Below are 72,089 nucleotides of genomic sequence, written 5' to 3' on the forward strand. Positions count from 1 at the left end.
GAGACATTTCCCACAGAGTGCCCTGAATATTAAAATCTATGATGTCAGTCCTAATGGCCCAAACACCTGACTCAAGTTTATTTACATGACTCAGTAAATTCATCTTGTTCTGGAGATCACCTGTGATACATTGGTTGACAACCTACAGATTTTTATAAGCAGCCAGAAGTCAGAGGTCTACAAAATACGTCATAATGGTGGATTCACGGTTCAGCATGGGGATCAAATCTCAGAAGTGTCCTCCTGCTGCACAGCACCCAGAAGAACCCGAGGACAATGACTGTGGGTTTTCAGTTGAAGATGTTCTTCTGAGGAAGCAGAGTGAGCGTCCTGCTGTGTGAACTTGTGCTTGTTGCCTGTCTTTGCAGAGCCCTACCCTGCTGCTCACCTGTTTGGGGTTTCCAGAACAGGTACAATTTCATTCTGGATGGACACATCCAATGACCACCCCAACCCTTGGCTTTGAAGTCACATTCTGAGGAACCATCTCTGGCAGGACCTGGAGCTCCTCCAGTTCCAGCAGCACCTCACACACACCACTGTGTGGGGCTACCTGTTTGCAGGTCCAGCTTCCCCTTGGACTGGGAGCTGGGGACTCCATGACAGCCGCAGCCCAGCCAGGGGCCAAGGGAATTCTTTACCCAATAGTGTAAGAGCCAGCTCACTGGGAGCCAGGCCAGCCAGACCTCGATGGAGGATGCATGGGGGCTGGACACTGACTGCTTAGCAGCTGCCTCTTCCAGTTGACACCTCGTCTGAGTCAGGGAGACTCGCCAGTCAGATCCTGAACTGCCCCTTCCTGACTGTGTGACTTGAGGCAGTGATGCCCTCACTCTGACCTCAGTCCTCCCACCTGCAAAATGGGCTCATAATGATGTAAGACAATGCACTGAAAGCATTTAGTGCACCAGAAGGGCTCAATGACCATCAGCCCTCATTGAAGCCTGCCGGGAGGACTGCAGGGGCCAGCTAGAGATGGCTCCACTCTCTCTAGGGACCAGGCCTTGCAGGTGTCGGGCTATGGGGAACCTAGGTGGGGGTGTGGAGTGGGACAGACCTCTACCCCCGGCTGTGTGGCTGCTCTGTGCCTCGGCGGTCTCAGCTGCTCTGTGTTTACTTTGCAGACCCTTGCTGGGGGGGAAGCAGGCCTGGCAGGAAGCTGATGCTCACTGTTCCCACTTTCCCCGCATCCTGCACACCGCAGCAGCCATAATGGTGGCAGTCGTGGCCAGCCAGCCTCACACAGCGCTGTCCGGGTTCCAGGCCCCACTTTGAAGCTCCTTAACACACGTTTCACTTAATTGGCACAAACCCTACGAGGCAGAAGCAGAGATGTTTTCATTTTTGGTTGAGGATGTGGGCTCAGGGAGATAAAGGTCGTCGCCTGGGGTCCCATGGCCACCACTTTCGAGCCCCTGGGGCCAGCAGAAGCACTGGTCACACCTCGGTCACTCAGTCAGCAACAGATGTGAAGATTCAGAGGAGGAAAACCAGGCTCGGGGAGGTCAGGGGACCTCCCCACGTGGGGCCAGAGAGAGCAGATGGGAGCTACTGGCTGGGACTAAAACTGGGAGCCCACTCTACCGATGGCAGAACAGGGCCAGCGCAGCACTCAGACTGCCGGAGGCCCCATGTGATCAATCCCAGAGCAGCAGCAGTCGCCATAAGGTGACAGCAGCTCCTGCCCTGGCCATGTGCTGACCCAGCACCATTCTGAAGCCTCTCTCAGAACCCGCACAGCCTCCAGGGACAAATCCCCAGGCCCAAGTTCACACCCTGACATGCCCACTCACTGTGTGACCTTGGTCGCCCACTTCACACCTCTGTGCCTCGGTTTTCTCATCTGTAAATGGGGCCAACACAGCTCAGGTAAAACCACCATCCACACTATGGGCATCTGTTAGTCATCATGGAACTGATTTCATGGGGCTGCGACAAGCCCACGATCACCCAGTGGGCAGATGGTAGACCAGAAATCTCGCCCAGGTCAGTCTAGGGTGATCACAACTCCCTTTGATGAGGGCAGGGTTCACCGTGTTCAAAGTACTTTATATAGATTGTATTATGTAACCCTTACAGCGGGCTGAATTGTGTTCCCCAAGTCCAGTTGTTGAAGCCCTAACACCCCAATGTGGTGGTGTTAGAGGTGGGGCCTTTGGGAGGTAATTGGATTTAGCTGAGATCATGGGGGTGGGGCCCTTGTAATGGGATTAGTGACCTTATAAGAAAAGGAAGAGACAGGAGATGAAACATGCACCGAGGAAAGGTCATGTGAGCACACAGCAAGAAGGTGGACATCTGCAACCTGGAAGAGGGGCTTTGCTGCACCCCACCATGCTGGCACCCTGATCTCAGACTTCAGCCTCCAGAACCATGAGAAATAAATGTCTGTGGTTGAAGCCCCCTGTCTGTGGTGTCTTGTTATTGCACCCGCGCTAGGACAATCCTAACAACTCTTTGAGATAGATACCATTTTTTTAATTTTTATTCTTTTCTATTTTATTTTTTTTACCACTCATTTGATAGATGAGAAAGCTGAGCCCCAGGAGAGATGCAGACACTGGCCCTGGTTGCACTGCTCATAAGTGTGGAGCCAGGGACTTACACCAAGGCCATCCATCCCGGCTCTGGTGTCCGTGCGGCACACGCCCGGAGAACAGAGTTGCTGACCCACATTGGCGGCTGAGTTTAACCTAACCTAACCGTGCTCATTAATGCAGGTTTGGTAAGTGAGTTAGAAAGAAGCACTAATATTTGTCAAATGAATTGACTTTTAAAATGTAAATGATTGTCAAATGTGCATGTTTATCAACAGAAGTGACATCGGAAATGGAGAACATTTTGAGGGGGTGGGGGTTCCAGTCTGAGCTCTGTCTGAGCCTTGGTCCCCCTGCCCACAGGACAAGCAACTGACATCGCCCACAGACATGAGATGACAGCTGAACGAGCTGGTGGGGACACCACAGCCCCGGCACACAGCCCCTGGAAACTGGGACTGGCAGTGACATCCCCAGCCCCACCCTCCTCAGCACCTCCTCTGGGCTGCAGACCCGGAGCCCTGAGTGTGCCAGGACTGTTTGGGGTTGGGGTGCTTGTCCCCCATCCTTCCTGCTGGGGGAACTTCATTCCGGGAGAAAACAGTACCAGTTGGGCTGTCCCATGGGGAATTTGTAGCTGTAGCTGACTGTGGCCCCCATCCCACCCTCTTGGGGCTCCAGGGATCCCCCTAAGGCAGTCCAGATCCCACTTCTCCCCTCTACCTACTCACCTGGCCCTTTCCTCATGTGCAACTTGACTAGTCCTGCCCTCAGTCCCTCCACGACCATCCTCCTCCCCTGCCATGCTGCACCCCTCTCTGCTCCTGGAGACCCCACCCCAGGCCATCTCACTGCCCAGATCACTTCTAACTCCCCACCTGTGAGACCTTGGTAGTCCCCTCTCTCCTTGAGCTCACATTTCCTACCTGCACGATGCGGGGGACAATGAAAATACCTTCTTGGGTTACTTCTGCCTCACAGAGGCCTGCAAGGTGGTGAGCGGCCCTAGGAAAGGGGGAGCTCCCAGCTGTGTGACCCTGGGCAAGCTGGTGAGCCTCTCTGTGCCTCAGTCTCCTCCTCTTGTAAAGTGAGGGTGAGGGGAGTGCCTACTTCACACGGCTTTTCTGAGGATGAAATGAGCTACTGCGTGCAGACTGGGCCCAGTGCCGGCACACAGCAGGTGCTACGTAAGTGCTTCTTTCACCTGCCTGTGGCTGATTAGCTCTGGGAATGGGGAAGGCCAGGCTTGACCTTCCTTCCTTTGCATCCTCACATTCCTCACTCGCTGGGGAGCCCGGTGTCTGTCTGTCCACCATCTCCTGGGTGGAGCGCATCCCGGGCCACAGCTTCCTGGCCCCTTCCCTGCACCCAGCAATGTCACCCATTCACCCTCCCCCCAGCCTCGGGGCCATACCTGCTCTGAGAGTCGGAGGAGACTCACTCTGGACTGGGCTCAAGCAGACCTGCCCTTACCCCATCGTGCAGTGACCAGTTGGGCGAGCTCAGCCAGCCCCCTCAGGGCACCAGCCCCCCCCGCCTATGGCCCTGCCAGTCCCAGGGTGGAGTGACCCGCCAGTGCCACACCGTAGGCCCTCAAACTGGACAATCACCAGCAGATGTTCTGTTCCCCGCCCCCTGCCCAGGTGCCCCTTCCCCGCCCCACCCCTGCGTGTCCCCACTGCCATGGGGAGCGGCTGGCGGTTGTGTCTGAGTAATTTGGGCCCCTGTTTAAGGAAAGGAAGCAATAATAGGGGCCGTAATTGCCCAAATTACTGCTGCCCCTTCGAGCATGACATCTGTTGATGATGGCGGATGGAAACCTGACCCAGGCAGCGGGTGCAGCGTGGCTCGGGGAGCGGAGAGTCCCCAGCGCTGGCCCAGCTGGGCAGGAGGAGCACCTGGCCTGGACCCCATGGTCTCTGCGAGAGGGGAGAGCCCACCTCATTTCAGGGGGGTGGGGACTCACCCCACAACCACACAATAAGTCAATAAATGCTTGCTGAGCGCATGCAGTGTGAAGGGCCCAGGTCAGGGCGAGGGCCAGGCCAGCACGGGCAGCCCTTGTGTCCCTGGTCCCCAGAGCGACGTGGAGGGCCAGCTCGTGCAGCTGTGAGCCCGGGTGGAGCACACCCACTCCTCCCTGAGAGTCGGTGTCTCCTTGCCTTTGCTGTATCCTTTTTGAGAACGTGTGAGGGGATAGGAGAGGTGGAGGCCCAGGGTCAGAGGGCACTGGGGGACCCTGTTGGGGTGGTGGGATGAGAGGTGGGTTTGGGGGTCCAGGGGTCAAAGGGAGCTTGGCAGCCTCTCCAGGGGAGGGTCTCCCAGGCACAGGCTGACTGGAAGGTGAGCAGGCCTCAGCTGGGGAGAGGGTCCAGCAGAGGGGAGAGGAAGGAGGGGTTGGCAAAGGGCAGCTGGACAAGGGGATGAGGCTGGAGAGGAGGAAGAGGTCTGATCATGAAAGGTAAATGCGTCACGCTATCAACGTGGTTTTTGTTTTTGTCTATTTTTAGCAGGGTCTCAATGTGACTCCGTGAGCATTATAAAAACTTCAAAGGCTGCTCTGCACTGAGTCATGGGAGCAGGAAGGTTGGGGCCTGAACTGGGCGATGGTGGCGCTGGGTGGGCAGGTGCACAGACCCCGGGGCTGTCCCATCCCTCGCTCTTTCCCCAACTTTTGCTTTGCAAGTTTTCCACCGTGACGGGGGTCCCTGGGACTCCATTAGTTCAGCCAGACTCTTGGTGTTCTCCAAGAAGCTGACTTGCAAGGTCTTTATCTGGGAGCTAATTCCAGGAAGCACCAGTAGACTGGGGAAGTAGAGCTGGGAGGGGACAGTGACAGCCATGCGTGTAGTGTCACCATTAACCACTGTGGGCAGCTACACTTCAGTCCCGGGAGGGCTCCAGCACCACTGTGGATGGAGCCCCACCCGTGAGGATGCAGTGAACCCCCCCAGGCACCCTCCCACCTGCCCTTCCTGCCCGCACAGGTTGAGGACACAAACCAGAGGACAGAGGCTGCTTTGGGGACAGCCTGGATGGGTAGGGCGTCTGTCATTTAGTACATTTTGCATTTTGAACTATGTATTGAGTTATCTATTAAAAACTGATAGCCCCTCTTTACCGTTTGCTTTGATCTCTCCCAAAGGTCAGAGATGCCTGAGGGACCTAGAATCCAGGTCAGAGGTGCCTCGTGTACCTGGCATTCAGGTGAGCAGCTCAGCTGTCACCAAGGTCCCTCAGCCGTGACTTCTCCGGAGGACACAGGGCATGAACACAGCTGAGATGTCTGAAGGTTCCCCTCTGAAGTTTCTGATGGTCGGTGGGCCCAGAAGCCCCTGGTAGTGAGATTTTATGGGTCTATAATCTTTAAAATGCTGGGGAGAAACTGCCCCTGGCTGCGCACAGAGTCATCAAGCAAAGACCCACGGACATTTGTTATTACAAAGAGCAGGGGTCTCAGCGTCCAGTGTAGTCCTTTCCAAGAAAGAACAAGGTGATGGCTTTGGGGTTTGCCAGGGGAACCAACTCTCATGGCTTAAGGAAAAAGGAGCGGGCTGGTCCAGGGCTGAGAGGCAAGGAGGAAGGTGGCTTTAGGCTTTGACATCTGGGGAAGGTCACCATCCACTTCCCGGCTCCATCTCGTTGGGTGGGCTCCACGCTCAGGCAGGACCCCCACTGTCCCCCAGTCCCCTCCTGTGTTTGAAAAAGCTCAGACTTATTGAAAAGATGGGTGTCCTGGGTGCAAGGGGGAAGAAACAAAGGCAGCTTTGGGGCAAGAAGAGAAGAAGTTCAGGGTCTAGGAGATGTGGTGGCGAGGATGCCCCACCCAGATGCCAGCGTCTGGGGCTGCCCCTCTGTTTCTGGTTTTTCTGTTGGGGACTTGTAGGTTCTCTCCCTGCTCCCTGCTCACCTCCTCCCCAGCTTCTGCAGCCACGCACAGCAGTGTCACTTGGGTGTTTTGGCAACCCTAGGGCCTTGGAATGATCTTGAATGTTTATTTTCAGCTGGAGCTCCTGCGCCCTGGCAGGCTTTGGCGGGTAATGTCTCAGGTGCTCTTAGAAGTTCCACTTGTACCTGTCATGATCTTATGAGGCCCTCTCCCAACCTGACCCAACAGCTGGGCTCACGAGTTAACCCCCGTGGGGATGTGTACATGCGTTTGCACCTGCCTTTGGGACCATGGACCCTCTGGCCCCACAGCACCTCTGGGAGCCTCAGGAAGGATAGCCGATTTCTACTCGTATCCCTCTCACTCTGCACGTCTCAGGGACAAATGGCATTCCCCATCTCTTCCTGGCACTGGGGAGGGCAGACCGTGCACATTTCACTGGGGTCCAGATACAGAAAGGGCCAGGGCACAGTGGCATGCTGCTCCCTGAGGGGTCTGTCTTGCCCAGATTCCAGTGAATAATCCATCACAGTTCTGAAAAAAGTACCAAAGAGTGCAACTGGTACAAATATTATTGAGCAATAATCCATTTCAAAGCCAAGTGATAGTTTTAGAGTTTGAATTGTGATTCAGTGTCTGAGATAATTTTTTCTTGTCCGGCACACGTAATTATTATTGTGGGAATTAGGCTGCAGGCTCTAGGCGCCCAGCTCGCTTACCCAGATGGCCAGGCCAAGGGGGCAAAAACCACGGATTTCTCAGGGCCCAACTGAGGATCAGTGTCCCCCTGACGGGGACTGGAGGGGCCTGGGTACCCCTGCTCCTGGGGAGCTCAATGCTGAGGCTGGCCCAGGAGGTGGGGCTTAGTGTCAGGTTCAGGTTGGCAAGAAAAAGCTGAAGAACATGCTGTTTATTCCTCTGTGAGTGGCTCTTTTTTTTTTTTAATTGAAGTATAGTCAGTTACAATGTGTTGATTTCTGACGGTATAATGTTCCAGGCATGCATACACATACATATATTTGTTTTCATATTCTTTCCCATTAAAGGTTATTACAAGATATTGAATATACTTCCTGTCTCTGAGTGGCTCTTAACAAATCTCCCCATCTGCTTTTCCAGAAACCTCTGAGTTCCACGTGGGACTCTTGCACCCGGAGAGGCACATCAGGGCTATTGATCAAATACCAAATCACTTATGATTTCCTTTTCCAGCGAGCTTCTTTATTCAGCCATTTAGCAGGCATTGCATGTCTGCTGGCCAAGCGGCAGGCACAGAGATTGCGAAGAATTCTGTCCTAGAGTCAAGCACACACGTGTTTGAATCCAAAATCCTGCCCTTTTTCTACCTTGAGCAGATCTGTTCATGTCTTGTGCCTCAATGTACCCCTCTAGAAAATGGGGATATTGATGCTGGGGTTGCAGGGCTGCCGTGAAGACATGAGGAACCCACTGGCCTTGCACGGACCTCAGGCTCTCCCTGCAGGGGGCGGGACACTCCTCTGTGGGTCCACTTACCACCAACCCCTGTGGCCTAGTGCGTGTTACCCGACCCTTATGTTCGGGGCCTGCCTGGAGCTACAGGGTCACAGTCTGATGGACAAGGGGGAGTCCAGGACACCAGAATGGAGGGCGGGCTGAGCAGGCCTGGGGTGCTGGCTGGAGAGAGGGCTGCAAGACTGAACTCTGAGTACCCTGACCCCAGAGACTCGTGGCCTGGGCTTCGATGGGTGAGTCCCTGGCCCCAGCTCCGCTCCCCTCTCCTGGCCCTGTGCCCTCTGGTGGCCTGGCGGTCTCCTTTGTGAATGGGGATGCGGACTGAGGAGGGAAACTGAAGGGAAATGTCCTGAGCACTGACTAGCTGCTGGCCTGGTCTCAGGGCCCCACTGTCCCCACTCCTGAAGCTCCTCAAACTGTAACAGTCACAGGCAGGGGCTCAAGTCACAGGCAGGGCCCCCCAGGCCTCTGAGCCACCATATGGGGGGCAGTGGTGCTGCAGGGCTGGGAGCCTGGAGGACAGCCTGGCGGTGAAAACCTGGGCGTTCCTCACACCCGAGCTCAGGCAGTCTCCCACCCCACTCGCCACATGCCCCCCGGAGACGCAGCTCTGAGCAGGCTGGCAAGTTCCCAGTCACGGGCGGTCGTCATAATTCCTTCAGAGGAGGGGCTGGGGCTGACTCGGTCGGAAAGGGGGCCCGGAGCCGCGCCCAGGCCTCCGACCCCCGTGCTCCCTCTCAGGCTTGGAACCTGCTAAAAGCAGCCGCTTCCCCAGGCCACTTGCTAAAAGCCCTAGGTCCTTCCGGCCGCGCGGCAGCTGGGGCCTCAAGAAGAGCATAAAAATGTCTGGATGACACTTTTCACCTTTATTATATACAGAGGCCCCTCATCTCCTGCCTTTCAAGAGGGCCTCTCCGATGGGCTGCCGCGGGGGCGGCCACTCAGGGGCCGTTTATCTGCAGGGAGGAATGTCTGTGAGACCAGCGGCGGGATGGAGCCTTCTCGGCCCATCCATCACCACCTGCCCGGGAGCCCCTCGCTGCGCTGGGTAGTGGGGGGCCTTCGGTGGGGGGAGCTGAGGCCTGCCCAGGCCTGTGCCTAGCCCCAGCGGAGGGGTTCACACAGCCTGACACCAGGGCCTCCCAGCCTGCCTGGGCCCGAGTTAGGCCAGGCCGGCCTCCGGGAGGAGGGGCATTAGAAATGAGGCAGCCGAGCGAGTGAGGTCTGGGGCTTTGCCAGCTCAGCCGAGCTGGGGAAGGGCCAGGGGAGATGGAGGGCCAGAGCAGGGCCGGGCTGGAGAGCAGTGAGGGAAATCTGGGGGTGTGGCATCGAGCACGCAGGGCTCTGAGTGCTGGGTGGAGCCCAGGTCCACGGGGCAAGACACATTCACACTGTGAGCGTCTCTTCAGTGTCCCAGCCTGGAACCCAGCTCCATCTTATACAAAAATATTGGGTGTCTTTTGCATGGTTCTGATGTATTCTGAATTTTCCACCACTGCAATGCCTGTGTGACAAAAGGGACAATCACACTGCATTTTCTAAAGCATTCCTATTGGTAGAAAACTGTAAGCCAGAGGGTGACCAGTGCTGAGGGCCCCCCCAGCCCTGCCCAGGCAAGCCCGGCCTGCCCTTCACACAGACGTGTGTTCATACACAAGCAGCTAGCCCCAGATTTCACGTAGGAGAATACGGTGTTGGCAGTCAGCACGGCCGATCCCAGTCCTCACTCCGATTCGTACTTGCTACGCCGTGTACCATCCAGGTGCCTCCTCGTGTTGTGTGGTGTAGCCAGGCCTCCCACACGTTTGTGTGTTGAAACATACACTTTAAAAACATTAGGTTAATTTCCTTTACGTCTCCTTCCACCTCAGTTGAAGTATCATACGGAGGCTTGAAGTGATGTGTACGGGGAGGCTGTATAGTTGACCGATTTCACCCCAAGATGTAGGTGCTCCAACAGGGGCAGGGAGCCACGGCCAGTGATAATTTGGCCTTTGGATGGCAATGCATGCTGAGCGCTCGTTCATGTACTAAACATCATCTTGGGGCACCTGCTCTGTGTCAAGCCCTGCTCCAGGTAGAAGACACACGTGTGAGCAAAACAAGCCCAAATCCCATGCCCCAAGTTGATGTTCCAAGAGAAATGTCTAGGCAGAAAACATGATTTTGGAGAGAGAGAGAAGGGCTATGAAGAAAGTGATACAGGTTGGGCTGGCGTACAGGGGCCTCTAGCTCAGGTGGTCCGGGAGGGCTTCTCGGGGCAATATTGTTTGTCACACAGAGGTGTGTCACATTTACAGAGCCAGGCTTCACACAGCGTTCGGGGTTGGGGGAGGGGTAGCAGCTGTTCTCCCCTTCTGGGTGCTCGGCTCAGGGCTCTGTAGTGTTTCATGGGCACAAAGTGGCTGCCAGCACTCCAGACAACCTGTGCACACAGGACCACAGCCAAAGGCAAAGATGTGGAGCGTATGTAGGGGAGGCTGGGGGCGGCATGTGGAAAAGTCCCTGTCATCTTCTCAGGGAGGGTAAATCCTCGCAACACCCCTTCCCTAGGGAGCTCTCTCTACATCTCATTGGCCAGAAAATCCCACCCTCTTCTGCCCTGCTTTGTTACAAAGTAAGATGAGGATCTGACTCTTCCTCCCTTACAGTGAAGAATGGAGGAAGAGAGGTGGGGCTTAGATGTGGGGGTCAGCCAGCCTTGTCCCATAGCAGGACATCTCAGAACCTGCTTCTCTCTCTACCTCCCTCCCTCCCTTTCTCTGTCTCTGTCTCTGTCTCTCTTTCTCTCCCTCACAGGGGTCTAGCTGAGTCATCCTTTTCACTGTTCCTTGAACCTCCCTAGGCTGGTATCGCCCCAGGGTCTTTGCACATGCCCTTCCCCCAAACACCCTTCCCCACGTGTCTGTCCACGTAGCTCCCTCCCTCACCTCCTCAGGCCTTTGTTCAAAGCCCCTTTCTCAGCAAGCCCCCTCCCCACCCAACCCCAGCGGCCCCCCAGGTGACCCGGGACATAGACCACCACATGCCTCCCGACATGCTGGTCCAGCTCGTGCTCCCAGCCTCCACACAGGGCCTGGCACGTGGTAGGTGCTCAAGAATTCATTCATTCCTTTATCCATTCATTCAAGAAACACTGATTAGCGATGACAGGGGAGGTGGAGGTCATTAAAATCCCTCAAGAGCCCCGCGTCTGGTGCGGAAGACAGCCTTGTAAACAGACCATCACAGCCGTGTGGTAAGTGCTGGGCGGGGGTAGGGGGCGGGGGGCAGAGGGGCTGCCACGTGAGCCCAGTGAGCTGAAATGGACTCAGCGCCGGCTCCACACACAGCGGGGGACACCCAGGTGCCAGGCCCGGAGGCGGACTCGGCACGAGCACCCTTCTGGGTCTTCGGTGCCCAGTTATGGGGCTGCGGTGGGCGACTGTCTGGAGGGAGCAGGGTGGTTGTGCCTTCACCTCTGTCTCTCCCTGTGTGCAGAGACACGCAAGGTGGCACTCGCCTTGTCCAGGGTGCCAGAGTGCCAGCGCAGGGCAGATGGGCCCTGGTGCGTGTCTGTGGACGACCGCTCAGCGGCAAGCCTCTGGCTCAGGTGTGCCAGGTGCATTCCCAGCCTCCCCTCCTCTCCAGCTCCCTAAGCCCTCTGTTTACACAAGACGCAGCAAGCAATACAAATCACCTGCCTCCGCTAATGGACGGCCTGCCTGCCAAGGCGGCCCCTGACAGCTGCGAGATGCTTTCGGGAAAAGCTTTTGACAGGAGGGTGCGATCTCCTGCTCAGAGCCCCTCACCCCCAGCCTGGCTGCTGGAGGTTCACACAAAGGATGCTTCGAGAACAAAACGCTGCAGGAGGACCTGGTTCTGGAGGCCCCAGGGTTGTCCTCTTCCTGTGGACATGGGCATCCAGCAGCCCCTCCCACCCAGAAACGCTCCAGCTCTGATGTTCTGAGAAGACAGGGAAGCCCCGTGTACCCAGCCAGGCGAGGTTCAGACTCAGAGCGGGCAGCACCTGGCCCGGGGGCCCTGGGCAGGTGGCCGCACACAGCACAGGGGTTCAGGGGGCACAGATGCGGGGCTTCCTAATGGGGATGGAAGGCGGCACTTCCTTCCCATCCTCTGGAAACCTCTAGATCAAGCCCGCGTCTGCTGGTTTCTAGGCTCCAGGCTGTGTGGAAGGCAGCAGGTCTGGTGGAATTGATACCATTATTCGGCTCCTACTGTCTTCAGTTTGCTAGTTATGCTTCCATGTGCGAGTTTTATGGTGGCGGCAAAATGCCTCCTTGCAAGTAAATTATTTTGAGGAAAAGAGACCACATTCATGGAAAGGAAATTAGTCGTGCCACAGTCAAGGCGACCTGAGCCCTGGCTGAGGCTGAAAGGGGCATGTGAGACGTCGGCTAGTGGGCCTGGGGCCCTCGCTTGTCCAAAGACCCAGCAGAAGGCCCAGCCCCTCACCGTTGTGCTGGCCGAGAGCTGCTGGCCCCAAGATCCCTCCCTCTCTCTCCCCTGCCCTGAACTACGTCTCCAGCGGGCGGAAAGGAGCGGTCCCCTCCCATCTCTGATTAGCACTGTCCTGCAGGAGCCCCGGCCACATGGCCTCCCAGCCAGATGGTGGGACGCCCAGCAAGCACTGATGTTCAGGGACAGCTCCCACCTCCTCCATCACCTGCACAACCAGTTCTCTGCATGAGAGGCCCTGTCTTCTAACCCGAGAGGAGCTTCCTGCCTCAGCCGGGTTCCACCTCTGTGAGCTAAGACGTGCATTTCTCTCCAGGAAGCTGTGGAGCTAACACACGTATACCCGTCCCTCCCAGCAGGCCCCACGGCATTGCGCACTCACCTGCAAATTCTGTCTCTATGCCTTCCACGTAGCCTGTGGGCCACCCTGGGATTTGGGCTTCCTCTGATTTCTGTGGGCGCTTGTTTGATGTAAAGATGTGAACACAGCCATCTCCAGTGAAGCCACTCACCCACCTTCTACACCTTGGATCTCCCTCCCTCCAGCCCTGAGACAGGTCACCTGATGAAATGGCATTGCTAGAAGCACTCACATGCACACAGCTTTTTGCTTTTTAAATAATTTCCATAGGAAAAACATTCCCAAGGGGGACTTTGCCAAAAGGATATGAGCAATTGGGGGGGCCGTTTCCAATGCTTTTAATGTCTCAATTGCAGACAGTTAAACATGCTAAACCCACTTATCATCTTGGGTTCTGATGAACAATTTTCCCCTTTATTTATGAACCACAAGTGGGCTGGTCTCTCTGTTGCAAAATTCCAAGCAGTCATTAATTATTCCCAAAGATTGTAGGGTTTCGAAGGAGGTTTGGAGCCAAATGGTGGAGGAATCTGGACTCCACCATGAAATCTGTTGGCCCCTCACCCGCCTGATGGAAACTTGGGGCCAGAATGAAAAAGGCAGGAATGGCTTTGAGACCCTGCCTGGTGCCAACTCAGATAATTACTTTTTAATATAACACCTGTATTGAGATGTAATTCACATGTCATAAAGTTCACCCCCTTTAAGTGTACAATTGGGTGACTTTTAGTATTTGGAGTCCCGGAACCATCACCATTAATCCCAGATTTTCATCACCCCAAGAGGAAACCCCATATGCCTTAGCAGTTGCTCCTAATTCATGCCCCACCCCACCACCCCCGGCCCCTGGCAACCAGTAATCTCCTTTCTGCCTCTGTGACTTTCTCTATTTTGGATATTTCATACAAATGGATCACGTGATTTGGGGTCTTTCATAATTAGCTCCTTTCACTCCGTGTAACATCCTCAAAGTTTATCCACATTTCAATGCTTCGTTCCTTTTTATGACCAAATAATATTCCACTGTGTGGATGGGCACATTTGCTCACCCACTCGTCCGCTTGATGGACGTTTGCGTTGTTACCGTTTTGGGTTGTCAGGAATAACGCTGCTTGAACACTTCTGTACAAGCCTTTGCATGGCCGCATGTTTTAAGTTCCTCTGGGCATATATGTAGGAGGGAACCTCTGGGTCATGTGATAACTGTGTTTAATACTTTGAAGAACCACCAAGCTGTTTGCCAAAGCAGTGCACAATTTTCCATTCCGACCAGCAAAGCATGAGGGCCCCAAGTTCTCCACATTCTCGCCAACACTTACTACTATCTGTCCTTTTGCGTTTAGCTGTCCTCATGCGTATGAAGTAGTGTCGCCCTATGGATGTGGCTTGAGTTTCCCTCATGAGAAATGATATTTTGGCTTTTTATTTTAGTTGTAAGAGCTTTTTGTTGTGTGTATTGAGTGTAGGACCCTTGCCAGATACATGATTTGCAAACATTCTCTCCCATTCTGTGGCTGTATTTTTACCTTCTTGATGGAGTCACTTGAAGCACAAAAGTTTTCAATTTTTATGCCATTCCATTCAGCTTTTCCTCTTTTGTTGCCCGTGATTCTTGTGTAGGATCTAAGGAACCGTTGTCAAATCCAAGGTCACAAAGATCGCCCCGTTTTCTTCTAAGACCTTTATCATTTTGTCTACTTACACTTGGGTCTTCAATCCACTTTGAGCTAATCTCTGCACAGATGGGTCTGCACACTGTTCTTTGGAACAATTAGTGTTTCACACCGACTCCATGGAGGTAGCACTTCATGAAGAAGGCCTGTGAGGCCAGGTTTACGTTCCTCCATCATTCACAGCACTTCCGGGTTTTGGAAGATGCCTCACCGTGAGGAATGTGACATTGTAGCCATTATCCCCCTCCCTCCGCACCACAGCCCCGTGATTTCACTTCACATGGGTGGTGGGAGGCTCTTGAATAAGGAGTGAAGCCACCTGCCCAGAGGAGCAGAGAGACGTGAACCCACGTTTTTCCCGCAATCCCTCCTGCCCCTAATCCTAGCAAAAGCATTCTGCTACAGAGCGAGGAGACGTCCTTGCCCACCGGAGTCTTTTTTCTCAGAAACTCCCATCTACTGATGGCTTGGGGTTGTTTGGGGGTACAGGCAGTGACTGGGGGCTGGATTTCCTGTGTCCTCTGTTTTCTTAAACCAACAATCATCTGCTGAATAAAGGAAGAGGGGAAAGGAAAGAGAGGTTTAGGAAGGAAGGCAAGGGGAAGTTACTTCCCTAAAGCAGGAGTTGAGCCATCCCCGGCCCCGAGTGTGACCACACAGGACATGAGTTAAACCACACAACAGGCTTATCTCCAGGGAGAGCCTGGTTATCAAGACCGCGGGGACAAGCAGACAGCTCAGTGGGTGCACGGGATGGCCGAGCCCCAGGAGCCCTGGCTGGGCTCTAGCTGGCGTCCCTGGCAGCCACGTGCCCCGTGGGGCTCTGTCCCTATCTGTCACACAGCGGCTGGATGGGACCCTCGGGCCTGACAGGCTAAGACTCTAAGTGCTGTCGGAGCAAAAGCAGCAAAACAACCTGGGGGCCTGTCGGGGACGCCTGGTAGCTGGGGTGAGTGATGGTCCCGGGGAATTGACCGGCTGTTTGGGTGTCCCATAAACATGGACTTCAAGTGGCCGGGTGACGCCCATCCATCACGCCGGGAGGCCGCGGCCTGGCGGCTCTCTGCAGTGGCCCGAGCTGACTCCACTTTGGCCCCTTCCGGGTGGTGTGCAAGCTGGGCCTGACCGCTGACGCCTCATTGATGGATGGGTCCCTCCCCTGCGGAGGTGCCACATCCAGCGGGCCTGAGGGACACCACGGGCTTTAGCACGAAGAGTCCAGGCCTGGGCAGAGGCAGAGCTGTCCTGCTGGGCAGCAGTCCTGAACCTGAGAGCAGGTTGTGAAGCCACAGGTCTCCGGGTCCACAGAGGAAGCCTTTAGCTCAGCCGCATGTACGTGGTCGTTCCCAGGATTCCGCCAACAATCCGCTCGCTCCCCTACGGCTAAAGCCATGCAGCCCTCCTGGGTTCCCTCTCGGCCACAGATGGACACCTGCCCCATCCTGGTGGGAAACAGCCAGCAGAGGTCCTCCTTTGGGGACAATATGGAGTAGTGGGGACTGTGGCAACCAGCACACAGGCTGGCCAGACCACTCAGGGGTCTGGATCTAGAAAAGCCATGTCTTCTGATTCCTCCAGAGATCCCCTGAATGACCCAAACACAGCCATTCCTTGCAACCTGTGGGTCTGATTACAGGCAACAATCTACTTCTTCCTCCTTGCACTTTATGACATCTCCATCAGGGTGGAGGGCTGGAGAGAGAAATAACAAACTTACCTGGAACTCTGTTGGGTGTGGCATGTGACTCGCTCGGCTAGTGTTATGCCCACCCATCCCCTGCCACAGCCTAGAGGCTGGGGTCCCCAGGGCCAGTGACTTGCTGGCCATCGGCACATTGTTGTGCTCGGCCCTGAGATGTGGGCTTGTCTGTTACCGCACAGAGCCCAGCCCGTCCTGACTCACGGACCTCTGAGACTACCCTTAGGGCTAAGCCAGTGCCCTTCCTTGTAAGCAGAATTTCCCTCCTCCCGATGCCGTGGCTGTTTCAGTAGCACGAGAAACCCTCTTCCTGGACCCCATAACCTTTTCCAGACTGTCTGGATCACAGACAGGGGTAAAAATGCTTGTTGACTGATAACGCCGCCTTCACTCAGTGTCGCCCCCAGGGCTACGGTCAGCCCCATTCCACCTACGGCCCTAAGGCCAAATCCCAGACCCCCCGCCTGGACCTGCCGGGTCCCTGCGACTTCCCCACCCTCACAGCCGCCCTGTCCCTCACCCACTGCGCACCCAGGGCCTAAGCACAGGCTACCCCTCCCTCTGGAACATTCTTTCTCAATGGCTTCTTCTCCCATTTCACACCTCATTCCAGATATCCCCTCACCGAGGGTGCGCCCCCATCCCATTTCAAGTGGCCTCTTACCCACAGCATTCTTTTTTATTTTTTTAAATTTGGAAACCATTTAACATTTACAGAAAAGCTGGAGAAATGAGAACGGGACAGAGACCGCCGGCACCTCACCTACTGCTAATCTTTTGTTGTCACAGTGTTACTGGCTCTCTTTCTGTCTCTGTCACACACACAGTTCGAGGATCCGGTCCAGGTCTGGGTGTCGCTCCCAGCCATCACGTCTCTTCGGCGCCTTTAGTCTGAAGCAGGGCCCATGCCTTTTTTGTCTTTTATCGCAATGGCCTTTTGGACGAATACCGTTTCTGGTGGGTCTGTGAGTTTCCTCCTGATTAGGGCCAGGCTGTGTCTCTCCAGCGGGGGGTGAGGGCCGTGCGGGACGCGTCCTTCTGCGGGGACCGCGTGGAGGCCCGCCGACCCGCTTGCCCTCCGCAGTGACGGTCAGCTGGATGGCCTGCGAGGTGCTGCCTGTTTTCTCCGTTCTGTAGTTTTACCTCCTTGCATCGAATCCACAGTCTGTTGGGGGGCTTCGTCTCTTTGCACAAGTTGCCCACTGGACTTAGTAGCCGTGGTTGACTCCTCCCAAAGGAGGAGGCTTTTTAACAAAGGCTGCAAAACGTTAATTTCAAACCAAGCCTCCGTCCACATTTGCCAGCTGTTAACAGGACCCTCCGCTTTCTCCTGTTTAAAAAAAAAACCAAGCGCCTCTCTTCTCCCCCACTTATTTATCTATTATAAATAACTTAACTATTTTGCTGCTCAGATTGTTTCAGATTCAGCCAGTGGAGGCCCCCTGCAAGCTGGCTCCTGTAACCTTTGACACGCCACCATCATTTTTTCTTTTTTTTTTTTTTTTTTGAGTACTTTCTTTACCATGTCACACATGGTCCAAACTTATATTGTATCAACCCTGCCCCAGCTTTGGAACAGGCTGTGTTCTGAGGAGCTGGATTCCTTTTCCTGGGCCACGGCATTAGAACCAAGATCTGGGTGCTGAGTGTGCTCAGAGCTCCCAGTGGCCAGCTTCCAAGTTCTCTCATCAGACAGAGCCAGATACGTGTGATGGACAATGTATTCAAAACCTGACACATACGTACACGCACCACATTGTGTCCCCTCGTAGTCCCCATCGAGGTTTTCGTGGGATGCCCTGAAACCAGCTGGTTTCCTAATCTGTCTGCCTGTTTATCTGTGCCCCTGAGCCATCCCCAAGTCCCACAGGAGCAGGGATCAGCCTACCTTGTCCTTCACAGTGGGCCCAGAGTGGAGGAGGCCTTTAAAGAATCTCTAATGAGCGGGTGTACCTCTGTGGACCCAGAGATTTGCCTGAGGTTCCTGGGTTTGGAGTGAGGGTCCAAGGAACAAGCCATCTGGCTGGGCTGGGTGGTCTCAGCCACTGGCAGTGAGATAAGCTTGCTTGGCAGAAGCTGTGTGTATCCGCATCCCCCCACCCTCACCCCAGGGGGTGGGGGCCGGCACCTGAGTCCTCACAGCGGCCCTGCCCTTTGGGGAACCATAGCCTCATTTTCCAGATTAGAAAAGCAAGGCTCAGAGAGGCTGTGGCAGGTCTGTGGAAAGAGGCTGCAGAGCAGATCCTGTCCAAGGGCTTTGGCTCTGATGCTTGTGGGCAACCAGGTCTCCCACATGCAGTGGGGCAGCTGCACCCTGGCACCATCTGAAATTTTCACTTCTCAGGTTGACACCTGAATGATGTTTTAATCCTCATTCAATGTCCCAGCCCTTCGGGGCTGCTGTGGGAGCCTCCTCCGTCAGACTCACCTTGTCCCAGTCCTAAGGGTTAAAGATCCCCTGAGGCTGTCCTCTGTGCCCCTCCCTGTCTCCTGGCCCCATTGGGTCCGACTCCTGCCGGCCTGGGCTCTGATCCTCACTCTGCCACTGTTTGCTGTGTGACTTTCAACACAATCCCTCCAGCCTCAGTTTCCTCGTCTGTAACTGGGGCTAAGTGCCCCCCTCTAGTGGGGTCATTGGGGAGCGTGGTCCCATCCCCCAGAGTCCTGCAAATGAGCCCCATGGAGGTCCCGAGTTCGTCCTCTAAACTTTACTGGCTGTGTGACCAGCAGACACGAGAAAGGGGAGGGTAGCTCATTTTTCAAACAAAACGGTATCAGATGTGTGATTTGGTTAAAAAAATATATTTCTGGCAATGGCTTGAGCTTTGCTCAAGAACGAAAGGGGAAGGGGGAGGAGGGGGAGGGTCCAGACCCATTCCAGTGGCTTAAAAAACCCCAGATAAGTGTGTGGTGATTAAGCGCAACCATTAGCTCTAATGGGCAATAATTGTCGATGAGAAATAATTTTCTGGGGCACAACTGCCCCTGGTGCCCCCTCGCCCCGGCCCAGCGGGGGGATGGCCAAGGGGCTGATTAACTCCCGGGCTGGAGGAAATGTCGGAGGCACAAAAAGTTTCCAGATTCGAGGGTAATTGGGAGAAGTTATTTCACTTTCCACATCAGGCTGATGAGGGGCCACCCACCTGCCGCTGACGGAGGGGCTGAGCGGAGCTGCTTCCTGCCCCGGGACACAGGGTGTGGGGGCGTCCTAGGCCAAGGGGCTGGGGGGCAGTTCGCCCCTGCCTCGGGGCCCACTGTGCAACCTGGTCATGTCATGAGCCTACAGACATTGGTCCCTCCCTGTCCCAGCAGGGCTGAGGATAATAGCTGCATGAAGGTTGGTTGTGGGTCCTAGAGGAGATGGAGGATGGAGGATGCAGGCAAGAGCCCCTAGCACTATCTGAGGTGAGTGCCACTCAGACAAGGACCCTGGGCTTGGCCCCTCCCTCCAGACTTGCCTCCCAACCATCAACAGGATCTCATCCTTCCCACCCTACAATTCACGGACAGACAAACCCACAAATTGGCAGCCCAGTGGTCCCAAGAGTGAGCCAGAGTGAGCCAACCCAAGGCCCCTCTGGTCTCAGGGCATCTTTGTGGGATTCAGGCAAAGACATCCCTCCTTGCTGGTGGATGCAGCCTCCCTGCTCCCGAGCACTCCGTGCATCCAGCAGGACTGGCTGGACTCCACGGAGCCTTGTGTGAAGCGCCCAATGTGCCCAGCAGGCCTCCGTAGCCATGCTCACCTCTCCATCCCCCACCTCCTCTCCCCTCTCACTCAGCCTGACCCTAGAAGCAGACCTGGTCGCTTCACACGGTTAAACCCAAAGGCCCTGCCCACCTGCCCACTCTGTTTCCAAGGCCTGGCCTCCCTCTCCGCCAGGGCCCCTCACTCCCCTTTTCCCCCATCCAAAGCACAATCCTTTGATCCCACCTCTGGCTTCCTTTCTCCCTCTCTCTCCCCTTCTCTCTTTGTCTCTGTCTCTCTCTGATCCAGGCAAGGGAGATGGACATGGTTCCTGCCCTGGTGAAGCTGATGGTCTAACAGGGACCCCGGCAAGAGCCAACCAACCCATGAACCAGCTCATGTCAAAGAGGAATCAGCACTGAGAATTCCATGAAATATACTCAAGGATGGGGAGACAACTAAGGTAGATGGTCAGAGAAGGTCTCAGTGAATGAATGAGTGGAAGAGAGCTAAGATCCGACTAGAGGGCCTTAAAGCATACACTCAAGGCTGTCAGAAGGGGGCTCTGTTTAATAGGGAACTTCCCCTCCCAGCTCAGGGAAAGGGCTGCAGGACTCGACCAGACGTGGGACTGCGCTCCCCTTCTCAGGAAGCCTACCAGAAGGGCTGGGACGTTGCAGAGGGGAGTCCTGCCCTGAGAGGGACCAGCGGGGATGATCTTGGGGGTGCTGGCTCCGCCTGAGCTGAGGTCCCTGGGCCGACCCCAGAATAGTCCACAGCAGCACCTCCTGGATGTCCCTCTCTGCCATCTGCAGGCCAGGGCTCAGCTCCGAAGTCGCAGGTATGAGCTGCGCCCTCAGGACATCTCCACTGTTGACCAGCTGTGTGACCTCGGGCCTTTCCTGTCCACAGTGTTGTCCACCGAGAATGAGACTCAGGGTGCCACCGCCCTAACAGGATGGGTAGGGTGGGGCACTTACACAGGGCTGGCTGGGACAGAGAAGTCTCCAGCAACCATAGGTGCTGGCCTGTTTCAGGAGCAGTGAAATGTCTGCGGACAGACTCCAGACTTCTCTGGGGGGGACGGTGGTGGTATTGCCACACAGAGCCTTCTTTTTGCTCAATGTCCCCAGAAGTCATGGTGACACGTGACAATTGTGCATACTCGTGCCTGGCACTGTTATAAGCAGCTAGATATGGCTGTTTATTCTGTCCCCAACACCTCTAGGAGGCAAGGACTCATGTCCCCATTCTGTAGGTAAGAATCAGAGACCAACATAGAATAACTAGCCGGTGTCTCATCTGAGCCCTGGCTTCTTGTATATATCATGCTCACTGCGGCCGAGGAGGTATCTCTCACTCCGTCAACATGCCCTTTCCACAGATGAGCAGACTGAGGCTCAGGTGTCACCCCGGGGGCGCTGCGGCATGCTGAGCCCTGCAGGTGCGGCTCGTGGTGACCCGGCTCTGCACACACCTGCATGGCGGGCGCCTGCGCCTCGGCGGGAGCTGGCTGGGAGGCCGGGGGCTCTCAGCAGCTCCTCGGCGGAACATTTGCATGTAATTTGGGAGCGGGTCACATGTGGGAGTCATCAGGCGGAGGAAAGGCTCAATCAGGGCCTAATCACTGTCTGTTTGGAGGGGTCTGGGCCCAAGTGAAAAATGAAAACGGGCCTATTTTGCTTGAGTGACAACCATCAGCGGTCACCTTTGACCTCCACACTCGGGCGCGGGGTCTGCCTGAGCTTTAAAAACCAATCACCAGGGGGAGGCCCCTCCCCCAGTCCCTTTGCTCCGTGGACCTTGGCTGGTAGAATTCATTCGTTCATCCCTCCTGCTTTCATTCTTTCAACAGCCCAGCATTGGGCAGCACAGCCCAGTAGTTAGGACCCTCTGGAGTGCACCTGGGGTCTGAGTCCTGACTGTGGCCGTTACCAGCCAGGTGACTATTGGACATCAGTGTTCCCATCCGTGGAATGGGCCCACGTGGCGCTATGAGAACAGCGTTCAGTAAAGGCTGGTGAGTGTGGTGGGGTCTTGGAGCATGACCAGGCTGTGGGCTGCAGCGCTAGGGACGGGGCAGGGGCATTGGGCCCCAAGGGAAGGGGGGCTCTTGAGTGTGAGGTGCAGGGGAGTCCCCATCCTGTAGAGGAGGGGGCTGGGGCTTGGCCAGGCAGACAGGAAGAAGGGCCATGCAGGCTGGGGAGGCAGAGCTAAGAGACTTCCAGGCCTCAAGGAGGCCGTCCATGGGGAGGGATGTTCAGCTGAGTCCCCACTAGGCGGGGGTGCAGTCCCCGACTGGGTCCACCCCTGCAGCAAGGGACTCCATCCACCAGGCGTCCTCCAGAAATGGTCTCCCAGGAGTCCAGGGGCTTGTGAAGGGGCCACCAGGCCTCAGACTCTCCCCTGACCACCTGCAGGGCTTGTCCGGGGGCAGACTCCACCGAGTGAAGAAATGACTGACAGCCTGAATGAACGAGCAGGCGAACAAGCAAGCAGCAGAACGCGCTTCCTGCCCTCGCAGCCGGAAATCGGGGTGACCCGTCTCTTCCCAGGTGCCAGGACCTGGCCAGCGCGGCCAGCGGCCCGGCCACCAGGACCGGCTCAGGCGGGCGGTGCCGTCCACCGTCCCACAGCCAGAGAGGGGCGGACCGGGCCGACCCTGCCGGCGCCCTGCTGTGTGAGGCTGGAGTTCCAGGTCGGGGCCCTTTCAGGCTTGAGGAATGGCTCTGGGGCTGCAGCGCGGGCGGGGCGCCCACTACATTAGCGCCTGCCTTGCTCCCTGATGGTGTTTATCGGGATGTGGAACGGGCCTCCAGGAAACCGTCTGGCAGCCCGGGCTTCGGCAAATGGATTGCCAATTAATCAACATCTATTTATGAGAACGTTTAAACCATTATTAATGTAGTGTAAATACGGAACCGCTGGCGGCCCAGGGTGGGCGGGAGGGGGCCATCTGCCTAGGAGGAGGCTGCCTTCGCATTCCTGGGGCCTGTTCCCACCCCACCCTCCTGGGCAGGGCCCCCACCCCCGGGAGCCGCGGCTGCAGGTGACGGCTTCCTCCTGGCGGCGGCCAGTTGGGTTTCTGAGGTCTGCGAAGGTTTCCCCACGATGAAGGGCTTTCAACATGTTCTCACTTGAGACGCTGAGCAGCAACGTGAGGGTCGAGTCCCGTCACTCAGTCACTCGGCAGAGGTCTGGCAGCAGCCCCGGTCCCCTGGGCGGGGTGTGCGTCCCCCCTCCCAGGCAGCACCCTTCCTCCCTTCCTCGCCTCTCCTCTCACTGCTCTGGACCCACCATCCTGGGAGGCAGCAGCAGGAGGTGGGAGGGCGGGAGAGAGGGGATCAGGTGCGTTCCCAGCCCCTCCCTCACTGCAGGCCCGGCTCCCAGGCCTGGGGCTAACCGCTGCCCCGCCTTGCCCTCCAGATCCCCACCTTCCTCCTGTACCACATCCCTATCTTCACTTCCCTTCAGAGACGGCGCCCAGCCCTGTCGGCCTCCTCTCACACTCACACGATCTGGGCCTCCAGTGCACGTAGGGCCAACCTGAACCAGCCACTCCCAGGACTGGGTGTTGGACCAGACACCACGGGCCGGCCAGGCCGGTGGATAGAAGGAACCCCCAGGACTTCCAGCTTCATCAGGGCAGTAACCTGATCCCCCACTGAGCACCCATGATCCTTCCCGCTCAGAATCACTTCAGTTGGATTTCTTTGCCATATGCACTCATTTTACCAGTGAGCAACTGTGGCCACAGCGACAGGAAGCCAGGACAGGACCCCCTCCCGGCCCTCGACCCCGGCCTGTGTGGCTGTGTCCTCAAAGAGAACTGAAGCACGGTTTGATCCTAACCGACATGGCCACATACATCTGCGATTCGTGCGTTTTTACTAATTTTTCCAAGAGTTTCCTAATTTCTCTATTTTGTGAGAACTTCTTGCCTTCTTTCTCTCAGTGCTTTGCGTCAAAGTAACTGTACATCTGAGAACTGGGTGTCAAGAAGAGCTGTTAGCCTGAGAGCTTCCTCTGCAAAAATAAGAAGGAAAAAAAGGCTTGGCTTTGGTGCTGGGTGCTACCGAATGCCATGGTGATTCCGAGGACGTTCCCTGCTCTGGTTAATTGAGGTGCCAGCTAACCAGGCACCTGATGGAATGTCGAGACCAGATGGCATGATGCTGAAGGCCGAGACAGGGCCTCTGAGGCATGGCCTTCATCCTCTAAGCAGTGAGGTGCCGCCCCCACTGTACCCATCCTGAGGGTCATGGGGGCACCTAACGCCCCCTCCCAGGGCTGCTGCCTTGAGCCACTGCTGCCAGGCTCATGGCTGGTGTGTTGGTGGAGTATTGGCCAGACAGACCCTGTGCTCCTCGAGGCTGGGGCAGCGTCTTCACCACCTTCACATCTCGGTGCCTCAGGGAGATGCTAACAAGTGTTTGCTGACTGACTGACCGACCAAAGATTTGGGACATTTCCACTCAGAGTCATTTTCCCAGGCTCCTCTCCTTTGTCCCTGGCCATCTGCTCAGCTGGCCCCGACCCTTGCACTCCACCAGTCCCCCAGAGCAGGCCCAGGGCTTGAAGCCTGAGGGGATCAAGGGACCAGGACTGGCTGCTCCTTATGGAGAACCTGGACACCCACAGAGTCCGTCTGTCCCATCCGCTAGGACAAGAACATGCGGCCTTCGGGCAGGGTTTGCCCGTGGTCACTCAGCACCCCAGAAGTCTGGGCTTCTGACGCCCTGAGGCCCCCACACGGGTCTGCTCCAGACCCCGGGCCCCGGCCCAGCCGCACAGGCATGCTGGGAGGGGAGAGAACAAAGAGGCAGCATGCGCCCCTGTTTTCTGGCCCCGCTCCCCCGCCCCCCATTAGCCGAGCAAGGATTGTTTATATTACAGCAGGAATTATTCCAGCCCTAATCAGAGGCCCTGCGAGGTTTCGGCATTCGAGGTATTTCTTTACCCAAGGACACTCTCCAATCCTATAATTTCCATTTCCCCAGACGCCCCTGATTGAAAGCAAACATTTTATATTTGGAAAGGAAAAGGGCCATGTGCTATTCATAGCCCAGCTAGGCTGTCCGAGCTAGGCCCTGGGCGGGGGCAGGGGGGGCCTGGTGGGACGGACAGATCGGAGAGGGCAGCAGGGGTGTGGGTTGGGTCCCTGGGGGTGAAGGGGTGGGCAGACCCTAGAGCACCATGCCAGGGGGAGACTGAGAATGAGGGCAGGTGGGGGTGCAGGGCGAGCCCCTTCCTGCTCCTGCTCCTCGTCACCACCTCGCCAGGTAGCTCCCACTGCAGTTTCCAGGTGAGGGTGCCAATGCCTCCCCCATCTCGGGATGGGGGTGAATGTAGTACTAATGGCAGGGGGCCTGTGGGGTCCAGCATTTGCCTGGAGGCACTTTGAGAAGCACATGGTGGTGGAGAATCTAGTCTCAACCTTGGGCCTGTCCGTGGTCCCAGGACCCTCTCCTATGTCTCTTCCAGGCGCAGTACACCCCTCCCAGGTTACTTACCCACCCCAGCTCCAGAACCTCCCAGGGGCCAAGAGGTGCTCCAAGGCCACTGCCAGCACCAGGTCTGGCCTCTGCCCTCACCCCCCTCCCTTGGCATGGGGTCGCCCCTCTTGTCTCAGAGGTCCAGGCAAGGACCATGTGTCCTCTATTGGGAGGCCAGAGCCCGCACAGCAAGCTACACTTAACTGATGTGTATCCAGCCCCTTCCACATGCCAGAACGTCCTTAAGCCTTTTCTAAGATGCTTCTATAAATCCTCCGAAGTAGATCTTATTGTTATTCCATTTTATGGATGAGGAAATCAAGGCTTGGAGAGCTTAAGTGAAGCTTAACTGAAGCTTAAGTGAAGTTGCCATGGTCTCGTTTCTGGTTTTTTGCATCTCAGTGTCTCGGTGCTTGCCTCTTAGGGCCAGTGAGATGAACTGAGGTAACGTGTCCAGGACGCAGCCCACCTGGTACCTGCTAAGTGATACGCATTTGATTCTCATTTGAATGGACACCTCCCAAGGCAGCAGGGATGTGTACGCAAACATTGTTTTGTTTTGTATACATCTGTGCTATTGAAAAATAATTTCTTCTTAAAATTTAATTCGTACTTTTATCAAAGTAACGCATGCTTAATTTTGTTAGCTGCTTTATTGAAATATAACTGACATACAATAAAAGGCACATGCAAAGAGTGTAAAAGTTGATCACTTTTGGAGACAGCTTTATTGAGATACAATTCACATGCCGTACAATTCATCTGTTTAAAGTGTACCATTCAATGGCTTTTGGCATATTGCGTTATTATTTTCAGTTGTCGTGAAATGTATACGACAGGAAAATTTCATTTTTAACCATTTTAAGCACACAGTGGAGCAGCATTACTTATATTCGCAATGTTGTGCAACCAATCAGAAACTCTGTCTCTGTCAAACAGTAACTCCCCATTCCCCAGGCCCCCAGGCCCTGGCACCCTCTAATCTACTTCCTGTCTCTATGAATTTTCCTGTTCTAGTTATTTCGTAGAAGTATGATCATACAATATTGTCCTTCTCTATATGGTTTATTTCATTTATCATAATGTTTTCAAGGTTCATCCCTGCTGTAGTATGTGTCAGAATGTCCTTCTTTTAAGGGTGAATAATATTTCCCTGCCTGTGTGATTTGTTCATCCATTCATCTGCCGGTGGAAACTTGGGTGGTTTCCATATTTTGGCTACTGTGATCAGCGCTGCTATGAACATTGGCATACAAATATCTGTTCATGTCCTTGCTTTCAATTCTTTCAGGTACATGCTGAGGAGTGAAATTTCTGGGTCATATGGTAATTTCTATGTTTAATTTTTTGAGGAGCTGCCAAACTTTTTCACAGTGGCTGCCCTATTTTATACTACCGCCAGGAATGTTGGAGGGTTCCAATTTCTCCACATCCTCACCAACACTGGTCATTTTCCATTTGTTGATTATAAGCCTCTTCGTAAGTGTAAAGTGGTGTCTCATTCTGGTTTTGATTTGCATTTCCCTAATGATTCATGAAGCATCTTTTCATATGCTTGTTGGTCACTTGTATGTCTCCACTGGAGAAATGTCTATTCAAATCCTTTGCCTAAATTGGGTTGCTTGTTGTTTTGTTGTTGAGTTGTAGGGGTTCTTTATATATTCTGGATGTTAAACCCTTGTCAGACGTATGATTTGCAAATACTTTCTTCCATTCTGCAGGTTGTCTTTTTGCTTTCTTGATGAAGTTGATATGTTTTGACATACACACATACATTATCTATCTACCTATCTATCTATCTATCTATCATTTATCTCCATGGAACTCTTACTACAATCAAAATGCTGAACATGTACATTGCCCTCAAAATTTTGTCATACATGGTTTTTTTCCACTCAGCATAATTATGTGGAAATGTATTCACTTTGTTGCATGTATCAATATTTCATTCCTTTTTTATTGCTAAGTAGTATTCCATGAAATGAATATATATACCATGGTTTGTTTAGCCAGTCACTCACTGAAGGACATCTGATCTGGGTTGGCTCCAATTTTGAGCCTTTTTTTTTTTTTTGGTTATTAAAGCTGCTCTGAACACACATACCACAGCAAGGTTTGGTGTGGACGTATGTTTTCATTTCTCTTGGGTAAGTACCTAGGAGTGGAATTGCTAGGTCATATATTAATTCTATATTTAATTCTTTGAGAAAACACCAAGCTGTTTACCAAAGCAGCCGTACCATTTACAGTCCTACCAGCAGTGTATGAGCGTTCCAGTTTCTCCACATCCTTGCCAACACTTGCTACTGTTGGCTATGGCCATTCTAGTGAGTGTGAAGTAGTAGCTCATGGTTTTCACTGGCATTTCCCTGATGGCTAATGATAATGAGCATCCTTTTATATCCTTATTGGCTATGCATATGTCTGCCTTGGAGAAATGTCTATTCAGATCTTTTGCTCAGTTTTAAATTTTTTTTTTATTGTTGAGTAGTAATAGCGCTTTATGTATTCTGGATACAATTCCCTTATAAGATAAAAGATTTGCAAGTATTTTACCTCACTTTGATTGTCTTTTTACTTTCTTGACGGCTCCCTTTGAAGCACAAAAAGTCTTAATTTTGATGATATCCAGTCTTTTTCTTTTGTTGTTCACAGTTTTGGTGTCATTTCTAAGAAACCATTTGCTAATCCAAGGTTGTGAAGATTTACACCAATGTTTTCTCCTAAGACTTATACGATTTTAGCCCTTACGTTTAGAACTTTGATCCATTTTGAGTTAATTTTTGTATATGGTGTGAGGTGGGGATTCAATTTTATTCTTTGGCATGTGGATATGCATTTGTTGAAACACCATTTGTTAAAAAGGCTATTCTTTATCCATTGAATCATGTTGACATTCTTATAGAAAATCAATTGACTATAAATATGAAGATTTACTTCTGGACTCTCAATTCTATTCCCTCAATTGACATGTCTTTCCTATGTCAGCACCACACTGTCTTGATTACTATAGTCTTGTAGTAAGTTTCAAAATGAGGAAAGGTGGGTTCTCCAGCTTTGGTCTTTTTCAAGGTTATTTTGGTTATTCTGGTTCTGTTAAATTTCTATAAGAATTTTAGGATCAGCTTGACAATTTTCTGAGAAGAACTCAGCTAGGATTTTGATAGGGATTGTGTTGAATCTGTGACTCATTTGGGGATAGTATTGGCATTGTAACAATATTAAGTCTTTCAATCCATAAACATGGGTTAGGTGAAACACTTGTCTTTCCATTTATTTAGGTGTTCTTTAATTTCTTTCAATAATAGCTTTCAGTTTTCAGAGTAAAAGTTTTGCACTACTTTTGTTAAACTTATTCGTAAGTATTTTATTCTTTTTGATGTTATTGTAAACAGAACTGTTTTGAAATATTGATTTTTATATTTGATCTAGTATTCTGCAAACTTGATGGAATGGTTTATTGTTTCTAATGGATTTTAGTGGATTCTTTAAGATTTTATCATACAAGGCCTTGCCATCTGCAAATAGAGATCATTTTACTTCTTTCTTTCTACTCTAGATGACTTTTATTTCATTTTCTTGCCCAATTACCCGAACTAGAACCTCCAGTACAAGTTGAATAAAAGTGGTTAGTACAGATATCATTGTTTTGTTCCTGATCTTAGGGGGAAAGCATTTGGTTTTCACCATTATCTATGAATTTAACTGTGGGTTTTTGCAGTTGTGGTTTTTAACATATTGAGGTAGTTTCCTCTTGTTCCTAGTTTGTCTAGTATTTTTATGCCGAAAGGGTGTTAAATTTTGTCAAATTACGTTTTTTCATCAACTGAAATGATAATGTGTTTTTTTCTCCTTTTAATTGTTGTGGTGTATTACATCAACTGATTTTCAGATGTTAAAACCAATCTGGCATTCCTGGGATAAATCCCACTTGGCCATGGTGTATAATTCTTTTTATACATTGGTGGATTCTATTCAGTAGTATTTTGTTGGGGGTTTTATGTCGATATTCATGAGAAAATATGAATGAATTGTATATAGTTTTCTTTTCTTGTGATGATTCTGTCTGATTTTGATATAACAACAATACTGACCTCATAGAATCAGTTGGGATGCGTCCCATCTACTTGTACTTTTGGAAGAGTTTGTGAAGAATTCATATTAGCTCTTTTTCAAAAGTTTGGTAGAATTTACCAGTGAAGCGGTTTGGTCTTGGACTTATTTGTGGAAGTTTTTTGGTTACTAAGTCAATCTCTTTACTTGAGTAGGTCTATTCAGATTTTCTATTTCTTCTTTTTCTTTTTTATTGAGGTACATACAGTTGATATATAACATTATATTTGTTTTGATGTCATTTGATATTTGATAATGATTTGATACTTGTATATATTGTGAAATGATCACTGCACAGTGTATTTCTTCTTGAGTCAATTTTAGTTGTTTTTCTTTCTAAAATTTTGTCCATTTCATCTAAGTTATCTAATTTGTGGCATACAGTGATTCATAATATTCTCCTAGAATTATTTTTCTTTCTGGAAGGTCAGTAGTTATGTACCCTCTTTCATTTCTGATTTTATTTCTTTTTTTCCTTATCAGCCTAGTTTAAGTTCCGTCTATTTGATGGAACTTTTCTGGAAACCAACATTTGGTTTAGTTTGAACTTCTCCATTGTTTCTCTGTTCTCTATTTCATTAATTTCCACTGTGGTACTTATTTTATTCCTGCTGCGTGCTTTGGCTTCAGTTTGCACTTTTTGTTCGAGGTTCTTAACATGGAAAGTTGTTGATTTGAGCTCTTTCTTCTTCTTTCATGTAGTTTACACCTATAAATTGTCCTCTAAGCACAACTAGCCGCACCTCAGAAATCTTCATGTGTCATTTTTAATTTTTATTAATCTAAAAGTATTTTCTAATTTCCTTTGTGATTTCTTCTTTGATCCATTTGCATTTAGTAATATGTTGTTTAATTTCCACATGTTTGTGAATGTCCCAGATTTCTTTCTTTCCAATTTCACTCCATTGTGATTGGAGGTCATACTTTGTATGATGTCAACCCTTTTCATTTAATTGAGGTTTGTTTTGTGGCCTGCCATATGATCTGACCTGCAGAATACTTCAAGTGTACTTGAGAAAAATTTGTATTCTGCTTCTGTTAGTTGGCAGTGTTCTACAGATATCAGTTAGGTCTAATTGATATATATTGTTGTTCTAGTCTTCTCTCTCCTTGTTGACCTTCTGCCTGGATGTTCTATCCATTATTGGAAAGTGCAGTATTGAAGTCTCTGATGATTATTGTTGAATTATCTATGTCTATCTACCCTCAGTTCTATCAGCCTTTGCTTCACATATTTCAGGGCTTTGTTGTTAGATGCATATATAGTTACAATTGTTATAACTTCCTGATGGAGTGACACTCTTACCACTATAAAATGTCCCTCTTTGTCTCTAGTAAAAAATGCTAAAGCTATTTTGCCTGATATTAGCATAGCCACTCCAATTTTCTTATAGTTGCTGTATGCACGATATATCTCATGCCATCATTTTAGTTTCAACCTATTTGTATCTCTGACTCTAACGTGTGTCTCCTATAGCCAGCATGTAGTTGGATGGTGTTTTTGTTTTATCTACTATGACAATCTCTGTGTTTTGATTGGATTGTTTCATCCATTCACAGTTAATGTAATTATTGGTATAGCTGGATTTACATCTGCCATTTTACTTTTTGTTTACTCTGTATCGTCCTTCTTTACTTCTTTCGCTTGCATGAAGTGAGTGTTTTCTAGTGTAACATTTTAATTCCTTTTAATAACTCTTCCTCTATTTTTTTTAGTCATTTCTTTAGTAGTTGCTCTAGGACCTACCATACATAACTTACAAGAATCTACTCTAGATTTCTACTAAATTTATTCTAGTGTGATAAAGAAATATTATTCCTAGATAGCTCTAAGCCCTCTTCCCCTTTGTGTACTATTATTGTTACACATATTACACTTATATATGTTACAAAACCGGCAGTACATTATTATAATTGCTACTTTATATATAAAGGAAAGCTGAGAACAGAAAGGAGAACAAGTTTGTATTTATTAAGTTATTATTTACCATTTCTGTTTCTCTTTATTGACTCCTGTAGGTTCAACATACAATCTGGTGTCATTTTTAAACTCCAGTATAACTCAGGTCCTTTCTACCTCATTTGTGCTGTTATGATCAAATGTATATTTTCATTTCAACAATACATTTATGTACATATGGTTTCATACAATTGCTTTTTGAATCAGTTAAGAGAAGAAAGAAAAACATGCATTTATTCTGGGTTTTTATATAATTACATAATTACTTTTACCAGTTTTTTTTTTTCATGTGAATTATAATTTTCATGAGTTTATTTGCTTTCAGCCTGAAGAACTTCTTTTAAGATTTCTTATAAGTCAGGCTGCTAGCAATAGATTCTTTCAGTTTTTGTTTACCCAAGAATGTTGTTATTTCACTTTTGTTTTTGAAAGACAGTTTTGCTGGATATAAGATTCATTTTCTCTTGTTGCTGTCAAGATTTTTTTCTTTGTCTTTCTGCATTTTTACTATGATGTAACTGGGTGTGGATTTCTTTGCAGTTACCCTATTTGGAATTTGTTGAGCTTCATGGTTGTGTGGATTAATGTGTTTCATCAATTGGGATAATTATTTCTTCTAATATTATTTCAGCTTCTTTCTCCTCTCTTCTTAGTATTTTCATTACATGTAGGTTCATGTGCTTAAAGGCATCCCAGATTTTCCTGGGGCTCTGATCAATTTTCTTCATTCTATTTTCTATTTCCTCTCTGTTCTTTGAATTTCATAATCCCTACTAATCTACTTTTAAGTTGGTTAAGCCTCTCTAATAATTTTTAAGTTTTATTTATTATATTTATCAACCCCAGAATTTTCATTTGGTTCTTTTTTTTTAAACAGTTTCTATGTCTATTGATATTCTCTATCTGTTGTAACATTGTCTTCATATTTTCCTTAGCTTCTTAAAGCATGGTTTCCTTTAGTTCTTTGAACATATTTACAATGGCAACTTTGAAGTCTTTGTTAAATATGACATATGGGCTCTCTTAAAAGCACTCTCTCCTTTCTTTTTATTTCTGTGTAAAGCTATTTCTGTTTCTTCGCATGTCACAATTTTTTGTTGAAAACTGGGCATTTCAGGTAACGTATTGTTCCAAGTGTGGATTGTGTGGATTGCCCTGCCCCCTCTGAGGGGCTTATTTATGGTTTTTTTGTTGTTTATTTTGTGACGACTGTTTTAGTGAACTCTACCTCCCCCACGGTGTGAAACCATTTTGTTACTCCTCTCAGGGCAGAGCCTTGAGCATGTACACAGCCACCCTGGGATGCCAGTGGTTTCAGCAGGGCTCTCTTTGACTGTCTCTTTCCCTGATTTCTCTATTAGTCTGTCTTCTTCATTTGATATTACTCTCTATCCTTTCAGCACCACTGATTACCAACAGATTGCTTTACACTTTTGGCAATGCACTGGGCATGTATTTCTCAGCAGGCTGATCCAATTAAATGTGGACAGGGGTAGATACTGAGACCAGTCTTTGAGGTTTGTTTTGTCCCCAGCAGGGGTCTTCTCAGCTGTATCTTTCCCTGATTCTCTCTGGTGAACTAGATGGCCGATGGTTGAGCTTGCTGCTCTTAATTAATAAAAGCTATTGTGTCTGAGGGCAACTTTAGTCTTAAACTTTTCCATGCACTTTTCCAACTAATGTTAGTTCCTTTGTGGAGAGTTTGGAGCTCATATGAGCTGCCTCTCCTCCCAGACATAGTATCAGATCCACTATTCTGGGCTCTGAATAGGGCAGTAGACTTGCTTTTCATGACTTACCTTTCTTGGTCTGGAAAATCTTTCCTAAACTGGAGTAGGGATGATTAGGCCCTATTATTCTTGGCCTCCTGTACCTAGGATAGGACCTCTGTCCTATGGGTACAGGGCTGGTGGAGGAAGGGACCTTCTGATCTCTTAGCCACACTCACCAGGAATTCTTCAAATTGGAATTTCAGGCAATGAGAAATCCTTGTGGCCTGCCCTTCTCTGTGAGGTATAGTAAGGCTTGGTTGAGACCTGAAGGGAGAGGGAGCACCATCTTCTTGGCTCCACCCAGAGTGAGGCATCCAGGAAGCTGAGAGTGGGGAGGGACAGAAGAAATGTCTCTCTTATTTCCCAGATGTCTCAAATGCCACAGATTCTTGCTGTTCTTACCAAGTCATAGGATGCTTTCTTAAATGAATATTCTTTATTATATGCCCTTAGGAGAATTTTCAAAGACTTTAAATAATTATGTTTTAAAAATATCTATTGCCAGCTTTGCTTTTTGTCTCTGCTGAATGAGTCTATGGAGCTCCTCATGCTGACATCCCATTATAACTTTTTAATGAACCATCAAATTGTCTTCCAAAGTGTTTGCACCATGTTATCCTCCCACTGGTCCCAGTTTCTCTGCATTCTCAGTCAGTCTTTGGTTAATGTTTTTAATTTTAGTGACTCTATTAGGTGTGTAGTGGTATCTCCTTGTGTTTTTAACTTGCGTTTTCTATGACTAATGATATTGGGCATCTTTTCATGAGCCTATTTAACATTCATATATATTCATTGGGAAGTGCCTATTCAAAGCTTTTGCCCATTTTAAAATTGGATTTACTTTTTTGGATGATTTGTGGGGTTTTTTTAATTGAAATATAGTTGATTTACAATGTTGTGTTAGTTTCAGGTGTACAAAAAATGATTCAGTTATGTATCTATATGTACATATTCCTTTCCATATGGTTTATTACAAGATACTGAATATTGTTCCCTGTGTTATACAGTATGGCATTGTTTATCCATTTTATATATAATAGTATATATCTGTTAATCCCGTGTTCCTAATTTATTCCTCCTACCATTTCCCTTTTGGTAGCCAGAAATTTCTTGTCTATGTATGTGATTCTGTATTGTAAATAAGTTTGTTTGTATTTTTTTTTATTCCACATATAAGTGATATCATATGGTATTTGTCTTTCTCTCTCTGACTTACTACATTAGTATGATAACTCTAGGTCCATCTCTGTTGCTGCAAATGGCATATTTCATTCTTTTTTATGACTGAGTAATATGACATTTTATATATATATAATTTCTTCTTTATCCATTCATCTGTTGATGGACACAGGTTGCTTCCATGTCTTGGCTATTGTAAATAGTGCTGCTGTGAATACTGGGGTGCATGTTTTTTAAGTTAGAGTTTTCTCCAAATATATGCCCAGGAGTGGGATTGCTAATCATATGGTAACTCTATTTTTAGTTATTTAAGGAACCTCCATACTGTTCTCCATAGTGGTTGCACCAATTTACATTCCCACCAACAGTGTAGGAATGTTCCCTTTTCTCCACACCCTTTCCACCATTTGTTACTTGTAGACTTTTTGATGATAGCCATTCTGACTGGTGTGAAGTGATACCTCATTGTAGTTTTGATTTGCATTCCTCTAATATTTAGCGATGTTGAGCATCTATCCATGTGCTTGTTGGCCATCTGGATGTCTTTGGAGAATTACTTGTTTAGGTCTTCTGCCTATCTTTTTGATTGGGCTGTTTGTTTGTTTGTTTGTTTTGATAATGGGCTGTATGAGCTGTTTGTATATTTTGTAAATTAGACCCTTGTTAGTCACATCATTTGCAAACATTTTCTCCCATCCCATAGATTGCTTTGTTTATGGTTTCCTTTGCCGTGCAAAAGCTTATAAATTTGATTAGGTCTCATTTGTTTATTTTGCTTTTATTTCTTTTGACTTGGGAGATTGACCTAAGAAAACATTGCTACGATTTATGTCAGAGAATGTTTTGCCTATGTTCTCTTCTAGGATCTTTATGGTGTCATGTCTTGTAAGTCATTAAGCTATTTTGAGTTTATTTTTGTGTATGGTGTGAAGGAGTGTTCATTGATTTATATGTGACTGTCCAACTTCCAACACCACTTGTTGAAAAGACTGTCTTTTCTCTGTTGTATGTTCTTGCCTCCTTTATTGAAGATTAATTGACTGTAGTTGTGTGGGTTTATTTCTGGGCTCTCTGTTCTGTTGATCTATATTTCTGTTTTTGTGTCAGTACCATGCTGGTTTTTTAAATTGAAGTACAATCAATTACATTGTGTCTATCTCTGGTGTACAGCACAATATTGCAGTCATGCATATACATACATATATTCGTGGCACTGTTTTGATTACTGTAGCTCTGTAGTATTGTCTGAAGTCTGGGAGGGTTATACCTCCAGCTTTGTTCTTTTTTCTTAGGATTGCTTTGGCAATTCTGGGTCTTTTATGGTTCCTTATAAATTTTAGGAATATTTGTTCTAGTTCTGTGAAAAAATGTCATGGGTAATTTGATGGGGATCACATTAAATCTGTATATTTCTTTGGGAAGTATGGCCATTTTAACAATATTAATTATTTAAATTCAAGAACATTGGACATCTTCCCATTTCTTTGAATCACCTTCAGCTTCTTTTATCACTGTCTTATAGTTCTCAGCATATAAGTCTTTGACCTCCTTGGTCAGGTTTATTCCTAAGTTTATTATTTGGTATTTACTATTTATTGTTTTGATACTTCCTTAACAATTATAGACATAGTTTTTTTATTGGATATATGCTTTGCAAAGGTTTCTCCCAGTATATGGCTTGTCTTTTTATTTTCTTAAAAGTGTCTGTTGCAAAGCAGATGTTTTTACTTTTTATGATGTCTGAGTTATCAATTTCTTCTTTTATGGGTGGTACTTTTGGTTTTGTAGCTAATAAATCTTTGCCTAGCCCAAGTCAAGTTTTTCTCTTGTGTTTTGTTCTAGAAGTTTTTTAGTTTTGAGTTCTACATTTCAGTATATGATACATTTTGAATTTAATTTTAGACATAAGTTTTGGATTACAGTTCAATTTTTTTGTCTTTTGATATCCAATTGTTTTAGCACCATTTGTTAAAAAGACTTTCCTTTCTTCACTGAATTCCCTTTGACCATTGTTAAAAATCAGCTAATTATACTTCTATATTTGGGAGAAATTGATTTTTAGATTCTATTCTGTTCCATCATTGTATTTTACAATCTTTTTGCCAATACCACACTGTTTTGATCACTGTAGTTTTATGATATACTGTAATCAGCTAGTGTTAGTCTTCTAACTTTTTCTTTTTAAAAGAAGTTTGGTTTTCAGTCTTTTTTGTATTTTCCATGAGTCTACTTAACTTTTTAAACATAGAGAATATAATAACTGTTTGATATTCTTGTTTGCTAATTCTACTATCTGTGTCACTTCTACGTCAGTTTTGATTCATTTTCCTCCTCATTGTTAGTTGCATATTCTTGCCTCTTTTCATGCCTTGTAATTTTTTATTGGATGCCAGGCATTGTAGATTTTACCTTGTTGGTTGCTGAATAATTTTGTATTCCTACAAATATTATTGGGCTTCATTCTGGAACACAGTTAAGTTACTTGAATTTTGAGGTCTTGATGATTTGAGGTCTTGCTTTTAAGATTTATTAGGTGGGACCAGAGTAGTGCTCAGTGTGGGGAAAATGACTCCCTATTAATGAGGTAAGACTTTTCTGTATGTTCTATCCAATGCCTTGTTAATCAAGAGGTTTTCTAATCTACTTGGTGGGAACAGGCACTGTTCCTGGTCCTGTGTGAATGCTAGGTGTTGTTACCTATAGTCCTTTCTGGTAGTTCTTTCTCCATCCTTGACTAGTTTCTTTGCATGCTTGTGCTGATTCATACTTTGCTGCATACTTGAGGGGCGCCCTCTGCAGTTTTTTTGGAATTATCTCTCTGTGCAAGTCTCCATTCACTACTACTCTGTCCTACAGTTCTAGCTATCTGTTCTCCCCAGACTCTCAGCTTTGTCTCTCAACTCAGCGTGACCACCAGACTCCATCTGGTTTCCCTCTCCCTGCATTGTGGCCTGGAAACTCTCAAAGGAGTAATTGCAGGGCTGACCCCCATTGTTTCCTGGCCCTTACAGATTACAGTCCATTGTCTGATGCCCAATGTCTTGAAAAATCATTGCTTCAAATATCCTGTTTATTTTTTGTTGTTATTTCAAGCGAGAGGGTAAATCTGGATTCTATTTTTCTATATTGACCAGAAGCAGAAATCTTCTCATAATTTAATTTTATAGGTTTGTTTTCATAAAGAATGATTGCATTGGGGGGGCTGGGTATGAAGGGTGGACTGGAAAGCTAGGGTTTGAGGGGGCTGGATCAGACTCAGAGATGGGTGTGGAATCTGGCAAGAAGAGAAAGACCAGGAGGTACCACTCAGGTATATTGGGGTTTTGACCCATGCGACCTGGTCCAGTTCCCTGCTTTTGCTGCCACTGCCCCAGTCTTATAACCCAGGGTAGTTGGAGACTTGGCAAGAAGGACTCTGCATATGGGCCCTGGCTGTCACTTCTGTAGGGTAGAAGACCTGGCCCCTTTGGTGTTCAAACAAAGCTCTGTCCTGGGCAGATCTTCTCCCAGGTTTCTTTCAATCTGCTGACCTGTAGGTAGGCAGGAACACCTTGAGGTCTAGCATATAGCATGGCCCTGGTCAGGTATTCAGTGCTACCTAAGGCTGCCAGCCTATCACCTGAGGCTGCCAGCACTATCTTTATGGCTGGTAGTGATTCTTAAAACTGGAAATTCTAGACTCATGGTCCTTCATGTGCTTTGAGATGGGCCAGGAAAGCCCTTGTCTCCTGATGAGCTTTTAGCTGTGTTTCGGCTTCCCAGGAAAAACCCCAGTGCATTCCTTTGGCCCTAAGAGTCCATTCTAGGAATTTGTACTCCATCAAGATAGATTTATTGACATGCGCCAGACATGTGTACAAGGAGTTGTACTGTGCTGGCACTATGAGAACAAAAGATTGGAAACAATCTCTGTCTTCCATAGCAGGCTGGGTAAATAATTTTCTATGTACACAAGTGTGTCATCTGCAAATAAAGATATTTTTTGTTTCTTTCTTTCCAATCTGTGTGTATTTTATTTCTATTTTCTTGCCTTACTCTACTGGCTATAGCCTCAAGTACAATGAAGGAATGAGAGCAGATATCCCTACCTTATTCTCAATACAAGAAGCAAAGCATGCAATCTTTCACTATTATATGAAATGATAACTGTTGATTTCTTGTAGATACTCTGTCAGGTTAAGAAAGTGTCCCTCTGTTACTAGAATCTGCTAAGAGTTGTTTATTTTTCCTCCAAATCATACGATTTAGGTAGGTGTTGAATTTTTTTAAGTCTTTCTCTGCATCTATGGAGGTGATCATATACATTTTCCCTCATTCTGTTATTGTGGTGAATTATATTGATTTTGAATGGTAAACCAACCTTGCATTCCTGGTATTAACACATGCACGTATGCATGTGCAAAAACACACAAACATACACGCACTTTTTTTTTCCCTGGAATTGATTTGCTAATATTTGTTAAGGATTTTTTAAACATATTTTAAAATAATATTGGTCTATAATTTTCTTTTCTTGTAATGTGTTTTTATTAGTTTTGTTATTAAGCTTATACTAGCTCATAGAATAGTTGGGAAGTTTTTCCTCCTCCTTTATTTGAGGATATTCTTATTACCTTATTGTTATAAATTTCTACTTTAACTCTGCAGTGGCTGGAAAACATACTCTGTATTTCAGTCTTTTTTTAATTGATTAAGACTTGTTTTGCTAAATTTCCAATGTACACAAAAAAATCACATTCTCCAGTACTGTATTCTATGAATGTCAATTAGATTAATATGGTTTATGATGTTGTTCAGATCTTCTATATCCTTATTAAATTGTCCATTTTTAATCAGTTACTCAGAAAGGAAGGTTAAATACACAACTGTATATATTGTTATGTTTATTTCTCTCTTTAGTTATCTCAGTTTTTACTTCTCTGCAATTTACTTCTCTGTTATTAGGTGCATTAATGTTTAGAATCACTATATTTTCCTGAAGAACTCATTCTTATCATTAAAATTTTTCTTCTCTAATAAGAGTTATGTGTTTTATATTTTCCCACATATTTATCATTTCTGACACTCTTCATTCCTTCATGTAAATATGCTTCCATTAGATATCATTTCTTTTCAGTCCAAAGAACTTTCTTCAATATTTCTGGCATTTCAAATCTCTGGTGATATATTCTCTCAGCTTTTGTTTGTATAAAAATACATTTATTTTTTCCTTTATTTTAAGGAGTGTTTTTGCTAGCTATAGAATTCTAGATTGAAAGGGTTTTTTTTTTCTTTCAGAATTTTTTTAACATTATTCTGTTGTCTTTTGACTTGCCTTGTTTCTGATGATAACTCAGTAGTATTTAATCTTTGTTATCATATATATAATTGTGTCTTTTTGTCTGACTGAGTTTAAGATTTTTCTCTTTAACTTTGCATTTCAACTATTTGAATAAGATGAGTCCTCGTGGTTTTTTTTCCCCCTGCTTATTCCACTTGAGTTCCTTTGTGTTTCTTTCATCTGTACAGTTTTTTACCGATTTCAGAAATTTTCTGCCACTATTTCTTCAAAATTTTTTCTGCTCCAATTTCTCTCTCTTCTCCTTTGGGACTTCAATTGTACATTTGTTAGACTGACATTTTTGCACACAATCCTAAGACTCTCTTTATTTATTTTCTGTTTTTATTTTGCCTCTGTATGTTTCAGTTGGATAGTTTCTATTGCCTTGTCTTCAAGTTTACTGATCTCTTCTCCTTCAGTGTCCAAACTGCTATCAAACCTATCTAGAGAATTTCACTTTGCATTTTTTCTGTCAGCTCTAGAATTTCCACTTGATTTTTCTATATAGTTTTATTTTTTTCTCATGAAATTCCATTTTTACTTCTCTCCATTCTCTACTTTAAATTCTTGACCAGAGTATAATAAATAATATAGTATCTATAATGATCATTTGAAGTTCTTGTCTGCTAATTCAACATATGTTTTCTGTGTCTGTTTACACTGATGTTTTTTTGCTCCCTGTTGTGTGTCCCTTTTCCTTCTTCTTTGCATGCCTAATAATTTTCATTGCATTTCAAACATTGTGAATGTTATGCTGTTGAGATCCTACATGTTTTTCGTTAAAACCTGTTGACTGGTTTTCTGACAGGCAGTCAATTTACTGGTAAATAAACTTGATCCTAGGAGGTTTGTTTTCAGGTGTTTTATGATGGGTTTAGAGTAGCCCTTCACACTGGCTGGGCAGAACTCCAGTGTCCCTAAGCACTGTACAACTTGCAGAATCAGCAAACAGCTCTTAACTATCCCGTAGTTGTTCTCTGTCTTATCTTTGTGCACTTATAGGATGGACCAGTAGGTGGACAAGGGGATGGATTGGTGAATGGATGCATGGTGGGTGGATGGACCAGTAGGTGGACAAGGGGATGGATTGGTGAATGGATGCATGGGTGGGTGGGTGGGTGGATGACTAATTTAAAGTGAAGTCAGGGTAGGGCTGAGAAGAAAACAAAATGGGACAGTGGACCAGAATAACAGATGGTCAGAGCCCTCTGAACAGAGAAGAAACTGGCAATGCAACTGTTGGTGAGGGGTGTCCTGGGCAGAGAGGCAGAGTAAACATCTGCAAAGGCCCTGAGACAGGAGCAAGAAACCACAAGAAGTGGCTGGAGCATGGGGATGAGGGGAAGGTCAGGAGGTGATGGAACTGATGAGGCCCGAAACCGGGTGTGGCTTGACATGTCCAATGTGTAAAAATGTGAAATAGGTGCCAAACTTGGAAAATTTGAGTATTTCACATCAAAAGCTAGAATTTGGCATTGCTGGCCCCACCAGACTCATTGTCTGGAACAGAGACGCTGCTTACCCCATACTGGGCAAGAATCTCTCTCCCACCCTTGCTGGGGCACAGTTGGCCCCTTTAGTAAGAGGTGGGATCTACACACCCAAGCCCCTCACTGCACCTGCCCCTTGCCCTCCCTTGTCCCCACAGCACAGAGGTCTCTTGTTGCTCCTACACCCCTGACCTCAGGTCCAGCTCCAGCTTGTCCTCTGAAAGGGCCTCTGCTCCCGCCTTCCTGCTGGCTGCCTCTGTTTCTTCTCACCTCAGCTTAGTTGTGCCAGGCTTGTGGGCTCCTCATCCCATGAGGTACCTCGGATAGACTGGCATAGAGGGGAAGAACCCCAGGAGGAGTGGGGGCTCCATCCTGCCCTGCAGTTGCCCTCTCCCCAGTCCAGGAAAAGCCTGGCCTCCCATCCTTGATGAGATGCAGCCCCCTGAGTCCCCCATCTGCCCCCACAGGAGTTTCTGAAGCCATCACTACATCCCTTCATTTCATCCTCATGGCAACTTTGGTGCCCCCGTCTTAGAGAGAGGGGCTGAGGCCCTGTGAAGGGCTGCAGTGAGGCCCATGTAGCTGGAACACAGTGACTGGAGAGGGTGGACAGCTCAGCAGACCTCAGGGAGGAGAGCCCTCGCTCTGAACCACATGGGGCCTGAATGGTTTGGACGAGGGAAGGACACAGTCTGACTAGGAGGAGAATGGAGTGTGCGGGTCAGATGGAGTGGAGCTGAGGAGAAGGGTCAGATTTCAGATTCCCTTTGGGGTCAGCTGAGGCAGATGAGGAAGAGTCCCAGGTGTGTTGCCTGTGTACCCCTCATCCAGTTCCCACCAAAGGGTGTAGCCAAGACAGTCCGGTCTGGCCTACTCTGACCCCTCTCAGACTCACACCCAAGCTCTCAACGGGCCCTGCCCACCTCCCCCCAAGCCCCAGGGGTTCTCAGCCCTTGGGCTGCACACCAGGCCCCCAGGGGTGCTGTCCCCTGACGCGGGTGCTTAGCTGCATCACCCCATGCCGAAGCGACGGCCTCGAACATCCTGCATCCCCAGCGGCCCATGAGCAAGTCATTAAGACCAAGCAGAGCTTTATAAACGTGGCTTAAAGTTAAGTACATAAGAAAATCTCTGTAATTTCCCGCCGGGCAATGGGGATGTTGTCTGGTTCCTACAGGCCATAATTTTTGGGGAGAGAAACGTTTTTTTCCCCCACAAATGATGGGAAGTCGGTGGTTACGGTTACGGCTGGCTGTTGACGTTGGGAAGCTGTTCTGATGCCCAGAATCCCACCTACCTCAGCTAAATGGTATCTTTATGAAATTAGCAGAACACGGCTGCACCGAGGGGAGGCAAAAAAAAAAAATGAACTTTCAAATTTTAAGTATAATTGGAAAACTGACCTTTGGAAAATATTTTCCCACCTCAGCCCCATGCTGGGGAAGAATGGGCGCTTTATGCTGAGGGTGAGCAGCAACCTTGAGGAATTAGCTGGTCTCTCTGGAGGTGGAAGCAGAGTGGTGTGATGGGTTGTCGGTTCCCTCTGGGCATCCTCGGGTTACGCGGCTTGTGGTCACTGACCAAGGAAGAGCCAAAAGTGCCGAGGCTGCCAGGGAAGGGCACATGGAGGAACAGCTGAGGATGGGGTCCTGTCCAAGAGCACTTGGGGGTGGGTGTCTAGCAGTAGAAAGTGCCCCTCCTGGGCTGGGCAGCTGGGTGGCTGCATGCCCACCTCCTGCACTCCTGTCCACTGTCTCAGAAAATGTCAGAGAGATGTTGGGGATGGTGCAGATAGGCGTGCCCTGCATCCATTTCTGGGCTGATGGAGCTGAGATGTCATGGAGCCTGCAGGTGGAGGGGAGAAGGTGCCAACGGGACCTCCAGGACACGCCGTGCTCTGTGCTAGGTGCTTGGCGGGGGGTGCAGGGTGACTACAACAAGGCCCAATTCCATCCAGCAACTTGTCAAACATCCATTCGAGCCTTGAATGCACAGTTCCATCCCCTCTGATCCTCAGTTTTTCTCATCTATAAAATGGGATAATAATGGGAGGGAGGAATAAGTGATCAATTTGGGGAGCCCTGGTGGCCCCCCTTGTTGCTTAAGCCATATGACCTGTGACTCCACTGGAAGTCGAGCCGTGGCTTTCCGGCTCATGGCTTTATCTTCCCTCTGCTGTGACTGTCTCTGGGCAGATCCCTTCCACAATCATGGAGGTTGCTCAGGCTGGGACAGAACTGCCGGGACTCCTCTTTCTCTGTGACCTCTGTCCCGCTGCTCCCAGCTTGCTGACTCAGGCTCCTGGGCCAGCTGGGGACAGTCTTGCTTGTCCCATGCTCAGCCCACAGAGTGTATAAAAGATAAGAGTGTGGCTGCTAGGCTGTCCCAGGGCCTCTGTAGGGAGGAGCCGTGAGTTCAACTGGAAGGAGGAGGGCAGGCCGGCCAGACCCTTCTTCAAATTTGACTTGGGTGCTGCTTTGTCTTCAGATCCTGCAGTGATAGGTTGCTTGCTGGCGGCGGGGTGGGGGCGGGTCCCCATCAGCACACAAACCCAGGTGGCTCTGTACCACTACGGGCCCCCAGGGCCTGGTCTGACTGCCTCCGTCTTTCTGTAGCCATAGGAGGAAGGGATATGCTTAGCCCTGTCTTCTGATGAGGAGCCCCCGCTCAGTGCCAACAAAGAACAAAGGGGCAGAGTGGGGTTGGGCCCAATCGCCCGGCTGCCACCTGTGCCTTTAAGGTCAGGCCAGCTGTCAGTGCCCCCTGGGAGCTGGTATCTCCATAGATGCGAGTCATGGGGGCTGCAGCCGCACCTGTGTGGCTTCAGGTGATGGGTTTGCAAGGTGCCTGGGGAAAGGTGGTGGGAAGCAGATGGCAGGGCCTCCCTCCCACCCCAACAGGTTCTGGTCTCTTTTCCTTCCCTTTCGGGGTGTCTGTGTCTCTTGCCTCATTGAAGAGTTCGCTCCCTTCTTCCCTGGGGCTGCACTGGCCAGTCCCCCCAGATTCCTGGGCACAACAGTGATGACGTTTGCAGGTGCCGCCTACGTGCCGGGAACTGTTCGAGTGTTGGGCACACTTTCCATTCCCTCCTCACGACCCCATCACCCTGCTTACAGATGGGGAAACGGAGGCATACCAGTCACGTGTGAGGGCACAAGGCCCTGCCCCAGGACTCTCCCCCCAACCCCCCCAACCCCCCAGCCTGGCTTGGGAAGTGGAGGAGAGGACCACAGCCAGGCAGGGCAGATTTGTCATGTGTCCTCCTTGGACGAAAGGAGAGTTCGCTAATTACCTTTCACTAATTACCACTCAAGCAATTTCCATAATTGCCTCAAGAAAGGATTTTATAGGCCACATGTGAGCAGAAACAGCCTGGAGCAGTAGGGAGGTGGGGGGAGCAAAGCTACAGGCATGTGCTCGGGGAGCAAAAACCAGTGGAAGTAAAACCAGGAGGGCCGCGAGGAGTTCCATCCACGCCCTTCTGACTCCCCGGAAAGGGAAACGCGGACCCAGCGGGGCCGGCGAGCAAGGTCAGGCTCGGACGGAAAGTCCCCGCCGAGCGGAGGATGCGCGCGCGCGGCGTGGAAACGCCCCGCGGCGCGTTCCGGCGGGCTGCTGAACGCCCTCCCAAAGACAGCGCTCGTCTCCTTGAAGCTAATTGCTTTAGTTCGAGGTAATATTCGTCACAGAAACACCAGCAGTAACCTTTGGTCTTGGCAAATTCTCCCCTCAATCACGTAACGTAAACAGCGATAAACGAGGGCTTTTTAAGGCTTTCTTCATAATGCGTTGCACATGCATTTGTTACTGAATCTGCGTGAGCTCCAAGCCCTGAAACCTGAGCGTGGCTGGGAGGTGAGCGGCTGGGCCGCCGGAGGTGGGGTCAGGGTTCCCCGGAGACAGCCGAGCCTGGCCCCTCCTCCCTCTGCCGCCCCCTCTTCCTCCCCCTCCCTCCCTCCCTCCCCCTGCTTCCCTTCCTTCTCCTAGGCAGGTGGGCAGGCGGGCGGGAGTGGCTCTAGCTGGTTGATTTCTCTCTATCCCTTTCTCTTAGTCTGTTTCCTGGTGTCTCACCTCCATCCTGGTCTCCCTCTACACCCCCCTCCTCTCTCTCCCCCCCCCCTCCTTCTCTCCCACTCTGTCTCATTCTCTCTGTTTCTTTTCTTGTCTGATTCTCTTTCTGTCTCTCTGATGCTGCTCTCCTTCTCTCACTGCCTGTCTCTCTCCCCTTGTCCCTCTCTTTCCTTATCTGTCCGATGCTGACTTCTGATCTCTGTCCCCCTTTGTCCATTTCCCATCTCTCATCCTCCAACTCTGCCTCCTCCCTTGCACAGGGAGAGGTTGCCCTGCCCCACCCCAAACACATGTCCTATGAAGAGTGTGGGCCCAATTCCTCGCTTCTCAGCCCTGGGAGCTCAGTGGGAGGAGTTTGGACATGGCCCCCCAGCCTGGGGTGGGGGAAGATTTCAGCAGTGGAGGATGAACAAAGTATATTGGGAAGAGCACAGGGAGGACTACTGTCTTATGGCGGGGGTAAGAAATCAGGGTTGGCTGCATGGAGGTGGTGACATCTAAGCAGTTGGGAAGGAGACAGTAGGCACCGAGGGACCGTGGAGCAAAGGGCACAGAGAGTGAAATCAGGGGTGGCCCTTAGATTGGAATGACTGGTGGGGGCAGGACAGAGAGGGTGGGTCGCCATGGGATTAGAGGGTGGGGAATGGGCACTGCCTCGTGGGTGGAAAGGGAGTCCCAAGGGCCCTGGGTAAGGGGCAGGGCACGGGAGGGAGGGTCAGCTCAGACAGAAGAATTTGGAGAGCCCCATCAATGGAGAGAAAGGTGAGACTGCTGGCCAGGGTTCCAGGGCCTTTGGGAGAGAAATGGCTGAGGTAGGGTCCACCACAGGCCTGGACACCAGGGCCCAGCCTGACCACACCACCGTGAGCCCTCCCATGAGGCCTTCCATTTCCAGGGGTGCTCGTGTGGAACAACTGGGAGGGCTCAGGAGCATCGTGGACAAGAACCTGCCCCGACATTGGCTGAGACACGCATCACCCCAGTAGCTGCCATGCACCCCAGGTACACAGTCCCTCCCTGTAGTCATGTGACAATCAGAGGCTGGTTGCTGGTAACCTCATATTTTCCAAGCTTGGAAACTGAGGCACACAGAGGTTCACGAACTGGCCCAGGACCACGAAGCCAGAGGCACAGGACCAGAGCCAGGCCTTGCCCTGGAGCCCACACTCCTGCACTGTACCACATGCGTGTGGTCCGGAGGGGCACAGAGCCCACACCTGGTGGTACACCCCTCTTACCCTCACTCTGTTGTCGCCAAGGCTCTCATGGCAAACAGGGCGAGTGGGGGCAGAACTGGACCCCAACTGTTGCCTGACCCCTTGTGCCCCTCTTCCCATCCCATATGATTCCAGAAGCACTTGTCCACAGGTGGACACATGAGATAGCGTGTGTGGATGGAGGAGACACGTCCAGGGAGTGGGGCTGGTTAAGAGGCGGGAAGGGGAGACAGGGACAGGAGCAGAGGGCAGAGGAGCAGTCTATGTGAAGACGGGAACTGCCCTGGTCTGGTCAAGCCTGGGTCTCACTGATCCATCCCCCAGAGTGGATGTCCAGAGCCCCAGCAGGGACCACCAGCCCAGCCCTGATCCCAGCGATGAGTCATCTGACGCCTTCCTTCCTTCGTTCATTGAAAGATGTTTTACATTTAAAAATTGGTAGTAGGAGATAATGCTCATTTGTTGCTTAAACTAAATAAATAAGTGATTCAAAATTAAAGGCTTCAGCTCCTCAGTGAAAATTTTCGAAAACACACACGGCACTGCTCCCCTCGGGATGTCTCCGGGGCTTTCCTCATCCTGTGGAATCCGTCTCCTCAGACCATCGGCAGCATGCCTGCCTGCTTGTCTGCAAACCACGCTTTTCACCACCCATGCCTCAGGCATCTCTTCACACCAGCAAGGAGTGAGTGCTCGCGCGCCCGCCAGGGCCCTGCATTCTGGGCTGGAATCCAGGCTGTAAGAGCGTGCGTCAGGGAGAGGGATTGGGGATGCCGTGAAATGCTACAGGGCTGTATTAGAAGTCCATTATCTTCCCCCAGCCTGTCTAGGCCATAAATCTTGGGGTCATCTTCCACCCTTTCTCCACCTGTTATCCCCCATCTGTCCTCGGGTCCCACTCTATCCACCTTTACGACCCACTCCCCCCACAGAGCCTTAGCCCAAGTCCAAACATCCCTCATGGCTTAGAGCCTCTTGGACTCCGTCTCTCAGAGAGAAGCCAACCCCACAGTGGTCCCCAGGCCACTGCCTGCTGCTCTGACCTCTAAGATACTGCCTGACCTCACCTCCCCTGAATGTATCCTGAAGTGTCACCTTCTCAGGGGCCCCTGCTTTGTTTCTTTCAAAATATCCCACCTTATTTCTAGAGTCATTTTCTGTCCCCAGAGCTGAACGTGGGTCCTGAGGGCAGAGATCTTGCCTGATGGGGCTCAGCCAGAGTAAGTGAGCCTGTCAGCCCCATTCCCACACTGACTCCCTGCCATGGACCCAGGTGGAGGTGCCCAGATGGGGAGGCAGGAGCAGGCTGGGAGAGTGCAGGGGGGCTGGGAGCTGGGCGGTGGGGGGGGGGACCCTGGCAGGGGAGGACCCTGGGAGGGAGTGTCAGGGTCGGGTGGGAGAGGTGGGTCTGTTTGTGGGTAGGTGGGCTGTAGACCCGGTTCCATCCAGGAGCCAGAGTCCCCGCCGTGGGGCAGCAGGGGAGCTGGAGATCTGTGCTTTCACCCAAGGGCCCTTCCCGTGGGCACCTCTGACCCTCGGATGGCCCACGCCCCTCAAGGGAGCCATACCCTGCTGGTTGGGCTCTGGTGTTGCCCAGCCCCAGGCTACTCCAGGAAGGGAGACAGAAGGCCTCTGCAGGCCTAGAGCTGCTCAAATATCAAGCAAGTTGAAAACTGAAGCAATTTAAAGTAAAAGGCCATTTTCCTGTAGCACTCACTAGAGGCAGACCTTAAAGTGACTTCCTAAAGGGTCCAGACCCCGGAGCTCCCATCCCTTATCCCCTGTCCCTCATTCCTTACTGCTCGGGCACCAGCAGGCCTTGGGTGCCGCCTCTCCAGGGGGTTCCCTGAGGCTCCCTGGCCTCCCACTGGGGTCAGCGAGACCCAGTGGGGTCCCCTGCCCAGGTTCTCCAAGACTGAAGCCATGGTGCCAGCCAGGCTGCACCCCCTTCTGGAGCCACTGAGCATCAGTCTGTTCCCACACTCATGCAGGTTGACAGCTGAATACCTTTCCTTGTCCCCTAGGACTGAGGTACCGTTTCTTTGCTGGCTGTTGCCTGGGGGCCGGTCTTTGTTCCTAGAAGCTGCCCATGTTCCTTCTTATGCTTTCTTTCCAGGTAACCCCTCGAACAATGGGGGATCAATTCCCTTTTGAGAGGAGACCAAATCTCTCACTTCCTCTTCAGCCACACCTCAAACACCAGTTAGGAGAGATTCTCTGCTTTTAAGGACACCAGTGAACAGACCAGCCCAAGTGGAGAACCTTAGATGATCTCACTGTTTAAGGCCTGTAGCCTCGTCGCATCGGCAAAGTCTCTTTGGCCATGTAAGGTAACATATTCAGGGTGTCCAGGGATTGGGGTGTGGACTCCTTTGAGAGGCCAGGATTTTGACCACACCTGGGATAAGGATATCTTGGTGAACGTGTGCCATGGCAGCAAACCCCAGATCCCTTGATCTGCATGCAAGGAAGAGTGGCCCCACCCCTTGCTGGAGAGTAGCAGCCTTGCTTAAAAACCACGCAGATATTCCCCTCAGGGGAATGCCCTTCACAAGATCCTCTCCCCCTTTCCCTCTTGGTTGTCCAATAAAAAGTAATAGTCATGTCTCAGTGTGACCCAGGAGAGAAGGACCTGCCAACAGAGGAGAGAAATACTCACCAAACAAGGTGGGGGACCTGGTTGACGGGATCCATCACAAACTGAGGGAATATACGTGGGGGTGACCTTGAGGATGCTGCACTGAGGGTCCAGGGTGCAGAATAGAGGGCTGTGGCGGAGGGGGGGGTGTGTGTTCATACAAGGGTACTTTCCTATAACTGAGGATTTACCCCCTACCCTGTTGTTTGAGTCCCCAGAATATTCATGTGTTGAAGCCTTATCACCCAATGTGATGGTGTCTCGAGGTGGGCCCTTTGGGAGGTGATTAGGCTTAGATGAGGTCATGAAGGTGGGATCCTCATAATAGGATTCATGCCCCTATAAGAAAAGGAAAAGCCACGACCTTACACATGCACCAAGGAAAGGCTATGTGAGCATGTAGAGAGAAGGCACCATCTGTCAGCCAGGAGGCAGGTTCTCATCAGACACTAAATTTGCCAACACCTTGATCTTGGAGTTTGCAGCCTCTAGAATGGTAAGAAATAAACTTACGTTGTTTAAGGCCCCCCATCTGTGGTATTTAATTGTGGAAGCCTAAACTGAGTAAGATAGGACCAGGCAGAACACCAGAAACTAGTCTTAACACACTGTTGGGATGGCGCCTGGAAGCTTGAAAAAAATCAAATTAAATGGAGGTGCTAAAATTGGTTTGGCAGTGTGATGCAGGTAGGATCAAATACTCTGATACGTTGGTATGTTAGAACAGCTCTCTACGAGGTCCAAAAACCCCTCCAGTTTGCTGTGTTCCCCAGGGAGAATGCAGAGGACATTTCCTCACTGAAGCAGTGAGGCTGAGGAACTGTTGTAAATCCAGACTCTGCTATGACACCGGGCTCCCTAGCACCAAGGAGGACAACAGAAATGGCTACTAGATCATTGTGTTCCTAGAGGCAAGAAAGATGGAAAGTCATCAAGGGTAAGACTTGATATATATACACATTTAAAGATTAAGAATACTTGAGCAGAATGACATCAGCAACATGCTGCAAATGAGCCCCAAACTTCTGTCCTTCCACAGAAACATCAAAAAACAAGCAAAAACTATCAAAACTCTGGAAAATAGTGAAAAATTTACAGCAACCAAATGAACAATGAATCAAGACCACGGCAACTTGAAAAACCAGTAGGAAAGCTTCATGGCATTTTTACCTGCCCTTGGCCCACTCCCCGCCTGGTGCAGTGGTCATCTTCAAGTGGCAGTAGCCCAAATTCAGTGTGAGATCCTGGTTCCCTTGTTCTGCAGGAGTAGAAAAGACCTTATTTGAAAGTCATTGTGTGTGTCTGTTCTAAGCTGTCTGGGAGCCACCTGAAGGACTGATGAAAGGCTTTGATCTCTGTTTCACCTAACTCAGACCTCAGGCCAGAAAACTGGAGCATTGCTCAAAAATGCTGCAAGGCAAACCAAAAAGCCTCAGGCTAAAGACCACGGTTGTGACAAATAATAGATCACCTAAAGCCTGAGAGGAAGAAGTTGGGAAAGATTCTTGATTCTCTGAGAACTTAGAGTACTCAAAAGCAACAGGGATATAGAGAATTTTAGACAGACTGACACATGCCCAGGACAAGATATGTGTTCAGAAAGGGCATACGAAGACCCTAAGCTTTCATGTTGAGGGAATCCTGAGGCTCAGTGCAAATCTGCCCAAGTGTTAATGTGCCCCAGTGCAGAGACATTCTTCAAAGACTGGGAAAGGTGTTTGGTTTTGTTGTTTATTGTTTGTGTTTGTTTGCAATGAAAAGCATGCAATGAAATCTGTCAAAATATTAGCTGGACATGAGATAAAAGAACAAAGAGTTCAGTAACTACACATGACAAGGATTAAAGTCTTTGCAAAAATACTTTGGGAAAGTCACTAACTAAATACGCTACTAAAGCTATATCCTTCAATAGTCAAAACCAAACAAAACAGCAAATGCCATGGAAGAAGAAGAATCTAATCCTCAAAGTCACCATATTATAACATTCAAACGTTTAGCTTTCAACAACAACAACAAATATCATAAAGTATGCAAAAAAAAGAAAAGAATCGTGTCACCTATTTAAAGGGGAAAAAATGACAAAAATTGTGCCTGTGGAAGCCCAGATACCAGACTTACTAGATTACAAAGACTTTAAACATGGACAAAGAATGAAAGGAAATCAGAAAAATGATACACGAACAACATGAGAATTTCAGTAAACACATAGAAATTATAGAAAGAAACCAAACAAACATTATGAAGCTAAAAAGCACAATAACTGAAATGAAAAATTCACTAAGGGGCTTAACAACAAATTTGAGCAAGAAAAAGAAATAATCATCAAGCTTGAAGATAGGCCAATTGAAATTATTGAATCTGAAGAGAAGAGAGAACAAAATAATGCAGAAAAGCAAACAGATCTTAAAGAACTTGTGGGATACAGCAAGTGGACCAACATATGCATAATGGGAGTCTCAAAAGGCGAGGAGAGAAAGGTGTAGAGAGACTATCTGAAGGAATAATTACCAAAAATTTCACAAAGTTGATGAGTCTACAATTCCAAGAAGCTCAACAAACTCCAAAATGGATAAACTCAGAGACCTATGCTGAGATGCCTTATAAACTATTGAAAGGCAAAAACAAAGAGAGAATCTTGAAAGCAGTAAGAAAGAAGTGACTTATCAGGTACAAGAGATCTTTGATAATATTAATAACTGATTTCTCATCAGAAACCTTGGAAGCCAGGAGGCAGTGGGATGACATTTAAAGTGCTGAAAGGGAAAAAAAAAAACCCTGTCAACTAAGAATTCTATATCTGGTAAACCTGCTTTTTAAAAATATAAGAGACGTTAAGATGTTCCCACATAACCGAAAGCTGAGGATGTGTATTACCACCAGACCTTCCTTATAAGAAATGCTAAAAGGAAACATTCAGGTTGAAATGAAAGAACTGGAGACAGTAACTCTAAGATGTATGAAGAAATAAAGATCTCCATTAAAGGTAAACACATGGGTTTTATAAACATCAGCATTATTGAATCTTTGGCTTCTAACTCCAGTTTTTATCTCCTACATGATTAAAAGGGCAAAAAATAATTATAAATCTGTGTTATTGGGCACCCAGTGTATAAAGATGCAATTTGTGACAACAAGTATGCAAAGGGGGCAGAGCTGTATAGAAGCAAATGTTTGTATATTATTGATGTCAAATTGGTATCAATTAAAGTTAGATCGATGCAAATTTAGGATATTAAATGTAACCCTTATGGTAACAAAAAATATTAAAGAATATACATAAAAGGAAATGAGAAAAAAATCAAAATGACTCACTACAAAATCAACTAAACACAAAAGAAGGCAGGAACTGAGGAAATGGTGGGCATAAAAAGCAATTTTTAGAGGTGGTGGATATGTTCATTATCTTGGTTGTGGTGATAGATGTACACAGGCCAAAATTTATTGAGTTGAACACTTTTTAGTATGTGCAATTTTTAGTATGTCAATTACACCTCAATGAAGCTGCTTTAAAGCCTGGTGTGAGGGGAGGAAAAAAATAATATAATAAAGTTCACTGGATTAAAAAAAAAAACTAAACTCATAGAAACAGAGAATAGACTTACAGTTGCCAGGAGCAGAGGTGGTGGGGACAGGAGGATGGATGAAAGTGGTCAATGGGTAAAACTTTCAGTTATAAAACAAATAAGTTCTGAGAATCTAATGTACAGGATGATGACTACAGTTGCAGTGCTGTAAGGTATACTCGAAAGTTACTAAAGGAGTAGATCTTAAAAGTTTTCACCACTCACACAAACACACGTGTAACTATGTAGCTGTGGTACTAACCTACCTTATTGGGGTAATCATATCAAAACATACATGTATCAGATCATCACTAAAAGCTGGTTGATATGGACTTAATGGTTGTCCTAAAATTCCTACGTTGAGGTTCTAACCTTCAATGTGACTGTATTGGAAATACAGCCTTTAGGGAGGGAATTAAAGGTGGAATAGAACCATAAGTGTAGGGACTTAATCCAACAGGGTTGGTGTCCTTATAAGAAGGGGACAAAAACAAGCAAGCAGAAGAAAGGTGATATAAGAAGGCCAAGAGCTCTTACCAGAAACCAAATTTGCCAGCACCTTGATCATTGTCTTCTAACCTCTAGAAGAGAAGCAGAAATATCTGTTCTTTAAGCCACCTGGTTTGTAGTATTTTGTTATGGCAGCCTAAGTTTGTGATGTTTTGTTATAGTTCTTTGAAAAGATCAACAAAATTAACAAACCTTTAAGTAGACTGACAAAGAACAAAACTAGAACTAGAACTTACAACAAAAATAAAAAATGAAAGTGGGGACATTACTACCAACCCTACAGAAGTAAGAGGCTTATGTAAGGGAACACTATGGGCAATTTTGCATGAATGAATTAGATAACCTAGGTAAAATGGACAAATTTCTAGAAACACAGAGGTTAATTTATTTCAGCAATGTTTTGTAGTTTTCAGTGAACAAGTCTTTACTTCCCTGGGTAAATTTATTCCAGGTATTTTATTCTTGTACATTGCTGTCATAAATGGAATTGCTTTCATAATTTCATTTTGGATTGTTCATTGTTTGTGTTATAAACACAACTGATTTTCATGTATTGATCTTGTACCCTGTAAATTTTGCTGAATTTTGCAATTAGCTTTAGTATCTTTCTTATGGATTCTTTGGGATTTTCTAGATATAGGGTTATGTCATCTGCAGATAGAGGTAGTTTTGTGTCTGTCTTTCTAATTTAAATGCCTCTTAATTTCTTTTTCTTATCTAATTGCTTTGGCTAGTTCATTGTAGTGGAAAACATCAGTGATGAAAGTGAGCTTCCTTGTCTTGATCTTAGGGGGAGCACTTTCAACCTTTCAGCATTGAATATGATGTTTGCTGTGAGTTTTTTTTTTTTTAATATAAATGCCCTTTATTGTACTGAGGAAGTTCCCTTCTATTTGTAGTTTTATGAGTATTTTTAACATGAAAGGGTGTTGGATTTTGTCAAATGCCTTTTCTGTGTCAGTTGAGATGATCATATGGTTTTATTCCTTCCTTCTATTAATGTGACATATTACATTGATTGATTTTCTTATGTTTTTTATGTTAGACCAACTTTGCATTTATAGGATAAATTTCACTGAACGCATAATTTGGTGTATAATCTTTCAAATATTCTGTTAACTTCAGCTTGCTAGTTATTGTGGAATGAACATTAAAGAAGACCTAAGTAAATGGGAAAATGTCCTTTCTTCATGAATAGGAAGATTTAATATTTTTAATATTACCCAAAGGATCTACAGATTCAGTGCAATTGCTACAAAAATTCCACAGTATTTTTACAGAAATGGAAAAAATCTGATCTTCAATTTCATTGTACGTGTAATTGCGAAGGGCCATGAATATCCAAAACAGTCTTGAAAATGAAGAACAATTTGGAGGACTCACAGCTTCCAAATTCAAAACTTAACTACAAATCTACAGTAATCAAAATAGTGTGGTACTGGCATAAGGATAGATGTGCATACCAATGGAATAGAGTTTAGAGTCCAGAAGTAAACCCATATACCTATGGCCAACTAATTTTTTATGAGTGCCAAGTCCATTCTTGAGAAAATAATAGTCTCCAAAAAATGGTGCTTTGACAGTTGGATTCTACAAGCATAAGAATGAATTTGGAGCCTTACTTCACATCATATATAAAAACTAATTAAAATGGATCAATGATCTAAATATAAGAGCTAATTCCATAAACACTTTCAGAAGAAAACATGGGGGTAAATCTGCAAGATCCTGAGTTTAGCAATGATTTCCTAGGCGTGACACCAAAAGCATGAAAAACACAAGAATAAATAGATAAATTGTACTTCAACAAAATTAAAAACTTTGTGCAATAAAGAACATTATCAAGGAAGTGAAAAGATGGCCCATGGAATGGAAGAAAATATTGCAAATAATATATCTGCTATTGGCTTCATATCCAGAATATATAAAGAACCCCTACAACTCAACAACAAAAATGTAAATGACTCAATTAAATAATGGGCAAAGGATTTTTATCCAAGAGGATGCTAAAATGGCCAAAAATTACATGAAAAGATGTTCAACATTATTAGACATTAGGGAAATGCCAATAAATGAAAACCACAATGAGATGCCACTTCATACCTACTAAGTGGCTATAATTTAGAAAACTGAAAATTAAGTATGTGTTAGCTAAGTAAATGGCTTGTGGGTGGTGGAGCCAGGTGCCTGACTTGTGGGTGGAAATTTACAGATAAACAAGAGGAGGCAGTTATAACAATCCATGTGGAATTTGAGTGGAAGCCGTCAGTATGCACTCATGTTTAACTAACAAAGACATAGATGGTTCCATATAGAAATATGAGCATATATATATATATAATCATAAAATGATCTGGGTTTTGCTCTATTAGCTGATGGAGCCTAGAAGAAATGATACCCCAGTAGCAATGAGCACACTTAGCACCCAGATCTTGGTTTCCAGTGCTGTTCTCCAATAAGAGAAATCAGGGCTCCTTGGAAAAATAGGAGATTCTAAGGCTGGGGAGGAAATATACAAGATGTAGCTGGAGCACCTTGCAGTGGAAGAGAATAAGAAAGTGCTCAAAACACACACACACACACACACCTCTGCCCTCACCCCCAACACATGCAAACACATTGATGGAGGCATTTTCAAAGGTGCACAGGAACCAACTGAAAGAGCTCCCAGTGGCCAAAGATGGAAAAATTCGAGCAAGAAAATAAAGTAGTATTGAGTTATAACACAAAGTATAAAATAAATATCCATACTGATACAATTAGATGACTGAACAAATTAATAAATGGGAGAGAGGATACAACTCTCCCACTCAGATGCAGCTACTCCACTTTCAAACACGGAAGCATGCCTCCCCACGCACGTGTGAGCTGCACGAAGTGACTTCCTCCAAAACAGCATGGTGTGGAAAGAGGGGGGAAAGAGTAACTTTATAGCAGAGATACTTCACAAATGATGCCTCGGCCAGGTGACCAAGGCCAACATCAACAGTGACAAGTCATGCAGGTAGCGTGTACCCTTGATATGATGTGAGGAGAATGGCACCTCACCACTGAGAGGTGGAAGTGTGCCAGGCTCTGAGGGTTCGGCTCGGATCCAACACTCTGTTTGCTCCACCTCGTACTGTTGACCAAGCGAGTAGAGAAGCCAGCCCAGATCCATGGGGATGGAAGGAGCTGAACATCACACTTGTAGAGGGTGTACTTTTACACCCTCTTTATACAGAGACGTGTAAAGGACGTTTTGCAATCAACCTAGTACTGGAGTTGGTGAGTCTGGCCCACCACCTGGTTCTATAAATAGTTTTATATGGGCACAGCCATACCTCTTTGTTTACAGTTGCCTGTGGCTCTTTCATGCTACAAAAGCAGTGTCAAGTAGTTGTGACAGAGACCGTTCACTCAAGCAAGGCACAGATCCCCTCTGTGAAATGCCGCCACGTGCAGGTGGAGAAACCAAGGCTCATCATGAGGGAGCCAGCTGCCCAAAGCCTTCCACCCCGAGGAATTCTCTCCCACCCGCCCCATCCCTATGCAGGGCTCCTCCTGCTCCTGCTGTGATTGGATCCACCATCACCTCCTCCAGGAAGCCTTCCAGGAGCCCATCAAGAAGCTCCTGCTTCTGTGACTGTGAGTAGCACTTAACAGAAGTTTGCTGGCCCTATTCTAGCCCAAGGAGGAGAGGATCCAATGGCACAGAGGCCTTTGGGATGCATCTAGAATGACTAAGGAGGCAGCTGACCCAGACCAGCATCAGCCCAGTGGCAGTGGGAACAGAATGCTGATCTGGGTTAAGAGGCAGCAATCACTGGCAACCCTGGCACTCACCACCCCTTCCTGGCTGTGGGTCTCTGAATGGGCCACCTCACCACCTGAGCTCAGTATTGTGCTTATAAAATGGTCAGAATGACAAGGCCCCCCCCCCCGGGGGGTCTGCAGGCTTCAGGGACAGCCCCTGAGCACCTGCAGAGCACCCTTCCCAGAGCTTGGTCAGGTGAGTGCTCAGCAGAGCAGAGCCCCCTGGGGGCTCCGGAGCAGCCCCCAGCTGTAGCACAACCCCCCACCCACCCACCCACCCACAACCCAGCGCTGCCTTCCCTCTGCTGGGAGGGTGCATTCCTGCCGCCCAGCATCTGTGGGGAGATCGCCTTCCCTATCTGTGTTCTGCTAATAAAGAGAAACACACTTGGCGAGGTTAGACAAACAGCGGTGAGTGATTGACAGCCGCAGCCCTTGGCGGAGCAGCACGGCCGAGCCGCGAGCTGCTGAGAAAACACCGTGTGGGCTGTGTGTCCCTTGCTGTTTGCTTTCCATTAGCCTCACATTTTGCCCTTTAGTCACACTCCGTCCATCAAGGCTGGCCGGGGGAGGAGCCTGCTCCCCGATGCCCTGGCTCTCTTCAGGGGCAGCCTCTGGCGGGTCCCGAATTGTCCCCCAGCCTATCCTGGTTCGTCCAGCCACTGCAAGGGCAGCTCTGCCAGGAGAGAGTTGGGGCTCTGAGCCCGGTTCCTCTGTCTGGAGCCACACCCGGGCCACCCTGGGAGCTGAGCTGAGCTATGTTGGGCCAGAGCCCGGGTTTAATAGCTTCCCGGATATGTCCCATGTGCCTCCGACCAGGGCTCTGCCTGGGGCTTAGGGGCCAATGAAACAGCAGGCCAGACCGGTGATGGACAGGCGGGGCACTTGTCTGCGGGCAGAGTGTCCACAGTGCCCATTCGGTTTCTAAAACAGACCTACCTAGGGTGGAAGGCCAGGTCCCCAGCCCCCCACCCAACCCCCGACAGTCACTGCCAAGATGGAGAGGCTGTGAGTTCCAAAACCCCTGCTCCTTCCTGCCTTTCCCATGGGGCTTCCCTCCACCTGCTCCCCCCTCAGGAGCCGTCCCTTCAGTTCCAGATGCTGGCCTTGTAAAAGTCACTCAACACCCACCAAGGGACAGCAGGCTATCCATGGGCATTTTCTGGGCATCCTTGGAGGCGATGGTCACAAAGCAGTGAGCAGGTTTCAAGGGTGGTGAGAGAGTGGGCAGGGAAGGAGGTCCCACAATCTAAAATCTCATTGTGGGCAAGCCAGCTGCCCAGAGCCTCCTGAGGTGGGCCAGGAGTTGTTCCCAGGGCCTCTGCTCTGTTCTCCTTCTCAGAATGGTTTTCAGTCTGGGAATCTGACCATTCTGCACCATTCCTTGGCTCTCGGTCCCTCTGTCCCATGCCCTCTTGTTTTGTAGCACTGTCGACAGCACAGAACTCAGACGATGCTGGAGCCTGGCTACCCACAAAGTGTGCTTGGATAAACCAGAGCCACTGCCCATGGGGATCCCGGCGGGCAGAGGCCAAGAGGTGACCCAGCTATGCCCACCCGGTCTTAGAGGCTCCAGGCTGGAGGGCCGAGTGCCGCCTGCCTCCCTGACAAGGCTCTCTCCTCCTCCCTCCCTCCCGCCACTCGAGGGGAAATTACCCATTAATGAAGGAGAGTTACAAATGCAGCAACTGGCCCCACGCCCAAGGTCCTTGGGAGAGCAGGGAGGGAGCAAGCGTGCTGGAAGGGGAATTGGAAACAAATGCACGGGGGTGTTTTCTTTGGTGGATCCACAGTCCCCTCCCCACCCCCGGCTCCTACCACTGTCCCAAATTTGGACTTTTACGGAAATGGATTCATTCCTGGGCTTCCCATGAACTCTCTTAATTCAATTGAGGGGCCATTATCGGTACTGGGTGTAATGGGCTGTTTCCGCAGCCTGGGGGAGGCTTGTGGAGGCGAGGGGTGGGTGCCCCTCCCCTCTGCAGGTGGGGGCTGGGATGAGGGGACAAAGAGGGGGATGTGGGCTAAAGTCCTTGCCCTGGCAGGTACCCAGAGGGATGGAAAGGGAGGTGGCAGATCCTTTGGGTGGGAGAGCGCCAGGACCGAAAGGGGCAGGAGGCAAAGGGACAGCAGGTGAATCTGGGGTGGAGATGGCCATCGGCCGTCGGCCATCGAGGGTCGGGATGGCTACGGGTCCCAGGTGACTTGGTGGGAGGTGTTGTCAGGGCCATAGCAGGGAGGAGCCATCTGTCAAGATGCAGGAGTCCCTCCCCGAGGAAGCCCCTTTGCCCAGCCCTCCTCCATGGGAATTCTCTCCCACCTGCCCCATCCCTACGCAGAGTCCCTCCTGCTTCTCTTCTGGTTGGACCCACTATTACTTCCTCCAGGAAGCCTTCCAGGGGCCCACCCAGGAGCCCCCACTTCCACCCTCATGGTATTGTGACAGTGAGTGGCTCTGTCCCCCGCAGTCTGGGGGCTCTGAGAGAACAGAACCAGCATAGGGTCTGAAACAATGCAGGATCCTGGACAGAGAGGCCAGGAAGTGGGCTGAGGTTCGGAGAAGGGGTAAGGGGACTGGACAGCTCCTCCTAGCAGGGGACTCCAGACTGGTGTGGACAGACAGGGAGCAGGTCCTGTCCCCACATGGGAACAGGCCTGGGGAGCTGACTGCGACCTGGGCCAGCCCCTTGGCCTCGCCTCAGTCCTCATCTATCAATGGAGTCCTCATAGCCAGTCTCAAAGGCTGGACCTGGTGCAAGCATGCACTTAACTGGTCCATCGGAGCAGATATCTGGAAGACTTTGCTCCTGCAGTGAGGTCACAGTCCCTTTTGGGGACTGGCAGGAGGGACACCTGGACCCCAGCCCCAGCCCTGTGGCAGTCCCTTGAGAAATGCAGGGCTGGTCCAAACCCTTGTGGGGGAGGGGGCAGGGCAGGACCAAGGGCCCCGGAGACCCACCTCCCCTCCCCCACAGAGGCCCCTGCCTCCTGTTCTTAGGCAGGAACTTGGTGAACTCAGTGGTAGGTGGGCAGCCCCCGGGCTTCGGTTCTCCTTTTTCCTCAGGACCATATCCAGAGCTGAGACTCCCAACAGCCCCGAGCAATACCCAGGAGCCTGAGGTGAGCCTCAAAGGGTGGGGCGAAGTGCATCCCTAGGCCCGATATGCACTGGGCAGGTGCAGAGGGGAGGCAGGCTGCACCTGGGTCCCCAAGGCCTCCTGCTTCTGTAGGTGTCTCTACAGTTTCCCACACAAAATGGCCTGAGTTCAGCAAACACTCCACATTCTCAATCTTTTTGCAGTTAAGCAGATCTGTGGGATTAGTTTTGGCCTGGGGCCTATGAGCAGAGTGACTTCCTTGCTGGAGCAGAGAAGAGCCAGTCTCCACCTCCCAGCTCTTTCTTCTTCAGTTTGTGGTACCCAAGGAGCCACAGGAGTCACTGCAAGATGGCGGGACTGCTGCCGGCCTGGAGCCCTGAGTAACTGGTGGGGTGCAGGGTCCCAGCTGACCTGAGAGCAAGATGGGACGTGCGTGAGAAACAAGACTTTGAGATGCCTTTGTTTTTGCAGCAGAACCTAGCTTATCCTGACTCATGCCAAGGACTGGACTGGTACCAGAAATGGGGAGGTGACTGAAAATTACCAGAATGCATGACGCTCGTGTGGTGGTGTTGATGTAGGGGCTGGGCAGGAGGTGGGGTGAAGTCCGTATCAGAAGCTAGAAAGATGGTGACCCATGTAATTACAGCAGCAAGCTGAACTTTGAATGAGTGGCTTTGGGAGGAGAGGTGGGGAAGGCTGACACTAACAGTGTGGGGCTGCAACTGCCTGTGCTTGTGCAGTAGTTACAGAAAAGAAATGTGCTCAGGACAGAGCCAAACAGAAGAGGCGTAGAGGGTGCTCGGGAAATCTGGCCTGGAAGACTGAGAAGACTGACTCACCTACACACAGAGGGGGAGTTTGAGAGGCCTTTGAGGTCAATGCCTAGTAAAATCTCCTAATCCATCAAATTGCCTCAGGCAAGATGAGCATAAGGGAGGAACACACCCAGAGCAGTTTAGCCCTGCAACAGGCTGATAAGGACTTTGCCAGGGCTGCGTAACAAAGCACCCCAGCCCAGGCAGCCTAAACCACGAACCTGCAGGCAGGATCGGTTTCCCCTGAGGCCTCTCTCCTTGGCTTGCAGACTGGCCACCTTCTCCCTGGGTCCTCACATGGTCTCCCTCTGGGCGCTTCTGTGTTCTGATCTCCTCTTCTTACAAGGACACCAGTCTCATTGGATTAGGGCCCACCCTAACAGCCTCGTTTTACCTGAATCACCTCTGTGAAGAACTTATCTCTGAACACAGCCACCTTCTGAGGTACTGGGGTAAGATTTCGCTCACCAGAGCACCACAGGGGAGAGCCCCTCTTAAACGGGAGGACTGTGAACATTCTGAGGCTGTAAGGATGCACCGTTGTAGCGTCCTGAGAGAAAGAGGCTGTGTTCTCTGGCCTGCCCGGTTCAGGCTCTGGGACTGGGTATGTCGGTAGCCTGGCAGGACTGAGGGGCTGGGTGGAGCCGGCTGGGGCCTGGGGCGCCCAGGGAAAGGGTGTTCTGGGGACCCAAGTCCGAAGCAGCGCCAGCCCAGCCCACAGGGAAGGCAGCCAAGGCGGGCAGAACTTCAAATGCTTTGGGGTTATTTTATTTTATTTTCTTTAAGTGGAGGCAAAAATTGGTTTCTCGTGTGGTCTGACGCTTTCCAAGTTGTAACATCACTCCTGAGCTTCTTGCCACTCAGGGTGGAGCCGGGAAGGGAAGAGGAGGGGTGGGGGTGTGTTCCAGCTCCCCCTCCTCATGTGAAGCCACCTTGGGTCACAGCCACAGCAGCCTGAACCTCTGGTCCTCAGGGACTGACGTCCTCCACTCCGACCCCTTCCCTTCTGGCCATCTGTTCGATGTTAGGCAGGTTACTCCGCCCCTCCAAACCTCAGACTCCTGGACTGTGAAATGGTTGTCAGGTTTTCTGCACATGAGCCCGTTTGGGACTGTTCGGGGGAGTGATGTGCTGTGATTGCATTTTTTAACTATCCTGGGAGGTCCCCAGCTCGAAGCCCCCAGAGCTCCCTGTGCTGTGTTTCTCAAGCCTTCCCTGCTGGTTTGTAGGTGTTAACAAGCCATATCAGTTAGCTCCCGCTGCATAACAAAGTACCCAGAACTTGCTGATCTAAATCAGCAAGGGTTTAGTTTTGCTCACGAGTCTACTGGCCAGCTGGTTCTCCCAGGCTCAGCTGATCTTGTCTGGGGCATCTGTGGTCACCTGACAGTTTTGCCAGGAGCTGGCTTGTGTAGGATGACCTCTGTATTCACTTTCTACGCTGCATAAAGAATCACTCCACACTTAGTGGCTTAAAACAATACCACTTTGTCATCTCACAGTTCTGCACCACTGCCCCTGGGTGTGGGACCCCTACATGGCCACCAGCTCCCCACACGAGAATGGCCTGTTCATGCATGTCCTCCACATAAACTGGGCCAGGGGCTGCTAATGACAGCATGGAGAGCTGCGGCTGGCCATGTCCCACCTTCACAGCAGCCAGGTCAATGGATTCTGTGACCCTCTCCAGGCCTCATCAGTCCTCTCCAAGCCAGGAGCAGCTAGGAACCAATCCATGCTCGGTCAACAGCCCCGTGGGCAGTAAAGCCCTTGCCGGGAGAATGCTGGACCCGCGTAGAGGATGTTGGTCATTGGTACCATGGCTTCCGAGCCCCGGGAGCCCCGTGGGAGAGAGGCTGGCCTTGTGCCTGAAGGGCTCCATCCCACGGCCCCACCGCTCAGCCCAGCTGTCTTGTCTGCTGGCTGAGCAGAGGAACAGCAGGACCAGAGGTGGGCAGAGCTGCAGTGGGGAGGGAGCTGGGGTCCTGGTGATCGTGGAGGGCAGGGCTGGCCCGGGCTGCGCTGTGGCTCCTAGAGGACACGCCCGTACCCTGTATGGCTGCTCTGGGGCTCCAGATGAAGGACCAGCAGAGAGAAAGAAGCAGGAGGAGTCAGGGTGAGGTGGGAAGATGTCACCTTGCCAAGCACCCGCTTTGTCTCAGTGCCCTGTGTCCACAGCCACTGACTGCCCCATCCCAGCCCAGCGAGACAGGAATGGTCACCCTTCCTTCACAGAGGGACACAGATCCAGGGAACTGCAGGGCTGGGGCAGGGCGGACAGGCACATCCCTGCTGCCACGAGCGGACTTTGAGGCCCCAAATGCGGTGGCTGGTCTCAGAGGCAGACCTCTCCTCCAGCCCCTCCAGCCCCTCCAGCCCCTCCAGCCCTTCCAGCCCACCAGAGCTTGGACGCTTCTCTCCCCATCGCAGGCAAGACTCAGATGCTGAAAGGGCCACTTGGGCTTCTCGCCTTTGCCCCAGGCCCCTCGGGGTGGCTGGACACACTCAGGACGCCACCCGATGGCATGCACCAACCCCCTCCCCCAGCACCTCACAACAATGCCCCCATTTCCAGTCTCCATTCAACAGGCATCCTGGGCCCCTAGCAGCCGGGCTGATTCCGTTTGCTCATCTGCAAAGTGGGAACTGGCGCTGTCTGCCTTAGGGGAAGTCCAGAAGAAATTAGGGACGGCAGGTTGGTGCCAGAGAGGTGTGCACTTGGGGTTACAGCCCCGGCTCCCACCCTGGCCTTGCCTGCCCGTCTCCGGCTGGGTGGCTTTGGCACAGGTGGTAGGACAGTTGGAGCAGCAGGGCTGCCAGGCGGGGGATGATGTGAGTGTTCCATGAGGCCTGGGGCCACCCTGGGAGGGAGTGATGACAGACATCCAGCTATTACTGCAGCTCGGGGCCAGGCCCTTCCCACTCGCTCGGGGCAGAGGCAGCCCCAGCAAGGATTCACCCAGGGTGCTGTCGGGCCTGTCATTCAGGCCTAATCCCTGCCCTTTGTCCGCCTGCCACCAGGGCTTTGGGTTGCCACCTGCCTGCGCCGGGTGATGTCACCAGCAAAGAATGTGTGGGGCGGGGGCAGATGAGGGGCTGTCCTGGAGAAAGTCTGCCTCCCTGCGCCAGGTGGGCCGGGGGCTACGGGAGACAGTGTGGAAACTCAGGACTCCCCTCCACTGTGGCCTTCGGTATAATTCTGTCCTGCAGATGGCATGTGTTCCATGAGGTCAAGAATTTGAAAGTCCTGGAAGTTTCCAGAGCCTTGTTTAAGGGAAGTGTGTTCCCTGCCTCATGGTTACAAATCGGTGTATGAAAACAAAACGGTGGGGGCGTCTGTGTCCCAGACGCCATCGACTCCATGAAATGACAGGAGAACTGGGTGTGGACACGCTCCATGGTGAAGCAGCCCTGTTTTCATCAGCTCCCCAGGGCTCCAGCTGTGTGGGGGCCCGCCCTCCTGTGAGCTCAGAGCAGGGGCTTCCACGGGCCTCTCTGAGCCTCAGTTTCCCTATCTCTGAAGCAACTTTGATGTCCTCCCACTGGTCTCCAACCAGCCCAGGAAATCCCAGGCAGTTTTCCTAACCTTCTATGGTCACTCTCGGTCAGCTCATTCCTGCAATTCCCCACACAGGGTAGTAGAAGAGGTGGGAGCCACCCTGGAGGTTGTGTGCCCTGACCTCGTGATGTCCTTCCTACCAGCCCTGCGACCCTCTGCGGCTTCTGGGACCCACCTCATGTCTCCCCTGAGATTTCCTTCCCTCATTCATAGGATGAATGGGGATGCAGCCTCCTTCCTCATGGTAACTCTGCCATCTCCAGGGCCTCAGCATCCTTGACTGCATCTTCTGCAAGGGCCAAGAGAGGATAAAAGACAGAGGGTGGAGGAGATTTGGGGGCCAAGCCAGGAAAGGCACACATGTCCCCTGTCCCGCTTGTAGAGTGGCTCAAACCAGTCACCCAGCCCTGGGACTTCACTGGAGCCAGAGAAAGGCTCTTCACTCATGTGATGGGAGAAACAAAATGGGGTTTGGTGAACACATGGCGTTTTTCTCACCACATCTGGTTGTGTCCAGTGACTCCCGGTCTGTCTTTTAGGAATGGAGCTATTTCAGAGATTAGAGTGTTCCATCCTGCAGGACAATGAAACTTCTGACCCTGATCCGTACGGCACCGTCTCCCTGCAGGAGCCCAGGTGGGTTTCCCTCCTGCTCACCAGCTGCCCAGTCCGAGCCTGGCTGTGGGAGGGCTGGGGGAGGAGGGCAGCGGGTTCTTTTGCAGATGGGTCACTCTCCCTGAGCCTGGCCAGTGAGTGACGTTGTCTCTCGAGGTACCTCTGTGGGCATTTGAGAAGACACCTTTGCTGGCCCCTTTCTGTGACTTCTTTGGGACAGGCACCATCACCTCTTTGGCCACCTCCCCCGCCCCGGCTCCCACATTCATGACTGTCCCCCAGCTGCTGAAGCTTCACACTGCCTCCTCTTGGGCAGTGTGGTCGGCAGGATGCTGAGCTGGCCCACATCCAGGGTCCCATCCTGTGACTGTGACAAGACCCACGAACACGTTACTGATCAGACTGTTTCGGGGTGGGCCTGACCTAATCGGGAGGAGAGCCTTAAAACAAGGTGATGCATCAGAGAGGTGCCCTTCTGCAGGCCTGGATCACCTTTTTGGGGGGCCCATGTGGCTACCTTGGTGGCCTCGGAGTGAGAGCTATTTCCGGCGGACAGCCTCAACCCATAGCTGCGTGGACCTGAGTTCTGCCAACCACGGGGAGCGTGGCGAGGACCCGAGCCCCCAGCCCTGGGTGATGCACGGACATCGGCCTGGAGACCCTGAGCAGACGAGCCAGCTAGGCCACCCCTGGACCCCTGACCGTGGAGACTAGGCGATCAGCAGTGTGTGTGGTTGTGACCACTGTGTGGCGACCCCTTGGGCAGCTTAGAAAACAAACACCAGCAGGACTTAAATGGCTCCTGCCTGGGAGGAGCATGCGTCCTTCCTGAGGCTGCCGCAGCCTCCCAAGCAGCTCCCAGATTCCCCAGCAGGTGAGGTCCAAGTTCACTGTGACTCCAGGGTACACACCACCTAGAGGTATAATGGTGTCCCTCCAAATGTCACATCTGCCCGGTATTTCTGAGTGTGACTTTATGCGCAAGGAGGATCTTTGCAGGTTAATGAGTTGAGGATCTTGCGATGTGATCACCCTGGATTATTCTGTTGGGACTGAAATCCAACGACTGGTGAGGACACAGACACAGACACACAGGGAAAGGCCACGTGACGACAGAGGCAGAGGCTGGAGTGATGAGGCCACAGCCGAAGGGAGGCCTGGGGCCAGCAGAAACTGGAGGAGGCAAGAAAGATCCTCCCAAGAGTCTCCAGAGGGATCGTGGCCCTACTGTTAGCTTTATTTCAGACCTCCAGCCTCCGAAACTGGGAGAAGACACATTTCTGTGTGAGCCCCCGTGGGTCAGCTGGGAGAGTCTGGGACAGCCAACAGCCCAGACAACAGAAAGGAGCCTCATCAGAAACTCAGATCCTCGCCACTGAGACCCTCCGTCTGGGACACACTGTAACGGTGCCTCCAAGATGGGGCAAAGCACCTCCTCTCCCTTCTCAGGGAAAAATGAGGGCTCCTGGTGGGTGATTTCGGGGAGCCATCCTGGATACCAATGCCGACAGCATCTAGGCAATTTCCACTCTAAAGGGAAACCGAGGCTCAGGGAGCCGAAGCGGTTTGCCCAAGAGCCAGCCTTTGTCCCCAGAAAAACACTCAGAGGGCACAGAAAGAGCAGGACAAGAATGTTAATTGCAGCCTTGTTTTTGTAGCAAAACCCCAGACCAGCCGAAATGTGTCTTCATCAATAGAGGTGTGACTAAATAAATTAGGAAGCCCTCTGAGGTTTTCTGCAGGTTCGGACAGGATGAGTCTCTGAGGCGCGATGGGGAGTGGAGGAAGCAACCTGCACGGTGAAGTGTAGAAACATGATCCCCGGGAGGCCCTTTGACAGCCCAGCAAATCCCGAGTCAAACAAACTAATCGCAAGAAGACATTTTTGGAACAATCAGGGGAAATTTGAAGACAGATGGGGCATTAGACGATATTAAGGAATGACTGCTAATTTTGTTAAGTGTGCTGATGGAATGGTGTTGTTGAAGGGAAAAGGAGCCCCACCTCTGGGAGACTGGAAGATACCGAGATGCTTGTAAATGAGAGAGGTGGTGCCTGGGGTTTGCTTGGAATGATTCCTTGGGGGAGGGGATATGGAGGCCATGAGAGGAGGCTGGTGGAGCTGGGCAATGGGTACATGGACATTCACTGCCTATTTGCAATTTCAACAAAAAAATTAATACTATATGTTTTCTACACACACACATGCACATAAATAAAGGTATGTTTTAATGCCTGAAGGATGTGCTCCAAACAGGCGAAGGTGGATACCTGTGGAAGAGAGACAGGGAATCAGAAGTGGGGTGGCTGGGCTATCCGTGGGGACAAGTGAATTTTCACTTGTAAATTTTTAATATTTTTACATACAGAATGTCTACAAGTTTTACTCATGTACTTGAATGCTGTTCCCAACCAAATAAGCTAAGAGAAGAGAAAAGGCTGAGGGGCACAAAGATTCTGCTACAAAATGAGCAAGTTCTGAGGCTCTAGCACATGGCATAGTGCCTACAGTTAACAGTGCTGCATTGTGTATTTGAAATTTGCCAAGAATATAGATCTTAAGTGTTCTCACCACATACACGTGCACACGCACACACACACAAATAGACAAAAAAAGAAGTAACTATGTGAGGCGATGGTAATTAGGTTAACCATGGTAATGATTTCACAGAGCGTATGTATATCAAAACATCACATTGTATGCCTTAAATATATACAAGTTTTATTTGTCAATTAAAAAAAAAAAAAGAACAATCTGGTGCTGTGAGCTCAATGGTGACTTGAGAGCCCAGTGTCCCCACAACCCCACTCACTCTGCCACCAAGTTCCAGGGAGGTGGCTGCCCCCTCAGTGCATGTACATCCCCCTGGAGCTGCCTCAGTGCAGCCCGTGGACGGGCGTGGACGGCAGGGCCCTCACCAGATGTGGGGGCCGGGGAAGCCCCCTCCACTCCTGCAACACCCCTCGAATGCCGCTGTATTCATTCTACAGCACAGTACTGACAGCCCAGAGGCCAAATGCACCCAGAGTGATCAGCTGTTTGGTTTTCAGTCACCCCAAGAGGGGAAGAGGGAAGTTTCCCGTGGGGGCGGAGTAGGTGGGGCACCCACAGGCCCAGCGGGAATCTCTGATCTGCTGCCTGGTCCGTGTGGCTGGAGAGAGCCTCTTCTGGGCTCGGTCTCCAGAGTAGATGGAGTAACGTCTCCAAAAGGCATGTCCGCCTGGAGACCAGGAACGTTATCTTACTTGGAAGTAGGGTTTCTGCGAATGTGATTAGTTAAGACATGGTTGTACTGGAGGAGGGTGGGCCCCAGGTCCAATGACTAGCATCCTCGTAAGAAGAAGAGATGAGGACACAGAGGCACACGAAGACAGAGGCCACATGACTGTGGAGGCAGAACTTGGACTGATGTGGCCACAAGCCCAGGGACACCTGGAGCCCCCAGAAGCCACAAGAGGCACAAAGGACCCTCCGCTGGGGCCATCAGAGGGGGTGCAGCCCTGTGACACCTTGGTCGCAGACATCCAGCCTCTGGAACCGGGAGAGGATAATTGTCTGTTGTTTAAGGCTCTTAAGTTTGTGGCCCTTTGTCACATCAGCCCCCAGGTGTAAAATGGGGACCACAGCAGTGTCTGTGCTGCAGATGTGACTGTTCTGAGGGTGACCTTGGGTGGTATTCACTGAAAAACAGACACACCAGTGCTGATGACCTGAATGGAGGCTGGTGACCTCAGCGCATGCTGGTCAGTGGCTTCTACTGGTCACGTGCCTCGGCTGGTCACATGGCCTGACCCCACTTTCTTCAGCCTGGGGCAGAAACGTGGGGACCAAATAAGAGAAGGGTGGGATCCCCAATCACTGTGGGAGCCACAGACCAATGACCATGCCCCACACAGTGGTGTCAGGGACGATGCCGGCTGAGGAAAGAGCCCCACACAAGACCCACCTTCTTGGTTGCTGTCTCTGTCCACTTGGGCCGCCACAACAGAATGCCACGGGCTGGGGGCTGAAATGACAGACATTTCTTCCTCACAGTTCTGGAGGCTGGAAGTCCAAGTTCAAGATTCTGGACTCTCTTCCTTGCTTGGAGACAGCCGTCTTCCTGCTGCATCTGCACATGACGGAGAGGGAGCGCTCTGGTGTCTCTTCCTTTTCCTATAAAGACACTAATCCTATGGGATCAGGGTCCACCCTTATGACCTCCTTGAGCCTGAGTCACCTCCTCACAGGCCTCATCTCTAAGACAGTCACGCCGGGGGATGGGCTTCAACATGTGGGCTTGGGGGGCAGGAATCAGCTCTTGGCAGCCCCTCTACTTCTCACTCTAGCCCACCCCAACACTGGCCCCCAAAGACCCTGTGTCAAACCCACACCTGACCTTGTCCTTGCCCTCCTTCCAAGGCTTTCCCCAATTCTGTCAGCATCGGGACAGTTGCTGGTGTGGCCTCAGCGCCTTACAGACGGTCTGCAGGGACAAGCCAAGGATTCCTCCGCTCTGTCCCCACAACCGCTCCTCCCTGGAAGGTGACGTCATCTCCCCTCCCCTCGCATCTGGACCAGCCTTGTGACTTGCTTTGACCAATGCACAGGGGTGGGAGGGACTCCATCCCTGCAGGGCCTCGTAGTTCCCATGCCCTCCTCCTGGAGCAGCCCCTTTCAGGGTGCTCTGGTCTCCCAGACCACTAGGACCAGAAGACTTTCAGGGTCCTGGCAAAACAAAGCTGTATGGAGAGAGGGGCCCTGGAGAGGAGAGAGCATGGAGAGATGGGCAGGCAGCCCACACTCTCCCAAGCCAGGCACCAGGCTGAGTGGGACCACCTTAGAATGGCTGGATTCACCAGCCAATGCCACATGGAGCAGAGATGAACTGCCCAGTTCCACCCAAACTGCAGAATCTGGAGCAATTAAATTATTGTTGCTGGGTCTTGGGGTGATTTGTTACACAGCAACGTCTAACTGATGCAAGTCCCTACTCATCTTTGGGGTTTTGACCAGAGAGATGGGGAAGGGTAATGCAAGCTAAGAAATAGCTACTGCCCTTGGTGCCTTAAAGAGAAACTTTCGGAAAGGGCAGAGGTGAGTGGGAGGTGAAGGCACAAGTTCTGGAAGTTTCGTTCAACTTCCATCCCTGCTCTGGACCTCGGTTTCCCACATTTGCAAAGTAAGTGGCTTGGATAGGTCTGCTGACTTTCCAAGGTATTATTTTGCCCTTTTAGTGATCCTGGGGGAGCTTGGGCCAGCCAGAATCCACGGCACCTTGTTCTGAAAATAACTCCCAGGTTCCTTTCCAGATCCCTAGTTCCCTTGGAGATGATCCTCTTGGACCATGGCTCTAATGCCTGCCTTCCCGTTATCAAGAGGCAGGCATGTGGCCAAAGGCTTCTCTTCCCTGACATCCCAACAGGAAGCAGAGCTCTGAGATCCTCCTCCTGAGCCGTCCCCGGCCGAGGACTTTGTGCAGCTGACAGGAGCAGAGCCAGCCACCCTCGTCCTAAGTCCAAGTCCGGCTTCTGGAATCCCAGCTTCCCCACTCACCAGTTGCACGACCTCCAGCAAGCTGCTTGCTGGTTCTGTGCCTCAGTTTCCCCATCTGTACAATAGGCTAACGAGAGCTGGTGAGATGATCTGATAACATGGTGCCTGGCAGACCACGAGAGCTCACAAAACCTTTGCCCAGGTAGCTGTTGCTGACATTACTACCATCAGCCTCCTGGGGCTGAGCCATTTACTGTCTCTTTCCAGACTCAATGTTTGGGCCTCCTCTCACCTTCTAGGTCATCCCCACCCTGCTACAGCTGGCAGCCAAGCTCCCTGGGCTGTCATGGCCCACACACAACTTTGAGTCACTGCACAGAGATGCCCAATGGAAACAAATGGGCCAGCATGGCCACCTGGCTGGAGCAGGACAGGGTGGCCACATGGCCCGTGGTTGCCCCTCACCTTCTAGGACTCCAGAGGGCCCCAGGGCTCAGGCCCCAGCAGGCGGTGCAGGACTCCCCGGGGGGCATGCACAAGCCCTTCCCCTAGGGAACCCAAGACCAGAGCATCTTACTCGGCAGGAAGACTAGTCAAAGGAACACTGCTGGGCAGGGAACAGGAACAACCCCCACGGAGCACTTGCTGTGGGCCAGCCCTGTGCCTGAGGATCCTGCCGGTCACTGAGGGGCCCCAAACATTAACAACAACAGAAGTCACGGCCCGTGACCACCCTCCTCCTTCACGTGTATTATTAACTCAGTCCAAGCCAGGCAAGAGGGACGCTTAGTGTCCCATTTCGCAGATGAGCAAACTGAGGCACTGAGCGTGTCCATGATGGGGCCAGCACTGGATGCAGTCAGCTGGGGTCCAGGTTCTGATGCCCAAGGTCCACACCAGGACTCCCAAAGGAAAGGAGCTTTTGGGAGTCACTCGACCAGAGTGGAAGCCGGGAGCTGCCGTGCTGGCCCCTCACCCCGTCCCGCCCCCGCCAGCCACGCTCCCACCTCTGGCTACCGTGGGGTGTGATGGGCACCGCTAGAATCTGGATGGGGTGGGGACCCCCAGTGTCCAATCCTCCTGGCCTAATTGGAGGAGTCAGGGAAAGCCACGGCAGAGCCCGGCGCCATGGATGCCGCCCGCCGGAGTCCTCGCGGCCGCAGAACCTGCAGTCATGCAAATGATTAATGTCAGCTCCGTGGAGGGCTGGGGTCCACAGGAAATTGGAGTCGATGAATTTAAGAGAGAAACGCCTTGTTTAAACAGAACTACTTTAGAAAATAAATACTGCCGAAGTTGATGGTAAATACAGATATTTGTGCCGGACGGAGGTGGAAATATGAATTTAATAAAGCTAGCGGCACGTGGCCCCGCTCTGTGGGCCCCTGAGTCAGTGTCCCAGCAGCCCGGGCTGCTCAGAACAGGGCTGGGAGGGCTGGCTTCTTGTCTCATGCTGTGACCTTGTCAATTTACATCCCCGCCCAAGCCTGATCCTCAGAGTGGTCTGCAAACTCTCCTGCAGGCGAGTGTACAGCTGACAACCCACCATGTCCCTGTCCACAGCCTTCACGCTGCCACCACTCAAGGCCATCCAGACTCTG

This window comes from Vicugna pacos, chromosome 4, assembly GCF_048564905.1.
Source record: "Vicugna pacos chromosome 4, VicPac4, whole genome shotgun sequence".
Classification (NCBI taxonomy): Eukaryota; Metazoa; Chordata; class Mammalia; order Artiodactyla; family Camelidae; genus Vicugna; species Vicugna pacos.